Source organism: Pithys albifrons, chromosome 6 (genome assembly GCF_047495875.1).
Source record: "Pithys albifrons albifrons isolate INPA30051 chromosome 6, PitAlb_v1, whole genome shotgun sequence".
Taxonomy (NCBI): Eukaryota; Metazoa; Chordata; class Aves; order Passeriformes; family Thamnophilidae; genus Pithys; species Pithys albifrons.
The window spans coordinates 4,241,094-4,312,954 of record NC_092463.1 but is presented as its reverse complement, the minus strand read 5'-3'; the positions used below and the strand labels follow the sequence as shown (position 1 = coordinate 4,312,954).

General features: G+C 45.8%; 1 protein-coding gene across 3 annotated transcripts; it reads right to left on the bottom strand.

The window, feature by feature from the left end:
* Positions 1-28,375: 28,375 nt before the first annotated feature.
* TMEM260 (transmembrane protein 260) lies at positions 28,376-67,564 on the bottom strand. Of its 3 annotated transcripts, XM_071557269.1 has the most exons (16): positions 67,404-67,564; positions 61,680-61,711; positions 60,764-60,915; positions 46,855-47,032; positions 44,380-44,493; positions 41,677-41,856; positions 39,465-39,505; positions 38,904-38,987; positions 38,444-38,561; positions 37,317-37,489; positions 35,354-35,525; positions 33,806-33,954; positions 32,331-32,507; positions 31,537-31,590; positions 31,029-31,119; positions 28,376-29,956 (listed from the first exon to the last, which is right to left on the bottom strand). In XM_071557269.1, exons 1-16 carry the CDS (start codon positions 67,537-67,539, stop codon positions 29,684-29,686), a joined length of 2,124 nt encoding a protein of 707 aa, XP_071413370.1. In that variant the 5' UTR covers positions 67,540-67,564; the 3' UTR covers positions 28,376-29,683. The 3 variants fall into 3 exon arrangements, with proteins under 3 accessions (XP_071413370.1, XP_071413371.1, XP_071413372.1); XM_071557270.1 differs by lacking the exon at positions 60,764-60,915 and having other exon boundaries at positions 67,404-67,466; XM_071557271.1 differs by lacking the exon at positions 28,376-29,956 and having other exon boundaries at positions 31,030-31,119; positions 32,331-32,484; positions 33,817-33,954.
* Between the last annotated feature and the right edge of the window lie 4,297 nt (positions 67,565-71,861).

The window sequence follows — 71,861 nt, the reverse complement described above, 5'->3', positions numbered from 1 at the left end:
CCCCCACCCCCTTCACCAGCAGGGAACACACAGAGCATCCTCCAGGCTGCAGCAGCATCGCGAGGGGTCAGTGGCGGCTTCGGCACCAGCATTGCTCGCCCTGGAGATGCCACATAGCAACCTGGGCACACAAACACGGGCGGGAGAGGCGGGCAGAGCAAAGGAAACCACTCATTGTCCCCAGTGGAGCGGGCCCAGCCGTGTGTCTGCTCTTCATGCGTGACTGGCATGAGTCCCACCGCTAAGTCCTTGGCCGGCGGCCAAGCGCAGAGTGGCAGGCACCTGTCCCTGCTGGGAGACCTGGCGACCCCGGTGTGCCCTAACGGTTAGTTCTTTTCTAACATCACGTCTACTCGAATTTACCTCAGGATTTCCCCCCCCTCTGGGTGCCAGGGAGCCAGGCTGATGCCAACTGCTTCACCATGGCTAAAGCCAGGAGCGTTCCCAAGCTGCACGCGGGCACCCTCGAAGCGTTCAGCTGTACCCTGCTCGCCAGAACAGATGGGGCCCATCAAGGTGTTGGTGTCCTCCAGCACATCAGCAAAATGCCCCAGCACTGGGACAAAGACAGGAGAGAAAAACAAACCCCAGCAGGGATCCCTCTCTGCTGTCCTTAAAATGCAGCTTGAGACACGTGCTGAGTGTTCCCTCCTTGGGGGTGGCGATGGGGCTGAGATCCCCCCTCCCTCCACTAAAATCCTTCACACAAGGTCAAGGTCGCTGTGCCCAGGGAATCACAACTCCCAGAGCTCTGGGCTGCATTTTGGTTCACTTTCTTTGGGAAGCCTGTTCCAGTGTTTCCCTTTTCTTTTCCAGCACCTTGCACACACAGATGAAAACCTTTCACTCTGCTGGAAAAGAGGACAAGGAACCTCAGTTCACAGAGACCAGCCAGGAATGGGGTTTTTTTCAGGAAGTTTAGGGCAGAGATAGGACTAGGACATGAATGTCCTTATTCTGCAGCCTGTTTCTTACATAAAACTCCACTTTCCTCAGCGTTACAAATGTGAGTGGAAATATTTCCAAAGCGTGGAGAATTTTTGAGTGATCTCCCATTATTTCAGCTTTATTTATGGTCTCTTGTCCCAGTATAGGCACAGTTCACTTATCCTTCGGAAGAAAAAGAACAGAAGCTTTTGCTTTCTGACAAATGATCTGCCTTGGAAATTGGGAAGCTCTGTGCACTTCACCCTCAGTTTTTATGGCATGAAGTTCATCAGGTAGAAATAATGACAAATGGTTTGTCTTTGCCAATGAAAATGGAGCTTTATTATGTGTAGCAAAGACTGCCTGCTCCTGATGAGGAAAAGAGAATGGCTGAGGGCAGAACATCCCAGCTCTACTTCCTTGTGTCAGGCACTCAGTGACTCTGCAGCCACCTTTTCTCCTTGTGGAACCAAGGTCTGTAGGTTTCTTCTCTCTGTCCTGTCTCCCCTGACCACAGATGAGAGCCCAAGCTCTCATCTGAAAGGAGGGTACAGTACTTACAGCCTGGGAGCTTTATCTCAGCAGACTCCACTACAGAAAACTGTTATTTCTTCCACTACAGAAGAAATAATATGAGGAAAACTAAAGATCCAAATCCTCTCTCTTAGAAATCAATGTTCATTTTGTCCGTAGGTTCAAAGAGGTGCAGAAGCCACAAAACCAAGGGTGGGGAATAGAAAGGACTGAGCAAAAAGTGCTTCGTGCTAGAACCAAGTCAGTAACATTCTCAGGCCTGCTCATCTGTAAAAAGAGGCTAAAAACAGCCTAAGAGCAGTGAGATGAAGGCAAAGCCATCATTTAGGGCAGTGGCAACTCGTTAACCCAAATGACCTGCATCTCTGGCGAGCGCTGATCCAAGGACTCGCGAATTTACCTCCAGTGCCCAATAAACTGTCGCTGCCAGGCTTCTCTAATTAAAATAGTCCTGGATTTGCAGGACCTACCCAGAGAATAAACTGGAATTTATCAGATTAGCTAAGCCAGATCATACGCAGAGCATATAGGCTGGCCAACAGCCTACTTTGGACCAGATTAACCAGCTAAAATAATTGGGGATTTTTGCAAAGTCTGCCCCTAAAGACTGGCATTAAAGAAATGCACCAAAGACTGAGCATATATTGCAGCCCATTTCTTTTTACCCTGTTTAGTCCTTAGCTTGATGTTCTTTGGCAATTGCTGGGAATCAGCTTTTTATCTCTCACTAACCAGTGAAAAAAATTCTCTCTCTGCAGCTCCTTCAGGTGAGCTGTGCCAGTGGGAACAGGTGGATCTCTGAAAAGGTAGGCAGGCTGCATTTAATGTATTCCTGCAGCAAAGCTCTGTTCCCCTTATTCCTACATTCTGGTCCCTGGACTGTCAGTCTTGGGAAAAGAGGAATGATACTGTGGAGGTTGTGAACTGAGAGCAGAGCTGTGTCTTGTCCTGATCCAGCCAGACCAGCCAACTTTGCTGGAAAAGGATGAGGAGGTGAGAAATTCTTGCGGTCTGAAAAGGATAGAGCCCAGGTGGCTGTAGAATGCCTTGGGGACTCTGTGTAAAACAAGAGGCTTTTTCCTGGCCTCCTCAAGGGGAATGTGGTGCTGTGGTGCATCCCCCCACCTGCTCTCACCAGTTATGGGCACAAGAGCAGGCAGTGACATTCTGGCAGATGTTTCTCAGTGCGATATGGGCTTTGCTACCACTCAAGCAAAACAGGTTTTGCTACCAGAGCCAAAGGACTGCAGCCATGGGGAGGAGCAGAGGAGGAGCAGAGCCAGGAGGCACCTGAGAGCTGCATTTCCTGCTCCTGTTCACTGTTCTCACCCTCCCTCAACAGCCTCTGCCCAAGCCAGACAGACAGCAGAGCCATGGACATCTTGTTCCCCTCTGTGGGTGCAACCACCCACTTGGCTTGTGCCTGGAGCAGCCTTTGGGCTTCCTCAGCGCTGCTTTGAACCTGTACACAGCCACTTCAGAGGGGAATCAAGACTGAAATCTTCTAGGGCAATTCTATGAGGCTCTGCTTATCAGCATCACTGGTTTCAGCCTTTTCCTTTCCTTCTCTTTCAACATTTACTGGGTTTTTCTTGCTACACAGAAGTAATTTTTAACAAAATGTGTGAAACATCCTAAAACCAGGAATGTTGTGTTCTGCTGACTTCAGCTGTGAGATGCATTCACTCACTTCCCTTCTCCTTACCAAGGATCTGTCCAGACATGGAGGAATAGGAAACAGTAAGTGACAAGTAGGGGAAAAAAGATGCTGCTGTCACGACCCAGTGCTGGTCTGGAGTCCATGGGGCAACAGAAAGATGGACAAGTCATTAAAGGACAGAAAAAGACATTCTTTCCCTAGTTTTGACTTTGTCAAGAACACCAGGAGGTTTCTGGTTTGTTATAAGATAAACAGAGAAAAAAACTCAGCAGCCAATCTTTTCATACAGGAGAACCACAACTTTGGGAGAGCTGTGACTGTTCATCCAGTGTCTCATCATCATGTCTCTGCCTGTCCTGTAACTCACTTCTCCTTCACTCAGAACTCTGGACAGCGCTGGTTTGAGCCCCACAATAAAACATGAAAAACCTCATACCTCTCACAAGCTCAAAGCAAATCTCCTTTCTCAGGAGCACACATCAATCTCAGCCCACAGCTTAGCTAAGCCCTGACATTTGCAAACCCAGCCCTGCATGCACGAGCTGCCTCCTCTTCTGAACCCCCCAGATCCACCCAGAACAATTCTGCACTCCCAGGCTGAAGTAAGGGAATCTGTTGCTTGCTGCTGGTTAGAGGCTCTGACCCCAGGATTGCCATAAGGCAAACAACCCAAATGCTATCTGGCCTGCAAATGAATCTTTACATACCCCAAACCAGGGCAGGCATCTGTTTTTTGGGCAGAGGGACAGCTGCCACAGCAGGAGAGAACAGCTCGGCCCCAGCGTTCGGTCTTGGCTGCACTGACCTGGCTCCTCAATCTCCACATGTGAAATTTCTTCTGATGGAAATGAGGGAGCTCCAGGTTCTGAACAACTGCAAAACAGGGATCTGAGCAGTAAGGTGGCTCTCCAGGGTGCTCAGAGAGCTCGCTCAGCTTTAGCTGTGCTCTTACCAAGGAGTGCTCAGAGGATTTGCTGCAGAACCCTGAATTTACCAGCAAAGTTGGCATTTCACCCTCTTTTCTAGAAGCAATTCCAGAAGCTGACCTAAGACACCCACATGGGGGATATTATATAACAATGGAGATTGTGTGTGTGTGTGTGTGTAGTTTATGTAAAAACACTTAATCTCACAGCTGCTTCCCTCCCCTACACCCTCAGCAAAATTTCCCCTTCCATCTCCCGTTCAAATACCTGGTATTTGATCACTTCACAGGGCTGGCAAGACAGGCAATGTTTGCTCAGACCTATTTTTGTGTGGATGTGTGTGTGAGTGTGAATTTTTGGCAGAATTAGTGTTTGCAAGGAGCAGATAAAACTTTTCTGCTGAAGAGCCACGGACAGGCAGGAATTGCTGCCTGCCAGCAAATCTCTGCTTGCTGAGGGAGATCATGGCATTGTTAGCCAGGTAGAGGGGCTGAAGAGAGGAATCAGAATCATAGAATTGGTTGGGATGGAAAAGACCTCAGAGATCATCAAGTCCAACCCTTGGGCCAACTCCAGTCCTTTTACCAGATCATGGCACTCAGTGCCACGGCCAAGCTCAGCTGAAAAACCTCCAGGGATGGGGAATCCACCCCCTCTCTGGGCAGCCCATTCCAATGCCTGAGCACTCTCTCTGCAAAGAATTTGTTTCTGATCTTCAACTTCAATTTCCCCTGGCAGAGCTTGAGCCCATCGTGCCCCCTTGTCCTATTGCTGAGTGCCTGGGAGAAGAGACCAACCCCCACCTGGCCAGAACTTCCCTTCAGGCAGTTCCAGACAGTGCTGAGGTCACCTCTGAGCCTCCTCTTCTCCAGGCTAAACACCCCCAGCTCCCTCAGCCTCTCCCCACAGCACTTGTGCTCCAGTCCCTTCTCCAGCCTCGTTGCTCTTCTCTAGAATCTAGAGAGTTTCCTTGTTAGCCTATAAATGAAAGAGTTGTTTAGCAATTTAGTGCAAGACAGTAAATCTCTGTGTGTGAACCCACTTCAAGATAAAATCCAAACTTGCTTTGCCCTGCTTATACAGCCCAGATGCATATGCAGCCTGGAAACCACATAACCCAGTAATATTTTATTCACATCACACTCCAAGGAGCTCACTGACTGGAATTCAATAGAAACTGTTCTCTGTGTGAAAGTAATTTCAGAAAGTAATCTAGTTTATGGAAATGAAAGGCATCAAAACACAAAAAACACTGTTTCTGTACAAGTGCTTTGCTTCAAATATTTGACATGGAAATTTATATAATCCCTCTGGGGCACGCGGGTTTCACGAGTGTTAACATCTTTTGAAATGAATTTCACAAATGTTTATTTGGAATACCAGGCATACAAATAATTTAGAATATCAAGGCATCTTGTTGAATCAGTCTTAATGATACAGATCTCAGATGGCTGTGGAGGTTAAAAGGTATGAATTTTAATTGGCTGTATGGAAGATGTCATTTGCAATCATTGCACTGCATTGCCAAGCTATCACTTTCCAATTCTAAGCTTCCTGCTACCTCCTCCTCGGCTCCTTCTTGTTACTTAAAGACCGAAAGGAAACATTTTTCACATTTTATTTGTGTGCTGGGCATGTATTAAATGCAGAGTTTGGCTGCCTATCTTGGTTTACACAGGACCCCATCACCGTTGTATTGCAACACTTCTCAAGCAATAAAGAGGTTGACTTTTTCCAGATAGGGCTCCATTGTCACTCCAGTTTTATAAAAAGTTAAATGATTGAAGGCAAACATTGTCGAGGCCATCTACAGCTCAAATGGGTGCTAAGACTCTGGTCAAAGTCAGATTTTCCAGCTGCCTTCTCTCTCCCCTTCTCCCATGGTTACGTCATGGCATAAATCAGAAGGGAAATTTTTTTGCCATTTAAAATCTCTCTTTTAATTAGTAGATCCATATTTACTCCTGGCTTTGGATAACGTGATGGACAAGCATGAAAAGAAAAACTAACAGGGTACCTGTGAAGAGATCTTTGTCCATCCTGTGTGGCAAAGTAACAAGGATCCTGTGGGAAAAGATATCGTGTGATTGGGTAATTAAAAATTATCATAAGCCATAGGCAGTAGGAAGGCAAATTAAGCCTGCAGAGGCAGCGTGAGTTCTGAGAGCTCCTCAGCTATTGAGTGCTCAGCATTGAAACTTAAACACTCATTTTAAGTTGGCTCATAACCTAGATTTGTAATCAGCGAGATTTTATCCAAAATACTGCGGGGTTTGTATATTACAAAGAAAAGAAATTCGAGAGGCAAAAGTGGACTGTGGTTTGTTCACATGGAACAAAGCATTGGGCTCTTTTTGGCTCACTCACTGGCTCCCCTTAGATGTGTTCAGTCAACATGAGGGAGTAAAGTCAGGCGTGTTTTGGGGGAAAAAACCTCCCTCTCCCATTCAACAGCCTTGGGCAGACCATGCCTTCAGAGAAATGAAGCAGCCAAATTTCAACAAACCTCTAAAGAACATGCACACTACTGATAACTTGGCCAAACATGGGTGGATTTCAAGGAGGGCGTGAAAAGCACTTTGTTTCCAGGCAGCACACGGCCAATTTCCTCTCTGCTCCCAAGAGCGACGATAAAAGCTCAGCAAATGGCTCTGAGATGGGTTTTTTTTCTCTTTAGAAGCACATTTGATTCCAAGAAGTCATCACTGTTTTCTTTGAAATGTCCATTGTCAGCAGCAGGAGTAAAATGAGCGTGAGGCAACCATCCAACCCACACAAGTCTGAACTGCTGGCAAGAGAAAACCACTCTGGTCTTCTGGTAGGACCCATGAAAGATGTCCTGGTGTAGACTGAACTGTCAGCTCTGCCTGCACCCAGAGGGATTCTGATTTCAAACACTTCATTTGGTAGACTTGATGGCCTTATATTTCAAAGGAACCATTCCAGGTCAGGAGTTGATGGTCAGATCAATGACTTTGGCCACTCCTTAGAATGATAGAAATCCTTGAATGGTTTGGGTTGGAAGGGGCCTTAAAGATCATCTTGTTCCACTCCCCCCTCCGTGGACAGGGATGCAAAAAAAAGAGAATAAATATGTATTTGTCCTTCCTGTGAACAAGCCCCCAGGATTTGATGATCTGTGCCTTTGGGATTTATAGACATACTGGCCATAAACAAGTAGGATTGAGGGCACTGCCCCCCTGTCTGGAGGATCTCTGGGAGATGCTGCACAGAACCTCTGGTGAGAGGGGAATCCATAAGTCTTTGGGGCTGGATCAGACTATCCACACCTTCACAAGCAGAAACTATTTCCCAAAACTACCTTTAAGAAACTCCCATTTTGGAAGTCACAAATTGGCCACAAAATTCCCTTATCATTTTTGCCCTCAGTTTCCCAGTTACCCCACTGGTGTGTGGCTGGGGCCCTGCTGCTGCAGGCTGGTGGTGCACAGTCCCCTCTGCATGGTGTGTGAGCACACCCTGCCCACTGCCAGCCCGAAACTCCCTCCTCGTTAAGGCGCTCGGGGAGGAACACAAAGCCCTGTGTTTTGCTTGAGTCTCTCCCGTGAAAAGGCGGAACAAATGATAAGCACCGAGAGAAAGAAGGAAAGTTGTCCAAATGAGGCATCAGTTTTCCTCATGGGAAAGAGTTTCCAAGTCCTCCCCTTCCCCTCTGCTCTGCTCGGATGGGAATGAGCCTTCTGCTGAGCAACTCGGACATCAGTTCCCTCCAGCTCTCTGCTTTCCTTCCCCTCCCATTACACGTGTCCTCCCCTGCAGCCTTCAACACCTGCAGGGGTGTCAAGTCATGGGCAGGGACAAGGTGGTTAGGTTGGATTCCAAAACTCCTCCCTTAGCAGAGCAGCGGCAGAAGCATCCCTAGGAAGAAAAACCCTGTCAGAAGATCCCAAGAAATACTTGTGAGTTGTGATGTCTTTTCTGTGCTACAAACCACCCTTTCCAAACAGCAGAGCAGGGAACTGGAGCACAGGATCTACCACAAAGCTGCTGGGTGGGCTGGAGAAGGAGTCCCAGTTGCAGACTGGAGGGAGTAAAACAATTCCTTTGCTGGAAATGAGATGGCAAAATGGATCCCCTGCAATGAAATGACTTTGCTGTTCTCAGAGAAGCAAATCACCTGGTGGTGCTGCTGCATTTGCCATCAGTAACCCATGGAAGATCTGTCCTCAGGACACTCAAAGCTTTGAGGTGCAAAGGGCTCCCTGACATGGAGAAAACTTCTTGCTGATTCCAATGGGATGAAGTTCAATAAGGCCAAGTGCAGGTCCTGCCCTTTGGCCACAACAACCCCCTGCAGCGCTCCAGGCTGGGCACAGAGTGGCTGGAGAGCAGCCAGGCAGAGGGCCCTGGGGGGACTGAGGGACAGGAAGCTCAACAGGAGCCAACAGTGTGCCCAGGTGGCCAAGAAGGCCAATGGGATCCTGGCCTGGATCAAAACTAGCGTGGCCAGCAGGCCCAGGGCAGTGACCCTTCCCCTGGACTCTGCCTTGGGGAGGCCACACCTTGAGTGTTGTGTTCAGTTCTGGGCCCCTCAGTTCAGAAAGGATATTGAGGGGCTGGAGCGGGTCCAGAGAAGAGCAACGAGGCTGGAGAAGGGACTGGAGCACAAGCCCTATGGGGAGAGGCTGAGGGAGCTGGGGGTATTTAGCCTGGAGAAGAGGAGGCTCAGAGGTGACCTCAGCACTGTCTAGAACTCCCTGAAGGGAAGTTCTGGCCAGGTGGGGGTTGGTCTCTTCTCCCAGGCACTCAGCAATAGGACAAGAGGGCACGGGCTTAAGCTCTGCCAGGGGAAATTGAAGCTGGATATCAGAAAAAAAAATTCTTTCCAGAGAGAGCAATCAGGCATTGGATTGGCCTGCCCAGAGAGGGGGTGGATTCCCCATCCCTAGAGATTTTTAAACGCAGATTGGACGTGGCGCTGAGTGCCATGATCTGGACTAGAGTTGGACCAAGGGTTGGACTCAATGATCTTGGAGGTCTTTTCCAACCCAATCAATTCTATGATTCTGTGATCCCATCCTGCCTGATCCTGCCGTGGCTGCCAATATGTCCCTTGGCAAAGCTGTGTACCTGGGGTGTGGAGCATCCTTTCTGTTCCCAAGAACGTACTTATTTGTTCATACCCAGAGGAAAAATACCTTTGCATGAGTTTTTGGAGAGGGTTTCCCCATTTCAGAGGCAAGTTCAACCCCAAGTTTTCATTGCACATGGTCAGCAGCACCATTTCAGAGGTCAGTTCCACTTTGTCCAAGTCTGCAGCTTCACTTACTTGTCTGGCATGGGTTGATGCATTATTTCTACTGATGGCAATGATTTTACAGATAACCTAAAGAAGAGGAAAACCAGCTCAGAATGAAATCTTTCTTGGAGTACCTGTGTGTCTGTATGTGGTACACTGCAGGATATAATCCTTGAGGAAAACCTAGAGTTTTTAGGAAGCAAAAGGTCTGTAAGATCCTACAAGTGAGTGACTGAGGAGCAGCTGAGAAAATGATTAGCAGAGTAAAAAGAATGAGTATCTTCCTACAAACCTGCAGCAGAAAATAAGCATCAAGCAGTTTGAGTTATCAAATCCAATCTCCTGTTGGCAGTCGTGTCATACACTGCCTTACTCAAACCAGTGCCAAGATGCCAGTGTGTATTATGGAAAGTAGAACAGGCAGTCATTGGACTGGGTACTTCAAACACAAAATTTGAAATGCTGAAAGTGCTAAAAATGGTCCTTTGCAATGTATGTGATGTTACATTAGAGACCAGAGTTCAAGGAAAAGGATATGAAAGCAGTGATGGTCACTGAGAGGTCATGATGGAAGATTAAATTACACCAAACCCACAGCCCTTCATCTCACAAGCAGAGTATGGCAACATTTATAAGGCATGTATTTCTTCAGTCAGGGCACAGACACTTCAACCAGGGCACAGAGACCTCAACCAGGGCACAGACACTTCTACCAGGGTACAGACATTTCAACCAGGGCACACACACTTCAACCAGGGCACAGTCACTATCAGAGCACAGACACTTCTACCAGGGCACACACACTTCAAACAGGGCACAGACACCTCAACCAGGACACACACACTTCAAACAGGGCACAGACACTATCAGGGCACACACACTTCAGCCAGGGCAAACACACTTCAGCCAGGGCAAACACACTTCAGCCAGGGCACAGGCACTTCTACCAGGGCACACACTTCAACCAGGACACAGACACTTCATCCATGCTTGCCAGAATATGCCAAAAGCCTGAAAAGCAGTGTCAATTGCCATGGTCATCAAAACATGACAGCAGCTCCAGGACTTTCTGGGAAGCACCTCCAGCACCAAAGAGGAAACTAAAACATCTTAAAACCCATTTGAGGACAAGAAGGGCCTCCTTTAATCACCAAGTCCTTCCCGTCACATTCCCCGGCAACCAAGCCATACAATCCCATTTCACAGGCTGAACAAGCATCAGCTTCAAATGAGCTGGAGCATTTGCCCCAAGGCCATTCCCAAATCTCTGTCGTCTGAGAGTCTCAAACTCCCTTCTGATACCCTGCCTGAATATATTCTTCATCAGTTCGTGTCTCTCTGTATTTGCAGCAGCACGGTCCATTAAAGCTCGGCAGCTTCACCCTTCTCACAGTCTACACAGAGCCTTCAGCACACATCAAACCAGGATAAATCATCCTGGCAGTGCCCATCTTTTCTCTTCATTCCTGCTTAAATTTAAAACAGTCCCCTGTTCCAGTTCCCATCTGATGTCCCCAGGCTCAAACCAAAGTATTGCACCAAAGGAGCTCATGGAAGGATTTATCCCACAAAGCACAGAGTGATGCAAGAATGAGGTCCTGCCCTTCACTGCAGAGATGAAGTTGGAGTGGACAGGTGTCCAAATGCTGGGAGAGTGAAACCAGCCAGATACAACCCTGAAGATGTTCATCCTTTGCAGAACGTTTCTGCTGCACACAGTGCTGGTAATTTGGGGAATCTCTCTTAAGGTGAGCCAGGTGATTGTTGCTCTCAGTACAAATGTTTCGGAAATGAGTTTCACAAGTAATCTGGATCTGGGTTGCTCTCCTGGTAATTGGGACACAGAGGTTTTTTTGCCCTAGATACAAAGTCCCAAATAATCCAACTGTGCAGGTCAGCAGGAGCTGGAGTTTCTTCTTTTTTTTTTCTTCTCCTCCAATTTTGTTGTAGAATTGGAGGCAGTGGGTAAAAATAGCTGTGTAAACCCACTGCAGGGAGTGAATGGCCCTCCCTCAGCACTCCCAGGTAAGTCTCTATCCAAAATTGACCCCTAATGCTGTGCTTGCTTTGGGGTCAGCCTAAGCCACCCATGGCAGCGTTTGGCACTGGATGTATCTTGGGCAGCACAGACAGGCAGGGCAGGACTGTGCCCCCCTCGGTGGCTTTGGAGAGAGGTGCCTCTGGGAGCAGGGGCCTCGTGGTGGGAATGTGCCATCAGGATCTCTCCCACCCAACAATCCCATTCCAAACTGTCCTTTGACTAACAGCAGTCATGGGATAATTAGACTCCTTAGGGATATGTTAATCCTGGGGAACACTCTGCATCCCCCAGATGAAGGGAGGGTGTGAGAGGATAGATCAGGACAAGAGATAAGCTCAGTTGGTTCAAACTTGGTTGTAATAATGCCAAGGTCATGGGTTCAATCCCCTGTGTGGGCCATTGACTTAAGAGTTGGACTCAATGATCCTCGTGGGCCCCTTCCAACTCAGAATAGTCTGGGATTCTGTGAAGGGGAAAAGGGAGTAAAATGATGCACAGGAAGTTCCAACTAAACAATTCTTTACTGTGCAGGTGACTGAGCACTGAACAGGTTGTCCAGAAAGGGTGTGGAGTCTCCCTCAATGGAGATATTCCAGAACCATCTGCACATAATCCTGTGCCACGTGCTCTGGGGGACTCGGTTTGAGCAGGGAGGTTGAAGTCCATGATCTCCAGTGGTCCCTTTTAACCTTACACATTCTGTGATTCTGAGAATTCCCTATCTGTCCAAATATTTGGGATGAAGTGTAGAAATGTATAAAAATGGTCATTTAGTCACACTACCCAGAGGGTGGTTGGGCACTGAGCGGGTTCCCCAGGGCAGTGGGCACAGCACCAAGCCTGGTAGAGCTCAAGGAAAGTTTGGACAAGGCTCTCAGGCACATGGTGGGATTGTTGGGGCATCCTGTGCAGAACTTGGAGTTGGACTCAATGATGCTTATTGGTACCTTCCAAGTCTGTGTATTCTGTGATTCTGTGATCCTTGTGGGTCCCTTTCAACTCATATTCCATGATTTTATGATTCTACCCATCAGGACAGAGCTGGTCCTCAGGGCTTCATCCTTGGGACAAACAAAACAGGACCCCTTAGAAATGTAGGGCTTCAAATTAAGAAGATGACCAAGAATCACCAAATTCCCTCCTAGCCACTGTTTTTGTTTCACTGCTGCTTGAAGAACCTTTTGGCAGAATTTCAAATCCATTTCAGTGTTTGTGTCAGTTTGATCATGCTCATTGCAATCAGTATTTATTTGAATTTGGACAAGGATTGTTGTGAATGGTGGTAAGGAAAGGTCACATCTACAGGTTGTCATCTTGCTGGCAGAAAAATAAGTTAAAAAACCCTCTAATCAGCCTCGAGTGGATTGCTTGGGAAATAATTTTCGTTCCCAAATGCAATCATCTATATTGGATACAATGTTTATTTGTTAAAAAGAAAATAAAAATGGAGTTTGGGAGCTCTCATGTCTATAAAAAGACTACTTTTCCTGGCATTTATAAATATTAATTTGGAATGCTAGAGAGGAACAATACATAACAATAATGAGAATCACCAAATCCCATCATTTTTGACATTGTCATATCAACAGCTTAAGGATTAGCAGGTGAACTTTAAACATATTGATTCCAAATAATAATAATAATAATAACAGTAATGATAATAACATCAGAATGAAAAAAAAAACCCAACCAAACCAACCTTACTGCATTATACATTCCTGATGACTTTCTTCTTCTAATAACGTTTACAGGATCATTGCTTTGAACATTTGGATGTCATGCTTAAAAAATTAACCTGAAGAAGGGGGAGGTCTTCTTATCTCTTCCCATTCTTGTAAAGCTTTGCTTTGCCTTGTCTTTGTTTCCCACTAACCCCTGACATCGACAGAGTCAAAGGCCCATCAACTAATACCCTAATTTCAGGAGGATTTTATATATACATATATCTCTGCACATCTGCAAACGTTTTGTGCACGTGGGGACGTATATGCATAAAACCAAGCTGTGTTTTCCAAGATAAAGTTGCACCAGGTGTCAATTTTCACACCTCCTACTAAATACTCGTGGCGGGGAAAAAAACCCCGATGCCACAATTTCATTGAAAATCCAAGCTATTGAGATCTAATCGCTGCTTAAGCTGTGGCTTTATTCAAATCTGGATCACCAATAGGGCTCAGGATGTAAATGAAGTGCAAAGAGAAATAAAGCAAAGGAAGAGAGGAAAAAAAAATCTATGATAGCCCTTTCCTTCAGCCATTTGATTCCCAAGTCCTTATCAGTCAATTAATGCAGACTAAAACTTTAGTGGCAGCCTCAGTTTAACAGACCTAATAGCTCCGGCGAGTCCCAAGCATTAGCCAAACAAAACACACTTTCAGCTGCCTTAATATGAGACTGAAAAAAGGTCAAAATAGACAGGCTTTACAGAATAAATCCTGAAGATCCATTCTAATTTCCACTCAAGGATCTTTTAAGCAGTTCTTGGATGCTCTTTATGGTACTTTGATCCAAGCATAGTTTCATTAAAACTTTGTGGCTTGGTATTTTTAAACCTGATAGCTTCACTAAACTAGTTCTCAAAATGTTAGCTAAGCCGCTATGCATAAAACTACTTTACTGTCATGGTGTCTTCTAATATCACCTAAGTACAGGCTGTTGCAATTTTGAAAATGAACCTTTTCTACATTCACCAGATCCGGGCTTGGGAATTTTTGCTTTCTCACTTGAAGGCTGTCTCATGGTATAAAGAGAAGGTGCTGCCTTACCCCCTTCCTCTCCCCCTCCTTGAAACCTGAAACTAAAATTAGCTGCTGTACCTTATTTGTTCTGGAAGCAAGTTACACAGTACTTTTATCCACTGTGGTTTCCAATTGCAGGATTAACACTGGATGCTGGAAAAAAAAAAAAAAGGAAAAAAAAAGCACCCAAGAAAAATAACAAAACATTAAATGGTGGTTTAAAATCCAGTTTAATGATGGCAGGATAAATTCCCTAAAGACCCAGGAAAACAAATGTTACTTCCCACCTTCATAAGGTGGCATGTTAATAAATCTGATTTAACTGCCACAGATAAAAAACCCACCCTGTACCTCCAGAGGTTGTCCTTTGCTCCCCTGAAAATGAGGATGGCTGAAAGGTTAGGGGACAATTTTCTTCTTCATGCCTGGTGTTCACAAAAGCCTTGATTTCTCCAGGAGCTTTTGTGGTGAGTTTGCATTACAGTAGTTAAGAGAATTACCAAAAGGTGGCTTCACAAGGGGCTGGGCCGAGTTTTTGAGAGAAAATACAAACAAAGGATTATTTTAAAAAATAGTAATAAAACCGAAGAAGCTGGATTGGCACAGGCACCCTGTGCAGCCCTGCCCCGAGCTGACCAAGGGCCAACCTCACACTGATTTTCCTGGGAGCAATTTCATCAATGCAGGGAAATAAACAACGGAAAACATGCAAGACCAAAATCCTCTCTAGGTGCGAGATTACTTTCAGGAATGGTGGGCATTTAAGACTAAGGTGGACACTTAAGACCAAAACAGAGGTTTATATCTCAGAATCACAGAGTATTCTGAGTTGGAAGAGACCCACAAGGATCATCGATGTATAATAATACATGGAAGTGCAACTTCTGGTGTCTGCACAGTCACTCCCTGTCCTTCATGGGTACAAAATATCACCTGAGATGGACCTGATGCTGGTTAGAACCACAACCCATGACTCTCCAGGGTCTGAGCCCAGGATCCCACCCTCTAATTCCCCTCTGTTCCCAGCACTACCACCAAAAGAGTGGGCATGAAACCCTTGGGCATACAAAACCTCATATTCATGAGTTTGGGATAAAAACTCTCCCACTGACCACTTCTTGGGCAAGGGTTATTGTTGATAGTGTTATAGGAAAGGCCACCAACTCTTGGCTCTTTAATTCTCTCAGATGCTCTCTCTCTCAAAAAAAAAAAAAATGGAATTACCAATTTTTTCGATCAGCCTCTGCCCGGTGGGTTGGGTTAAGGTTTCCCCACTTCTCCCTGAGTCCTCCTCATCACCTGGCAGGAATGGTTGGGTTGTTTTCACTGCTTCACACACCTCGGAGGGGTCAGCAGAAAATCCTGTCAACTGAACGGCTGACAAAAGCGTCCTGATGTCAGGTATAAAGAATGCCACCTACAGCTTAATGTCTGCACAAACCCCTCCGACTTCGGGCAAACAATGAACGTTTTTGTCTTCTTAATGCCCAGTATGCAATCGAGTGGAAATGCTACTTCCATCCTTAATCTACAAATGAAATTAAAGTTGTTGAAAGACGCACGATAAACCGGGATCCTTTGTTTCTTGCAGGAGAGGGGGGAAAAAATTGAAACCACTAAATATTTTAGCAGATTTACTAAATTTCCAATTAAATCTGGAATTACGGCAGAGCCGGTATCTCCCTCTCACTTCACCACACACGTTTTTCTATTTGAATAAAGTAGGTTAAACGCGGCGCTGCCTCCACCCACCCACCCACCCACCAGAGCAGGAATATTAATGAAGTAGATCCGTGACCAGAGCGCTGGGCTGGAGGGGATGCTCGGGCATCCCTGGGCCCTTTTCCCTGGAAAAGGGCTGATTTCTAGGGGAACAGCCTCGGCTATCCGGAGGGAGCGGGATATGCAAGGCAAGAGCACCCTCTGCCCGCTGGCAGGAGGGTCTGGCTCTACTCACATGCCCCCCATCCCTCCCCCTTCCTCCCTTCGCCGAGGAAAGGTCACGGGAAGCAGCTTACACAAGCCAGATGAGGTGGAGACCAAATCAGGACCGAGATTATATGTCAGGGACTTAGAGAGAGGAGCGGAAGGACGGCGTGCAGCGCTGGTGCGTGTTCCCTGCCTGCTCCCAGCCCTTCCTCGCATCCCGCAGAGCACTGGACGTGTCAAAGGAAGGATAAGGGGCATCCCCCTCCCCTCCAGGGTTTCCAGTGTGTGTGGCCAAGTTGGCTCGGACTTGGGCAAAAAAGGTCTGAGAGACACACATGTGCTTATGGCTCTTCTATCTGGTCCAGTCCCGTTTGGAATGAAAGGGAAAAGGAAGGGAATGATTGGACATCATCATGGGAGACACAACCTGCTCTGCTTGGGGAAAGGGCAGAAAGGGATCTGGCGGTACTAATTGACAGGAATAACACTAATAGTTAGGAAGCTCAACAGGAGCCAACAGTGTGCCCAGGTGGCCAAGAAGGCCAATGGGATCCTGGCCTGGATCAAAACTAGCGTGGCCAGCAGGACCAGGGCAGTGACCCTTCCCCTGGACTCTGCCTTGGGGAGGCCACACCTTGAGTGTTGTGTTCAGTTCTGGGCCCCTCAGGTCAGGAAAGAGATTGAGGGGCTGGAGCGGGGCCAGAGAAGAGCAACGAGGCTGGAGAAGGGATTGGAGCACAAGTGCTGTGGGGAGAGGTTGAGGGAGCTGGGGTTGTTTAGCCTGGAGAAGAGGAGGCTCAGAGGTGACCTCAGCACTGTCTAGAACTCCCTGAAGGGAAGTTCTGGCCAGGTGGGGGTTGGTCTCTTCTCCCAGGCACTCAGCAATAGGACAAGGGGGCACGATGGGCTCAAGCTCTGCCAGGGGAAATTGAAATTTTCTGGAGATCATAAAGAAATTCTTTGCAGAGAGAGTGCTCAGGCATTGGAATGGGCTGCCCAGAGAGGGGGTGGATTCCCCATCCCTGGAGGTTTTTAAATTGAGATTGGCCGTGGCACTGAGTGCCATGATCTGGTAAAGGGACTGGAGTTGGCCCAAGGGTTGGACTTGATGATCTCGGAGGTCTTTTCCAATCCAATCGATTCTATGATTTCTCCCCTGCCGCAGATCACACAACAAGGGACAGGCAGTCCCACAGGGAAGCCTGAAGCCCGAACCAAAGGAAGGTGACATCAGCTGTAAGAACAGGGCCACATCTCTCTTTGGCCAGGTTTTGGGTCCAGCAAGTGTGTTTTTCCACTTCCAACCCTGTAGAAATGAGGGAAGGGAAGAAGCTCAGAGCAACCTTCCCCAGCCACATCCCTCAGTCCAGCAATCCGTGCTTTAGGGTTGCCTTGAGCCAGGATTCTGTATTTTGGACAACTCACTCTATGGTTTTACTCCGTGTAATTTCTGACATGTGTGGAGATGTCACCTCAGAGACACACAAACACTGGAGAGGCCAGGAAGACCCTCACCATGATAGTGAGACCAGCCACAGGAGCATCCTACATGGGCAGCTGCACAAGGCATGTGTGGGGAACAATTTCCACCTGCACAAAGGTGGGTACAGACTTGCCAGAGTGACTTTGGGTGTGGCTTATCCTTCCACACCTTCTGTCACCCTTAGGTGACACACTGCATGAGCACAAACCTCTGCCCCACCACAGCATCCTTGGACATCCTTTGTATCTACAGGGATAGATGATGAATTTCCTCCAGGCTAATTCTCCACCAACATGTCTCAATAGAAAGCAACATACCATTTTGGAAAATTCTTCTTGTCCCATAGTGAAATCTGAGCTCTGGAGATGCATTTACACACCCAATCCTGATTTTCTTCTCATCAGCCACCAGGATGAATCAGGACACACTACTTGTTTCTCCCAGCTATCCCAAGCTGAGTTGTGCAGCCAACTGCTCAGCACCCCTGGACAGCTCTGAGTGCACCAAGCCTTCCTTAGAGGGACCAAAGGGACAGGAGGGACTCACAGAAACTGCCTTTGCCTCATCACTGACCACAGATCATTTATTTCCTTGTGCATTAGCTGAGACTTCCCCTCCCTGGACTCTCTGCATCCCTCCCACTCCATCTCTGCTCTGACCACGGCTTTTGGACACTGTCTTGCACACAACAAGGAGTTTCTTGGTGCCACTAAAACAAAATAAAAGCCAAGAAGATCCTTTTCTTCTCTGTGCAGCAGCTAAGCCCATGCACAGTCAGCACAAGGCTTTGCTGTGGCACAAAGCAGCTGAGAATAAGGCCAAAGAAATCAGCAATTGCACTTATTTTCTCCTCTTAGAAACAGCTCAATTGGCCCATTGTAACTTATTCCTGCTGTCTCTATTCATATATTTTCTTCTAGGCAGTTGCCAGTTGATGTTGAATGTTTGCTTGGAGTGGAATATACCAGTGGGCCTGAGCTCTAAAATATTGTTTCAGTCATATTTCAATATTTAGCTTATGCATGCCTGTATAAATCCTGGTTTTTCCCAACCTTGTACACCAAGAGAGCTAAATGGGGCAATTTGCTTATTTTCTGTGGTCAGAAAATGCAAATTCCAGCTAGAGAAGGGTTTGCCACCTTGTGTGAGATTTCCCACACTGCAGATACCTACACCTGAGATGCTGACCTGGGCTTCCTCCAGCACGGACTGAGAGAAGGAACTCCTAACCATGCAATCCCCTGGATTCCTCCAGGATTGCTGCATTGGGATGGGATGGATCACCCAGGGCTGTGCTGGATGGGATGCAGCCTGGTGTCCTTCCAGGAGAGGCTTCCCTGGGCTGCTGCGAAGGGAGGAGGTTGAGATGCAAAGGCTTCATGTGAAGGGGTGTTTGGAGAGGTGTCCTCATCCTGCAGTGCTCCCATCCTGCAGACCCAGTCAGGAGTCAGGTCAGGATACGTCCCATTTTCCATGAGACATCAGTGAAGCTGAGGAAACAGAGGCAACTGCAGGAAATTGCAGAGATGTGAATTTAGGATTGCAGGGATGTGCTGACCTTCCAGGGTCACCTTCCAGCTTGAGCTGGACATGACTGGAAACCATGGAAGGGTTTCCATTCTGTACCTCAGGGTGAGAGAGAATGGGAGAGCAGTGGCATGGGGGGTTCCTGGGAGACAGGAGCTGTAGGGCAGTTTTGGGGAACACGGGCCAGCAGTGACAGTTTGGACACAAGCAAAGTCCTCACCCTCTCCACCATCTCCCACCATGATGTTCATGACCCTGGAGAAGACCAAAAGATGAGTAAACTAATTTTTATTCTTCCCATATTTTTGTGTTTCTCTGCTTTGGCAATAAAGAACTGGGAACTGCATCCACCTGTCCCCACGAGGACCTCAAATAATGTTTGCAGTGGCAGGTGAAGGTACATAGAACATTTTGAATAAGCACTATCTAAATCAAAGTAGTCCTGGGACACCAAACCTGTTTGTACTCAGCATGATTTCAAGATGTTTCAGCCACAAGAAATGCATTAGAAATGTATTTTTTAAAATAATCAAAAATATAATTATTAGGATTTTATATTTGCAGAATTTGGGTTTGAAAATTCAGGGGTGAGGTTGTTAATTTTTTCCTAAAAAATAAAATGTATGAGTTCTAATTTTGAACATGGATAGTTTCCATTTTGAAAGGGTCCTATAAGAAAGAAGCCTTTGAAACCAAAAGGTCAAATAATGCTCCAGATGAGGCAAATCATTTCACTGCTGGTGAATGCAGCATCACAAGAAATGTTTCAACAGCAGAAAAAACATGACCTAATCTAATCTAAACTGACTTCAAATAATTTCTGTCATTCCCAGTAGTAATTCCTGCTTGCCACTGCCATGTGAGTGGTAGAAATACCCACTACCATCAACCTGGATGCCTCAGTGGGAGAGGGACAGTCCAGAATTGGGACATTCCCTTTGGCTGATGCTGGAGGAAGAGCTGCAGAGGAAAGGTCTCTAGTGAAGGACATGGACAGAATAGTGGAAACTCTTTAGCAGAGGAAGTCCCAGTTGCCATGAGTTTGCAGAGAGCAGCCAGCCTGTTCTCACCGAGAGGAGGGGATACAAAACCTCCTGTAATGGATTCACTCAGTCTCCATATCTCTTACTCCCTCTAAGGACAAAAAGAACCACCTGCCAAGTCTGCTGCACATTTCCAATATATTGGGTGAAACCCCACCAAAGGGAAGGGCAGGAGCAGCTTTCCCTCCTCCTCAGGCTCTGCACCTCCAGTTCTGGGGGTTTCAGTTCAGTCACCACAGAACAGCAGCAGCCCTTGCCTTCCTGCCTCGTTAGAGCTGTGGCTTTCCACTGCTCACCACTCTCCAGCTTGGCAGAAGGTGTGGGAGGCATTTGGGGGCTGAGAGACAACTGTGCTAACCCAAAGATTGCACAGTGGCTTGGGATGGCAAGAGTGAGAATCATCAAACCCAACTGTTCCCCCCCAACCCAAGGCCACCACTAACCCATGTTCCCAACTGCCACATCCACAGAGTTTTTAAATCCCTTCAAGGGATGGTGATTCCAACACTTCCCAACTTAGCAAGTTCTTGGATGCTTTCTCCTTGTAGGGATCTACAAATAGATCCTGGACTAAGGGGACTCAGTGATCTCTGTCCCTAAAACCAGAGATAACAGAGGTCTGGGACAACTTGCTCCTGCAGGTCTTGTAGGCACTCCCAGGGGTTATGTGATTAAACAGCAGCACTGAGTTTGCAAAGCTGTCAATCCCATACCTTTCATCAGCACTTAATTCACAAAAAATTAAGAAAAAAAAGCTCCACACCAGTCCTTAAAAGCTTTGGAGCTGCATTTCTCATGGCTGCAATAATACTTACAATATGGACTCTGGCTGCTTTTTATGTAACTGCTGCTCTTAATCAGCTCAGTATTAGCAGCTCTAACCTGCTCTTGCTTGATTTATTTTATTTTATTTCTAAAACAAACATAGATTTACAATCTCTCTGATTTCCCAGCTTTTATGCCACTCCACTGAGGCGCTTTAAACATCTCATTTATCTCCCATACGTTGGGAAATTACAACCCCCCTCCTCTCCAAAACAAACAACCAAGGAAAAAAACCTCCAGCTAAAATCTACACAGTTGGAAAGTGTTGATTTAAACAAAAAGCCTGAAACAAGATAGGGAGAGGCTGGAACATGAAAACAGACTTCTTTTTTTTTTCTTGCACAGATTGAGCTCTGAGGTTTGTTTGCATCAAATGTTGACTTGTTCCAAGGCAGCATCTATTTAGATGTTGTGAAACTGGAAGGAACCAGCATGAAATACATTTTTCAGTTCTTTGAGAAAGACTGTGCTGTTCTACTTCTTCTAGCACATGTTTCCCCCTCCTTCTCTTCCTTCCCTCTTCGCCCCACTTGTGCAAGGGAGGCTGGAAGCACCGGGAATTATTGGAAGCATCAGGCTTTCCAAACAAGGATGGTGGGAAGAACTTATTAACAGGTTTTTTTCTGACCTGTATCCTTTATGAAAAAAAATTCTCCCCCAATCAGAGAGGCTGCTTTAAGCGTTGTTAAGCCTGTTCTTTGGAGATGTGTTTCTGAACACTGACTGTATTTAAGAATATCCACACACTCTGCATTAGCAAAATCAGCATCGTGGTCTATTTTGTCCATTCCATAATTCACTGAATCCAAATAATTTAAAAAAATTATTAGCCAGGTTTTTTTTAAAAAATTGTTGTTTTAGGCTTCTCTTACATCTTCTCCCCACCTATTTCCTTCCTAATGCAATCATAGGATTTATTTTATAGTACGTGAAACTAATGGGAAAGTTTCCCTTCCCTGTTACTATTTTGCTATTTATCAACCAGCAACTCATATTTTTCCATCAATAAAAGGGGCAATATTCTCCTCCTTATCTTCTTATCCTTTTCCCCCACTCTGTAACAACATTTTTATTTACCTACAGAAACCCATGTGAAAACACTGCTGGAAGAACACGCTGCTACAAGATCCATCCTCTCCCTGTTAGCAGCCAAGAGTTGAATTTTTAATTGAAGATACCCAAAGATTAAACCAGTTGCCTTTACTTTAACGAGCAGTTTAACGAAACATAAAGTGGGCAAAACATCAAAGTCTCCCACGTATTGATGGGGATTGGGGAGGGGGAAGAGGAGGGAGGAACAGTCATAAATCTAAACCCTCCATTCCAGACCACATCCTCAAATGTAAATAAGCACCAAAGCATGTTGCTACATATTTTTGCAGAAATAATTCCAAACAGCCTTATCAACGGCGGCGGCTTCGGCATCGCACCCATCTCTCTTATCCGTTGTGCCCTCTGCTGGATGCAGCACACAAGGCAAGCAAGATTATTTCCAATTAATTTTTGGCATCATCCCTTGGCACCGGCGTTAGGAATGCGAAGCGTGAAATTTGTAGTAGCAGGTTTAATATTTGATCCAGCCAAAAATATTTTTGCTACAAGGACTTACCTTTGGTAGTGGTTTTTTTTTTTTTTCCTCCCCCCTCCTCCTCTCCGTGTCGTTCCGTCGCCACCGAGCCTTGTTTATGGTCCAAACGGGAAAATCTGCCACTGAACGCCATACATGGCAGGAATAATTTCATGCTGTGCAAAATTTGTTTCATTTCACATCCTGTAAGAATAATTACTTAGCATAATGCCACTTAAGCTGTATTTCTAGCTGCAAACATTAAGGAAATGGTAAAAAGCTAGAGCCCAGTTGGGAGAAGGGAAAAAAAAAAAAAGAGGTATTTAGGGGTCCCCAGGGTTTCTTAAAACTAGTGGCTTTCAACACCAGGGACAACAAGGAGAATTAAAATGTTATAAATAATGCAACTGAATTGGAAAGCACAATGAAACCCAGTATTTTCAATGATATTGGAGGTCACCCATTTGCCAGGGATCTCGATAGGACATTGCCTTCGGATTGGAGGACAAACACCTGGCCCATATTGCCCACATTTCTCGTGTTTTCTGGGATTATTTGAAGGTGACAGTGGCCCAAATGGACCTGAATAAAACAGCAAGTGAAGGAGCTGAATCCTCCTCTTGGCATGTCATGATTTTTGCGTGACACAAAAGAGGTCTCAGTGCGTTTGGAGGAGAGTTGATGTGATGTGTGATGGGGTGTATTGATCAAATATCAGCATAAGTTGTGCAAAACACAAATGAACACTTTGGGGCCGTGTGATAACCACACCAAAGGAGGCTCCGACCTCCCTTCTCGGCCCCCACAAGAGAGAAAAATCCTCTTTCATATCTAGTCAGAATTATTCATGGTTCACTCTTACCTTCCAGCAAAACCAGACTGCAGTCTTCAATCAAATGCAAGACTGGCATGGTCTAATTGAATTAGTTCAATTAAGTTTAAAGATCAAAATTATGATTGTGGATTTCTAAAAAAATCCCATTTTCTTGATGCCAGACCACAGCTTGCAATCGAGTGGTAAATTCTTGTTTTTTCTTTTCCCAAATGCTGGCAGAAAACAATCACTTACAGAGAACTTCTCTTAATCCAACAGTGACAACCCTCATATTCATGAAGTATCCAGGCTGACCTTCATCTTCCTCAAGGCCATTATGTCTATTCTTCATTCACCAGCAAAACCCAGTTTTGCTGCAGTCTGACCAACAAAGAGTTGCTGATAAAATTCACTGATAATGAGTATGTTTGCCTTGGTTTGTTCTGCTCTCCAGTTGGTTAGAAGCAGGCTGTGAAGGGTGGATGGATGGATGGATGGATGGATGGATGGATGGATGGATGGATGGATGGATGGAGAGATGGATGGATGGATGGAAGGATGGATGGATGGATGGATGGAGAGATGGATGGAGAGATGGATGGAGGGAAGGATGGATGGAGGGATGGAGAGATGGATGGATGGATGGATGGATGGATGGATGGATGGATGGATGGATGGATGGATGGATGGATGGATGGATGGATGGATGGATGGATGGATGGAGAGATGGATGGAGGGATGGATGGATGGATGGATGGATGGATGGATGGATGGATGGATGGATGGATGGAGAGATGGATGGAGGGAAGGATGGATGGAGATTGTCAATCACAGCACCATCTCCACCCAGCTCTCCACCAGCACAAACTCACCCAAGCTCCACTCATCTGAATAAAGTTATTCCAGTTTACACTCATTCCTTGTTTTTACTCTGTTTCAAAAAAGCTTTTATTGAAATGTCAACTTTGAATATAACAAGAAGGGCCAAGAGGCAGCAAGGGGGATATAATAAATTTTAGGAAAAAATTGGCAGTGATTTGGGCCTGCAAGTTTTTGTGGCCTGAAACAGGAGCAGATCCTCCCTGGGGAGGCTTCAGGAGCAGCAGAGTTCTTCAGACGCCATTTTTTAATGTGGCTTTACCTCCAAATCAAAGGACATGACAAAAAAGACCCCCCTAAACCATCCTATGCTCCTCTTAGATGTTTTGTCTCCAAACTTCAGCTGTGTCTGACTAATAGTGACGTGTTACAACTCCAGAATACTCAAGAGCACTCAAATACTCCCGCAGAAGGGACAACATGGTGCCACCAGCATCCTCCATCCTCCCTGTGTGGCCCTTGGTGGCTGTGGAGCTGGGCAGGGTCTCACAGACACCTGGCACAGGCAAATTCAGCAGTGCTCACTCCAACTTTGTCAGGAAGATCCAAACCAAACATCCTTTCCAAAGGTATTGACAATGATGTCTTCATTCCCTACTGCACCTGCAGGAGCTTTAGCTGCCTGTTTGCTCACTTAGCACAATGCCAAGCTCCCAGTCTTGGAAGTCCTTGGAAAGATGGTGAGGACTCTGGAATGGGTGGGCTTTGCCAGTGTGGGTAGATTGGCATCCCAGTGAGAGATGCTGCCCTGAATGTGGGCACCTTGTTCCATGAGTCCCCTGAATAGGATTTTGTGCTCTAAAATCCCCACCTCAGTGTCTTCCAAGTAGAGGTGGCCCACGACATTGTCACTTACCATGTATAAATAAGATGCTTTCAGAACTTGGGAAAAGTTTTCTTCTTTACTTAAAACATGCAATGGGGGACGTGGTGAGAGGGGGCAATAAATACCTCCAAATTAATACAGCACTTACATTTAATCAACATTGAATCCAATTCACAGGAGAACATTCAAGTGCCTCCACACTGAAGTACTTCTCATCCATAAATGCCATCACCAAAACCAGGGTGGACTCCAAGGCAGCCAGAATTGTCCACTGGCATATAGAAACCTCAGCACTGCTCTGCCTGATGCTTGAGCAGCTGCAAACTGCCAAGAATGATGGTCCCCATCACAGATCATCTCCACTCCTTTTGGGAAGTCTGTTCCACGAGCAGGTTTCAGCAACACACATAAGACACGTGGATTTCAACTGCATTCCAGGATGGATCCCCCTCTGCCACATCCACCTCCGTGACTCTCTTTTAAAGAGCAAATATAAGTTGCCAACACACTCATGAAGGAGAAGCCCAACAATTTAGCACTTCCCTCTCTGTTTTTTCCCCTGCTAATAATTTTTTAAACCACCACACTGAGTCCCAATGGCACTTTGGGGTTTTGTTTTAATGGCGAGGCAAAAATTTGCCGATCCTCCCCACGGCGAAGTTACTTTCAAGTCAGTGAAAGTTCTTGGCCCGCGATGAAAAGTCTTTGCCAATTAGCGCTCAACAACTTCAATTCATCCCTCCTGGTTCAAGATGAGTAGGAACCTAATAAGGCTGCGATAAAAGGGCAAAAGGCACCGAGTACCCAAAGGGGATTAATGGGCTCTTCCATTTATTTGTCTTCCTAACAGCTGAACTGTTACAAGTATTGAGGGTCTTCAAACAGCCCCGGGGTCTCCAATGGCCATCCCCAACTCCAAGGGGCGAGGGCTTCCCCCTGGGCGATGCCAAAACCAACAAAGCCGCCGGGATCAGGTAATGAAACTTCAGCTTTTCCCCCCTCCTCCTTCTTCTTTGAGATTTATTTACTGGCAGCTGACAAGGGGCAAATTCAGCTGGAATTGTGTAGTCAAGGTCCTGTCAAGCCTTCAGAGGCACCCTTATGTCGAATCACCTTCCTGACTGGCATGTCGCTGAAAAGCCCTCGGCGCTGGTCCTTAACAGCTCCCGACAGCACAAAGGACACTCCAGACAGATGCCTACATGGCATCCTGCAGCATTTTAAAAGAGAATTAGTGGTTTTAATTATGGTCGTCGTATGAAAGGAAACCATGCAAGCTCGGCAGGAGACCTTTGATCAAACCCTTTTGCCAGCACAATGCCGCGGAACTGTGACTATTCCTAGCAAGGGGCCTTTTCTCGCTGAATGACTCACCAGTGATCTTTGAATGCAGACAAGTTCCTCGCCCTCCCTCTTCATTAGCGAGCATTTCTATACAGGCCCTATATAGTGTTCGGAGTCTTGGAGCTATACAATGGGGGGGAAAAAAGAATCCCTACAGATTCTGGCCTCTACTTAGGAAGTGCTGAAGGACTCTGAGTGACTTTATTCATTAAAACAGGTTGCTATTAATTAACTGTCATAATAAAATAAAGAACTATTATTTGCATTTCTTAGTGCGCTCCCTTTAGTAATATGTATAAAAGATGCTTGTAACAAAAATGAATTTATAAGGGAGAAAAAACCTTCAGAAGTCTTTTTTTTCCCCTCTCCCCCCACCCTTTTTTTTTTTTTTTTTAGGGTCTAGGCAGCAGGAGCCTGACTAATTATTAGGACCAGTTTTGCAAGAGAACAAATAGAGGTAAAACACAAATATGAAAGTAATTAGGAAAATGCAAAATCCTGTTTACTTGGCAACCGATTCATGCAACTGAGACTAACGAAGAGCAAATCAGCTTTGCTTGTTTGATAAACTTCAGGGTGCCACCTAAGAGGAGCTGATAAAAATTAAACTCTGCCTTTCAGCCAACAGGCTCAGCAACATCCACGCAGCAGCTTCGTCTGCAAGCACCAGCAAATCTCATTTGAACAGGTTCAGGAGGAGGAATTCTGGAAGTTCCACCACTTTTAAATATTTTCCCCTTTGTGGGATACCTTGGAGCTGAACACCCAGCACAGGCACCTGCACCACGTGTGTACAGGATTCATGTGGACACAGTGCACAACAATGCCGTGGTTCTGCTTTGCTCCCTAAAAAACCATCACTTTTCCACTGCTCTTCACACCTGGGAAGGCTTTTGCCAGTGGGAAAGTCCTTGTAGTTTCTGCCACTGTTTATTGCAATGCAGGGTGACACATCAGTCAATGCAGGCTGGGATACAGCCCCTCTTTTCTCCAGAGCAGATAGTGGAATCCACAAAAGCTTCCAATTATTTCAAGACTATGAAGCTAAGGAGGGGCATCTAATCAAGATAAAGAAAACCCTTGGCTCAGTATATTTGCTTGAATGGATTTTGAATAATGCAGGTAACAAAAGCATTCAAAAATTGGATTCCTAATGCTTTTCTGCCAAGGCTGAAGGACTGATTTGGAGAAGGGACAAGAAAGCCAGCCCTGAGAAAGCTGCACAGAGGAATGCATGATATTCTCCTGCTCTGTGCAAACACTTCTGCAGGGATTGAGAAGAAGGAAGAGATTTAAGTGAGGCACAGCCGACCTGAAATGTAGTCAATTACAACACAAAGAGTCCAAATGACACCCCTGAACTGCTCCTCTTCCTTCTCACCTCTCTGCTTTGTGGTTTTGCAACCCAGCAGCTGCAGTTTTCCTTCTTTTTACTGCTCATTTCTCATCTGCTGTTTGTACAGGAATTGGTTTACAGCAGTGACAGGGGAATCGCTATGGAAATCATACTGCAAAAATAAATCAGAGGGAGAGGGTGAAAAATCAAGGATGTTATTGTGCAAATAGACTTAAAGATACTTAAGACTTGATTTTTATACAGGAAGCACCCAATGAAAGTTGGGAAAATCAGCACTTGGGAGAGAAATAGTCCACTTTAAGAAGGAACTATTAGGAATAGGGGCCATGTGTCCCTACACACACCTCAAAACTCCAAACCAACAGAGTATTTACCTGCAACACCCCTCACTCCTGCCCACATCCCAGTCTGCTCCTCCAAGCCTTGGGGAAGCTTCCAGAGATGCCATTTCATAACATGAACTTCACAGAAGTACATCATTCTCCTCTGAAAATTTTATTAGTCCAAATGAAACCTGGCCTGGCAGCAATTTGACTCCTGTTGGGCTGAGATCTCACAGAATCACAGAACAAAGCAGGAAAATTTCGATGAACACAACTTTTGGTGACAACACCAGAGTTTTGGGTCTGTCTGAAGCATTTGAAGTACATGTTAACTGGCACTATTTTGAAAAATATGGGCCTTTTTTTAAAAAGAAAAAGAGTAGCTGAGCTCTTGGTAACCAAATTGTTTGGCTTTTGGGGCAGACTGAAAAGCAGGATGGATTCACACCCTATTCTTTTGCTTAAAGCCCCAGACATCTCTGAAGCCACAGTTCTGGCATCCCCAGTATCACGTGGCAGAGGAGATGGCCACAGCACAGATGCCATGAACCACAGGGAGAGCAGAGTCTCATGGGAGCTGCTCTTGTGTTCCCATGTGGGGTCTCAGGACCACAATCCCAGGTGGAGACAGTGCAGGAGGTGCCACAGTGCTGCCTGCAGAGCCAGGGGGCACTGGAAGAGCAAATAAGTTGCTTGCTCACTGTAGGAAAACTAGAGCAATAAAGTCTATCCCAACAAAAAATCCCCATGTAATGAAAAGCAAAGCAAGGGAGGCACAAAAATATGGGTTGGTCCCTGTCCACCATTCCATGCCAGCAGGATGAATTGTCCTTCCAGTATCCAAAGGGGCTGTAGAGGGACTGTTTATCAGGGCATGGAGTGACAGGACAAGGGAGGATGGCCTCAAACTGACAGAGGGCAGGGTTAGATGTTTTATTAAGAAGAAATTCTTGACTGTGAAGCCCTGGCACAGGTTGCTCAGAGAAGCTGTGTCTGCCATGTCCCTGGAAGCATTCAAGGCCAGCTTGGATGGGGCTTGGAGCAACCTGGAATAGTGGAAGGTGTCCCTGCCTATGTCAGGGGGTGGAACAACACGAGGTTTAGGGTCCCTTCCAACCCAAACCCTTCTGTGATTCCATAATTATGATCCTGCAGCACCCCTGGGCACAGGCACAGCCAGGGCACAAAGCACATCTGAAACAGGCTCCTGTGAGGGCACCATCCCACGTGCTTGTCCTGATGGAAACCCACCTTACCACACTGCCTTGTGACCATAAAAACACAGACACAGCATAGCTAACAAAAAATGGCTGTAGGAAATCTCTCAGCTCAGTAACAGAGGACACAATTAGATGCTAAGTAAATTTTTACATACAGAAAGGATGCTGCACTTATTAAAAAGAAAGATCTTTACAGTACAACAGAATCACAGGTTCCTTTTAAAAGAAAACTTTCCTTTTGGAAAGCCAGTATTTTATTTAGTGATGGGCTTCCTCCCTGAACCCCCAAAGTTCATTTGGCAACAGCAATCAAAGACAAAACATCAGTATGTTCCTGCACACTTGATTTCCTCTCTGCTGTCAGTTCTGTCACCTTTTAAAACCAGTCAAGGACTAATTCAGATTTTAAGCCTTGACTTCAAACTCTGAGCCCTTCAGCAGGCGGGTGGAGGACGGGGCACTATCCAGCTCCCTGCCTCAGGTCTGCCTTCCTTTTCCTCAGCCCCTGCAGCTCCTTCTCCAGGTGCTTCACAGCCTGCAGGATGTCCTGTCGCTGGGGATCATCCTCTGCTTTCTCAGTGTACAGAAGGAAATGTTTCACAGTTTCAGAGAGCAGCATTTCGGGATCCACATCCCCCCGATGGAGACGCAACATCCTCTCGCAGGCGATGGCGTAGTTTTTGTGCCAGTTCACCGGGTGATGGGGATGAGAGTTGACAATTTCTTTGTATGACTGTTAAAGGAACAAAACAAGAAAAAAAAAAAGAAGGAGTGGGGAGCAAATTAATGGAATGAAGGGGACCAACAGCTCTTAACAGTGTTTCAAAACTGCCTGTGAAGGAACAGATGCTATTTAGATGTCCAAGTTCAGAGCTGGAGTATTTCTGTAATTCACTCTGTGTTTGCCATTCAACAGCATGAATCAGAAATCCAAGGGGGGCTGAAACGTTTCCCTTCCGATGGCAGCTGTTTGTTTAGAAACATCACAGATGATGGTGATAACCCCAGGGCACATTATGTGCTTCCCCCAGAGAGGTGTTACACCAAGCTGGGGAAAAAAAGAGATTTAACTGCCACGCCTGGAAGAGATTTATTCAATATTTCAGGAGATCAGGACATCTTCCACAAGACTTAAGCAGTCTGTTGACTTGAGAGGGAATATTCATAAGCTCAACAGTGGGCATGTGCCTGGGAACTTTGCAGAGCAGCAAAAAATCACAGCAAAATGGGCAAGAATTAAGAAAACTCTTTGTTGACTCTCTGCTGGGGTGTGAAATACTGCTCCTCTCTGCTGACACACACTGATCACTTCGTGCATCTGTTGGCATCTCAGGCAGTCCAGTATTTCCAGAGATACCTACACCAGCTTAGGGGTGTTATTCTTTGGTGTGAAATGCAGCAGAATTAATTTGCAGTGAGAAGACTGTTGGATTTTACACTTGCTGGCTCAGACGCACGACTGTAACGACAGAGGGGACAAGTGCATAGGGGGGACTTCAGGACAAGCAATCTCTTGGCATGGGTTTGGAGCCCAGCACAGACAACATAATTAGAGCAAAAGCAGGGTGTTGACTGGTTAGCTTTTGGCATCCTCCGTGACCAAGGGGGCAAGTAGGAATGGATAAAATCCCTGAGCAAATCTCCCTGAATCGGCTGTGCTCCCAGTTTGGATAAACAAGGGGAATGCAGACTACAGGGCCTGGATAGAAACACGTTTCTATGGAGTCAAGAAATTAAAAAGAAAAGGGAAAGAAATAGATGATGGAGACTGCAGGGAGCACTCCTAACCCAAACAGATGACTTACATTGTATGCAAATGTGTAAAGTTGTGATTTCATTTCTGCAGTCACGCTGGCACTTTCTGCAAGGTCAAATATGAAGAAAGCTGTTTTCATCCTAGGAAAAGAAATAAAACTTCCATGTAGTAACTGCTTAATGGAACCAGCTCACATCACATGGTTACACACACCTTCAGCATGTCCATACATGGATGGGACAGAACACCAGCACCTCCATTTAAATCATCAGTGATACAAATTTCTCTCAGTGATGTTTTCTCACCCTAAGCCTCTTTCTGCTCCTTGCAGATACTTTGAGCAGAACCCTTAAGTGAACAAAATGAGCACTCTCCTGAAGGCTTTGCTGGAGGCCTTGCACGCTTCAGCTCATCCTGCCAGCCTTTTCCTTCTCAAGCTTGGCACACGTGGATCCAATAAGGCCATGCCCCATCAAGCTGCCCACTTTGGTGTGTGCTTCCACACCACTGAGCTGGCACTGCCCACCGGCTGTTGGAAAGGAGCAAAGCAGAATTACCTGGCCTGCCACATCTCCTCGTTGGCCACAGCTTCCCAGGAAGAGGGACTGAAACTAAATGGGAATGAGAATAAAATTCAGCCATCAGATCCACGTCACTGTTTTACCCACCACAAACCTTCTAACCCAGACAGCTATAGACCCCTCAGGCAGAAGTAAATGTGTTCTGAAGCCTATGGCTCTGACAGCAGAGAATGCAGATGATCTTCTCTCATTCATAAACTTTATTGCTCTCCGTCCATAGAAGGAGCCTCTGGCACATCAGGTGTCTCACAGCAGCCCAGTTCCCAAAGTGAGAGATGTGTTTTACCACAGCAGGTCAGTCTATGACAATTAAAGCTTTAGATGTCTAAAGTCCTCAATGATTTTAGCTCCTGATCAAGTTTTAAGGTCACAAATGGACCTGATACATGACTAGAAATGTCCTCACTATATTTCACACTACTAAAAACCATAGATCATAGAATAGTTTGGTTTGGAAAGAACTTTATAGACCATCTCATTCCAACCCTCTGCCATGGGCAGGGACACCTTCCCCTGTCCCAGGGTGCTCCAAGCCCTGTCCAACCTGGCCTGGGACACTTCCAGGGATGGGGCAGCCACAGTTTCTCTGCTCAACCTGTGCCAGGGCCTGCCCACTCTCACAGCCAAGAATTTCTTCCTTATATCTACCCAGAACACAAACCGTTATGACCATGGCTCATGTTAATTCCTCTGACACTGCCATGGATCTAACAGTGCTGCTGGCAGAAGAATGATAAGCAGAAAGGAGCAGAGTCTCCTCTGTCTCATACCTGCCATAGTCTTCAGTCCAGTTATAGAGATCCCTTGTGAGACGAATCCACTCTCCTGGATCAAACACAGCATTGGAAGGAACCAACTTCTCACATGTACCCCATGGCCAGAGCGAATGGCTCCTTCTCCAGGTCGAGTCACCTTCATGAAGACCTATGCAGACAAACACCTCCTTACTGCCAAAAAAACAACAGAGACAGCAATTGTGAAGCCAGGCCAGGCCACGGGCCACCCTGTGTCCATGAGCAAACCACACACACAGAGTGTTTTAAGTTAACAGCTAAAACATCCTACACTGTTGTTGAATTTGAGTGTCAAAATTTCCATCCAGTGAAATCTTCTTTGGGCATATCTTTGTTCCAGTATTCAAGACCTCAAAGAAAGACTAAGGCAACGTACAAACCTTCCCTTGGGGCCAAGTATTGACACACATGGGGAAACTTCTGTCACAAGAAGTGGTGGTTAATCTTTTGCAAGAAACCAAACAAGCTTTTGAAAGATGTCACAGGGTAAGTTTTCTTCCTGTGGTCTTCATTTTGTGTGTGAAATTAAATCTTGAGGTTGAATTTTTGGTTGAGGTGAGATAGGAATAAGAAAGGACGTTGTTAAACAAATTCTGGTTTGTGTTTTTCACTGGAACAGGGTCATAGTGGATGCTGAGGGTTTGCTTTTACATGTGGATCTGGTTGTGCAGCACAAGACTTCCTGTGGCACAGATACCTGTCCAGACCATCTCACATCAGAAAGGGCATGTTTTGGGCCAATTTGCAAAACAGCTCTTCTGCTGCAAGCAAATACCCCATCTGGCACTGCCCATCTTGTGCAGCCAGCACAGGTGGCACATCCTCTCCCCTCTCCTGGACCTCACAAACATGCCAGAAGCCACAGGAGAAGTCCCATTTCTTCCTGACAGCACCTGGCTCTGCTCTTCTGCCTCCCCACCCTCGCCAGGCTCACCCTGGCTACTCTAAATGCAGATGCTATTCTTATTCATGTGAGTATCTAATCCTTTCTCCACTCTTACTAAGCTATTTTTATATGATGATTATTCCTGGAATACATTCATTCTATGCTAATCAGTTGGCCACAATGTTCACAAAGGAGAAGCAGCAGCAATTTGCTCTCCAACCACCGTCGTTTTGAGTGCACAGGAACGTTCCTTTTTCTGTGATGAATTGTATCAACAACAACAAAAAAACCCATCAGTAAACACTCTGATCACCCTCTTATTTTTCCCCTCCTAAAAACCAACCCAACCTCAAAACAACAGGCAATATTATATCTGGATGGAGTTACTCCCGCACAGATATTTGCTTTAATTGCAAAAATAATCTCGCCACCAGGGAGGAAGTCAGTGGAGAAAATTGGTCTTTTGGATGCAGTACCAAGCTGTTCCATAAACAATTTGCAGGGGAAAAAAAGAAAAAAGGTTGAAGATTTTAGGAAAGCTGTTACATATGAAAGAAATGCTTACTGTTTATTTACTTTGAGGAAACGATGGAGATTAAAAGCAAGTGTCCCGTCGGGTAATACTCCTTCCACAGGATTCCATCTCTTCCCAGGAAAGCTCACCCCAGGTAAATGCTTTGCCAGCTTGGGTAAATACCATTCATAAGTCATCATCTATCATAAAAAAATATTACCATAGTTAAAAAAAGAATCAAAGTTTTCATCCATTTTACATCCAGAAGAAGTGGGTTTGGGAGGAGCAATGGCTGTTTGCTCAGTGAGGGCACCTCCCATGCCAGCAATCTGGGCCCACACCACCAGATCAGGTCACCAGTGGTGGCTGTTCAGAGGCACATGGTCTTCACTCTAACACAAAACAGGCACTGCTGGTAAGAGGCACAACAGGGATTTGGTTTGGATGAACATGAGGTGGTGGGTTTGGGGTTTGTCAGCAAGTCACAAGTTCTAGTTGCAAAGCCAAGTGTGAGGAGTTGCAAAGCCAAGTGGGGAGAGGCTGAGGGAGCTGGGGGTGTTTACCCTGGAGAAGAGGAGGCTCAGAGGTGACCTCAGCACTGTCTAGAACTACCTGAAGGGAAGTTCTGGCCAGGTGGGGGTTGGTCTCTTCTCCCAAGCACTCAGCAATAGGACAAGGGGGCACGATGGGCTCAAGCTGTGCCAGGGGAAATTTCAGTTGGAGAGCAGAAAAAAGTTCTTTCCAGAGAGAGTGCTCAGGCATTGGAATGGGCTGCCCAGAGAGGAGGTGGATTCCCCATCCCTGGAGGTTTTTAACCTGAGCTTGGCCGTGGCACTGAGTGCCATGATCTGGTAAAGGGACTGGAGTTGGACCAAGGGTTGGACTTGATGATCTCAGAGGTCTTTTCCAACCCAATTTATTCTGTGATTCTATGATTCTATGATGTGGTGGTGCAAGTGTAGGTGTTCCTTTCTGTAAGGGTTTTTTTTTATCTTCTCTCATTGCTCAGTGAAATAGAGTGCAAACCACCCAGGGACACACAGCACCCCTGTTTTAGTGTCAAAACCAGAGGCAGAGATCTGCAAAACCACTTTTGGGGGACCAAGGTCACAGAGGGGATGCAGTTAATGAGCCTCAGCATGCTAAAACCCTTGGGAGAAACCCCAAAGCTGCACCATCTATGGGGCAACTGCTGCTCTCCTGCCCTTCAGGTGGCTACCAGAAGCCTTCTGCTGCCTCAACATCCATATTTCACTGAAATTTTAGAGAACAGCTGGGTCAGAGCTTCCTCAGCGAAGCAAACACCAGCCCTGTGCCACATCTGGGTATCTGCTGTGATGAAGGAATTTGGCTTTCCTTTCCTTCTACCCAGTATTGCCTCCCTGGTGGCTCTTTGGGCATAATAAATGGGTCTCGCACACCACGGTCCATCCCAGGGTTACCCACAGCCCTTCAAAAAAATCAATTTTATTTATTTCTACATCATGAATTTTATTTGAGCAAAGAGACCCCCTTGAGGAGATAAAGGAACAACTGAACTTTTGCTTGGTATGTTTCAATCTGGCAGCTGCCTCTTTGAAGAGCACTTTCTGAACCTACCTCCTGGTCCACTAAGGTGATATCTGGCCTCATCCCCTCACAGTAATGGAGGTAACGGAGAGAATTCCCAGGTAAGTCTCCTCTCAGCAGGATCACTGCACCCATGGGCATAGAGGACAGCAGATTCCTTGCAAACTTATCAACAACATAGTTGTTGCTCTGATCACAAGCACTTAAGAGATAAAAAACAGTATGTTAAAATCAGATATTTGCACAGCTTTGTGTATCTTCAGAACAATTTTATGCAAGAAGCAACCACAGGGGAAATCCACCCTGGTCAGGCTTGCTGAAAACATCACAGAACTACAAGATGGTTTGGGTTTGAAGGGACCTTAAAAACCATCTTGTTCCACCCCGTGCCATGGGCAGGGACACCTTCCACTAGACCAGGTTGCTCCAAGTCCCATCCAACCTGGCCTGGAACAGTTCCAGGGATGGGGCATCAACAGTTTAATCATTCCAACAAATCATCTCCATTTCCAGAGAAACTGAGATGCAGAAATGAAACATTTAGATGACAGTCCCCCCAAAAATGTAAATCATTACAGTTTTGCCAAAATACACACTCATTGCATACCTTCACCTTAATTCTGCTTTTTTTTCCTTAGGTCAAACCTAAAGTCTTACTAGTTGGTGCTGGAAGTGCCAGTACAATGATGGTTCTGTAAATTATTTGAAGTCCTCCTTGTCCTTTAATGTTTTAATTAAACATTAGAAGTGCTTTTAATTAAGCATAAAAAAGCCAATTTTTTGTAGCATCAGGCAGAAGGAGATTTATATTACCTGAGATTAGATCATTTTTGTGTGCACAAATTGGACTCAAGGAGAGGACACTCCAAGACTTGGCTTAAGTCATTAGCTGTGACTGGCTCATCCATGGACAAGCCTTTGGAAAATGTGTGTGCAAAGGAAGGATTCCTGAGGATGAAGTCTATTTTTCATTAATCAACCTCTACCTGAGTATCCCTACTAGTACACTGATTGCTATCTAAGTGACTGCAGGTGCTTGAGGGATAAGGAAGCTCCACACTACAGATTTAACTCTTCAAGAAGGACAAAAAAACAGAAAAAACCCACAGGGCACAAGGAAACCTGAAGGAAAGTAAGGGTAGTTTGGGTCAAATGAATTCTGCCAACCTCCTTTGGAAATAAAGCACAGATTTAAAAGAGGTTTTTATTAGAACTTTATGTATCTACAGAATTTTCTTCCTACAGCCTACATGGGCCCCTCAGTTCAGGAAAGAGATTGAGGGGCTGGAGCAGGGCCAGAGAAGAGCAACGAGGCTGGAGAAGGGATTGGAGCACAAGTGCTGTGGGGAGAGGCTGAGGGAGCTGGGGGAGAAGAGGAGGCTCAGAGGTGACCTCAGCACTGTCTAGAACTGCCTGAAGGGAAGTTCTAGCCAGGTGGAGGTTGGTCTCTTCTCCCAGGCACTCAGCAATAGGACAAGGGGGCACAGGCTCAAGCTCTGCCAGGGGAAATTGAAGTTTTATGGAGATCAGAAACAAATTCTTTGCAGAGAGAGTGCTCAGGTATTGGAATGGGCTGCCCAGAGAGGGGGTGGATTCCCCATCCCTGGAGGTTTTAAACTGAGATTGGCTGTGGCACTGAGTGCCATGATCTGGTAAAGGGACTGGAGTTGGCCCAGGGTTGGACTTGATGATCTCAGAAATCTTTTCCAGCCCAATCGATTCTATGATTCTATTCTATGATTCTATGATGATATCCCCATTTACAGCCTGGAGTTGGTGCTTGGTGACTCTGAAGGAGAACAAAGAAGGGAATCCTGTCCTGCAGGCTGTGACCACATGAGCTTAGGTGGGATGTGCGAAGTGTCTTTCCCACTTCCAGACATGGACAGAAACCCCAGGAGCAGGGGTGGGGGGTCACAGGAGCACCTCAACTGCACAGCACCCCACAGACCTGCAGGGCTGCACCAAGAGACATGCCCAGGGGGCTTCTTACCTGTAATTTGTCCAAACTTGAGAAGCAACAAGAGCAAGGGCACAGAGCCACTCCAGCCAGGGCAGCAGCCGGCTGCCCTCCAGCACGGTGTTCCCGATGGAGGTGAGCGTGGCCAGGCCCAGCCCTGCCAGCACAGCCACCACGGCACTGCTCTGCAGCCAGAACCTCTCCACCTGGCACACAAGACCACAGAATGCCACAGTGAGTTGGTGTAGCAGGGTGGGTTCTACAGTTGCTGGAAAAGTGAGGCTGAGCACCATTAAGAGTTCAGAAAAACATAGTGTCTTTATTAATAGAGGTGACCAAATAGCAGGAACCCAAAGAAAAGGGAAAGAGAGGAGGAAAAACAGGAGCCCTACTTGTAAATATTCCTCCCTTACCCAAGCATTACTCAAGTAGGTTGTCTTACCAACTCATGACAGTCCCCCAAAGGCAGGGACTACATCTTCTAGGAGCTGGCAGACAGCAGACCCCTGCTTTGTTTTTGGGGAAAATACCACACCCAGAGCATGAGTCCTCTCGCCTTTATTGAGCTTGCTGGTGACGTCTGCCTAAGGAGGTGTGGCCAGAACCACCCAGGTAGAGGTCTCAGGCTCTGCCCTCTTTCTCCTCACTCCCTCCTTCTCCTGTCCTCCAAAGGCTGGCAACCAATAGGAGAGACCCAAATAACTTCAGTTTATGCAAACTCTGTCTTCAAGGACGAAGCCTTCACTCTATCAGCTTTTGTTCCTTAGAACTTGGCAGGAAAAGAATAAATCTTTCACAGGTGGCATGAGCAAAAACACAGACCAAAATGTCAACACTATGAATTCCTGATACAGTTGGGTTAGAAGGCACTTTGAAGCTCATCCAATTCCACCCCTTGCCATGGGCAGGGACACCTTCCACCAGCTCAGGTTGCTCCAAGCCCTGTCCAACCTGGCCTTGGAACTTCCAGGGATGGGGCAGCCATCTCACAAACCCTACTTTTGTGTCCCTAAACTAAAAGGAAGCAGAACAAGTAGCTATATTTCTGCACCTTATGCAGCTTCAAGACAACCACCTGCTCCTGGTCAGGTGATTTTAAGGTTTTTAATGTTTCTTGCAAAAAATAAACGCACCAGAGGAATTTTTGGAGTGCAACTTACCACACCTAGGAACAGAGGCTTTGTAATGTCCAAATTTGCTCTCCAAGCAAAGAAAAGGGAGTAAAGACAGAGCATTGCAGTGAAGAGCCAGATCACAGGTGATTTCTGCTGCTTAGTCCTATTAAAAAAATAATGTATCACTCCTGAGGCACACTGAAAAACAAAACACAAGTTATACGTGCTTGAAAACCACTAACTCTTTGCATTTAATACAAGGAGCCTTTCTCCACCTTTGCCACTTATGAAACTTCTGTTTTCAAAGCACAAAACCCATCAGGATTTCAGGATTTTTGAGCTTGCATTCTACAAAGCCATGGGGTTAACCAGAAGCACAGGGATATTTTGCTCTTAATAATAGATGACCACAGCCAATTGCTGCAGTTTGTGCCCCAGCAAGAAGAAGGCAAAGCAAACTGCCCATCAAAGTGCACATCAAAGCAAATATTCTCGTCCTACTTACAGCAGTGCTGTGCTCCCACAGGCCACCAGTGCCAGGGCAAGGACAGGAAGGGAGAGCTCTGACTTCATCTGCTCCAGCTGGAAACTGTGGAGAAATTACTGCATGGATGTGCCACCCCCAAATCACCCCTTGCACTCAACTGAAGTGCCAGGAGAAACAGGGAATAAGCCCAACATAACATATTCCCATTCTGCTGTGATTAAATTTACCAGAAATGGGAACAAGGTTGGTTTATGCAGCAGAATTTGGAAGGCAAAATCCCTGGGAGGGGGATCTAGCATTTCATTGGAAGACAGACAGGCATGCATGTTGTCCCTGTGACACACACAGCCCCAGCTTTGGCCAGACCCTGAGATTAGCTCAGTTGGTTAAAACTTGGTTGTAATAATGCCAAGGTCATGGGGTTCAATCCCCTGTGTGGGCCATTGACTTAAGAGTTGGACTTGATGATCCTTGTGGGTCCCTTCCAACTCAGAATAGTCTGTGATTCTGTGATTGAGAAAATACCAGCAGCACCAACAGGTTTCTCTCCATTAAGAAGCATATCAAGATGTTACTCACACCAACATCTCTCTCATACTGGATCCTGTCTCGGACTTGGCCTGGATTAAAAACAAAGAAATCCATGAGAAATCCACACACTGACAGATTATCACTGTGGCAAGAAAAAGCCTTTTCATTTTCTCTTTGCAAAAGGACAGCAAACTCTACTCAAACCCTCATGGCAGGATTTTCTCCCACATTTTATGAAGTGCCCCTGTGTAGGTTTTACTCCCTGGATAAGCATTACCCTGTGATTTGAGCATGTCATGTGGTTTAGCCATAATCTCTGCTGTATCATGGAATCATAGAACCATTTAGGTTGGAAAAGCCCTCTAAGATCGAGGCCAACCATTCCTCCAGCTCTGCCAAGCCCACCACTAATCCATGTCCCCAGGTGCCACATCCACAAGGCTTTTAAATCCCTCTAGGGATGGGGACTCCTCCACTGCCCTGAACAGCCTGTTCCCATGTCTGACCATCCTTTCTGAGAATATTTTTTTCCTAATAGCCAACCTAAACTTCTCCTGGCACAACTTGAGGCCATGCCCTACATCTGCATGGTGCAATTATTTCCTGGGACATCTACCCACAGCCTGAGACAAGCTGTGGGCCTCAATTCCTTCTTTCTTACCAGACTTGTCCCTGACAGAGGCAGAGCTGTACGACATTTTTATGAGATACATGGGAATTTTTATTGCAGAGACCTGCAATCTATGGCACAAGTCTGGGAAAGAAGGCATGCTCAGTGGAGGTGAGGAATTACCTTCACAGCTGCTTGTGGGAAAAGTGGTGGCTACCAGAAAAAAGATAAACAGATTCAGGAGGTTTGGAAGGAATATTTAATCTCAATAAAAATCAAATTGTTAACTGCATTCAGGATTTAATTAAAAAATAAGTGTGAGAGGATGGAGAGCCAGCTCATAGCTCCTGAAGCTCCACCTTGCTGGCAGCTGATGCTTCCTGGCCCCACACACATCCCTCACAGGAGATGACATTTCTGATCCATGGCTTAGAGGTGGAATCCTCTCCTGAGTATTTCCTGAGGTGTTTTTTGACCCTGTCTGCCCTTAAAACAGAGCTATGGGATGCAAGGGCTGTCTGTCCATCCAGGCAGTGTTCTGGAATTAGCCCAGCTGGCACTGGGACCAAACGCTTGGATTTTGCTGTATTTATTGCTCCTGCTTCAGACAAGTTCATTGCAAATGTGATTTGTGGTGTAGGATTACACGCAGTCCATCCCTAAGCCTCCTGAACATCAACTTGAATTCATCATATTTGATGGAGAGAGGAGTTAAGGGATTTGCATGCCTTGGTATTGCTCTGCCCAGCGAGTCTTATCCTCGGGAGACGGCTGCGAATAGGGCAACAGGGGAAATCTCAGAAGTCCTTCAGAGGGTGGATCTTATCTCTGTAGGAGTTTGGGAAAGGTTTAGTGGCAGCAGCAGGAATTAGCATGTCTTTTGACACACATCCTACAGCCACACAGCTCTCCCAGAAGGCTGTAGTAGCACAGTGATGGTGCTCACTGCGTGCAGGGGCTTAATTTCTGAGGACATGGGGCTCCAAGCCCCAAGGGGTGATACAACATGGAGACCACATCGTTTTATCTTTTTCTTCCCAGTGGTGCCATTTTCCAGCCCCCTGCACCGAAATCTCTGAAGCAGAAGGACAGAAACTGGGGTGATGGGCACGTGTTTTCCTTGGGTGGCCAGAGCCAGACATCCAAGTCAGGGTTGGAGGAGGCAAATCCAAACCCTACACCATGCAATGCTTCCCTTCCTTGGCAAGAACACAGACCTCAGCAACTCAAATCAGAGGCAACCATTCATTTAAATTCAATATTAGTAACTTAGGAGGAATGACTTTTAAACAGAAAGTGCTTGTGGCCTCTTTAAAAATATGACAATAATTGTTTTAAAACAAGAAAACTACAAAATTGATGCCACCACTTCTCTCTAGTTTGCTCTTTGGGCTCTTACACGCAGAAGACCCCTACACAGCTCTAAGGAAATAAAATGGCTCACACCATGAAGACAAACAGAATTATCTCTTTGTTTTCCCACCCATGTGATCCATTTCCCAGAAAAGGCAACAGGCCAGAAGGTCAAAATCAGAAATAAACCTTAAAAAAGAAACCATTTCCAATTTCTTTCCCCGCGTGCCCTTAATCGTCACGAAGAACAGTTGCGTAAGTTAAAAGAAAGTCATTTGGAAAATGATCCTTATTTACCAGATTGAATGTCCCATATTCTTCCCTGAGAAAGTGGGTCAAAAATCCTTGAAGAGTCGTCTGGTCTCCCCATGTCCAACGGGCTCGGTTGAGGTAGGACGAGGCAGGCAGATAGAGATAAGGCAGCAAACCAGCCAAGAAGCATAAACCCAACTTCAGCAAATGGCCTGGGGACAATTCCTGCACCAAAATATGTCATATTGCATAACAATGTTTATTTTAGTTTAATCACGCTGGAACTTCAAGAACAGATAAAGAAAAAACATCAAATATATTTACACAGAGCTGATCTCTCAATTTATAGTAAGTCCCTACAAAATGCTATGTTAAACCTTACGATTTTGTGGATTACTAGGAAACTGCATCAAACTGATCTCCTTTGCATGGCAGGGTGAAATTTAAGTGAAGCAAATAATATTAGCTAGGACTCATGAGTATCATACTCATTGCATCTTTCACATTTAAATCATGGCATGACATGCATAGATGGCTGAAGCACTGCAAGGCTGAGATAACCCACTTTGCAGCGATTAAGAGTTGGCTGGTATTCCATCTGGCAAAAAAAACACCCCACATAAATGCTGCTCTAGTACAACTACACACATCACCACCATCATCAGGAGTCAGTTTTGCCATTTACTTTATCGTGATTACAGTGGCTAAATTGGATAGGCCAACTTTTGGGGTGGGATTTTCAAGACTGCCTAAGGGGTCAGGAAGACAAGACTTTCAAAGGGACTTCTGTGCCTAACTCCTTTAAGTGCTTTGGAAAATCCCACCCTAGAATATTGCACGCTTGCTTTATCGTTAGCCACTGCCCTGTCAATCAAAGCACTTCCCCAGCATTTGGGGTTACAGGGAAGAGGCACCACTCAGAGGGATGATCCACGGAGCAGAAAAAGGAGCTTGATAACGGTGGTGGCCACAGCTCCTTCAGAAGAAAGATGGCTTGTTTTCACTTGAAAAAGGCTGTTTTCCATCAATTATCCTTGTTATTAAGTGGTTTTCTTCAGCAGGCACTACTGGGCTGTCTAAAGCATTTCCCAGGATTATTATATTGGCACAGTGTTGTCCTTGCTGAAAACCATGGAGGCCTCTCTGGACCTCCCTGGTTAAAAAACCAACAAAAATTTTGTTTAAAGAATATAAATATATTGCAGAAGTGAGTCTTCATCGTGTTAAGGGAATTATAGAGCTAGAAAGGGGGCTGTTGGAGATGCTGAACAGATTTTGGATCAAGCTTTCCCGAGTTGCATCACACCTCTTGCAGCTCACACACTTCACCCTGTGCCATTACTGAGAACCACCCAGGATTTATCTGTTTGAGGGTGGAAAAACACAGGCAGGACTGACTTGGCAGCAACCTGCCCAACTGTCACCTTCAGAGGGACAAAAGAGAGAGGGGGGAGTAGGTGGAGGCTTCCCAGACCCACTTCCAAAATGGTCAGATCACCTGCATTGCTGAGATGTGCCGCCGTTTTCTGGGCAAAGTAGAGTTCCTGCAACACACCTGCACCCACAGGATGCCCTGACTCACAGGAGACCAGCTACAGCAGACCAGAGGTCCTTGGATGGCACCCAGGAGCCTCATCCAAATGGATGTATGTGACCTCCATCCACCAGGAATGTGTTTTCACTGCCTTACACAATGATCAAGTTTAATAAAGAGCTGTAGAAGGGACATCTTGAGAAGGGGATATATTTGAGGGGATCAGAGACTTGCTGTTGAGCTGGAGGCCAACCTTCCTTTGGTCCTCTCCAGCACTTCACCTGAAAGCTGATCTCTCCTAGGACTCGAAAGTCCTGGATACATCAGAGCTGGAGGCCACTGAGCCTGGCACATCCTAAGGAAAGACAAACCTCTGTGCCCTTTATGCCGTGCTGGCTGCACCTTCAACCATCAATAGTAGTCAGAAGATGCTCTGCCATGAGAGGGCAGGGCTGTTGTTTGTTGTCACCAGGGAGAAGTAGCACACAATGGACTGCCTGTGCCTCTGACTCTGCCCAACAGACATTTATCTGCTCTCCTGTTTGGTAGGTCATTGAACTTGCTGTTATTTTATACAGGCTGAGCAGTCTTTAGCTCCGAGAACTATTTTAGCTTAACAGGGTATTTGCAAACAGCTGGGGCAGAGTGTTCCTGTGCCAGGAGACACAAGTGGGTCACAGATTGCTGGCACAAGCAAAGCTCCTAAACTGTGATCACAGAATCATAGAATTATTGATAGTTTGGGTTGGAAGGGACTTTAAAGACCATTTCGTTCCAACCCATTGCCATGAGCAGAGACACCTCCCATTAAATCAGGTTTTTCCAAGTCCCATTCAACCTGGCCTTGGACACTTCCAGGGATGGGGCAGGGACAGCTTCTCTGGGCAACCTGTGCCAGGGCCTTCCCACCCTCACAGGGAAGAATTTCTTCCTAATATTTAAATGTTAAAGCTGCTCTCCTTCAGTTTAAAGCCATTCCCCCTTGTCCTATCACTCCATGCCCTTGCAAAAAGCCTTCCTGCAGGCCTCCTTTAAACCAGAGCCCTTCAGCTCAGTGGTGTCAGACATGAACTGCAACTTCAGTGGGTGATAACTGACCAGTTCAGGCAGACCACGGACTGCCCTGGTTTGTACAGCACCACAGAAGTGGCAACAGTGCTTGGAAAGAAGAATCACTCACAGCCTCAGAGAAACAGGGTCAGCAAATCACGTACCTTCTTTCTGAAGAGCCGGGCGAGAACCCAAGGCACAACACACGCGATGTAAAGCACAATCGTGTGCTGATTGCACAAACTGAGCCCACAGCAAAAGGCACCAAGCTTGGAGATCTGAAAAAAACACCCACAATTACTGTTTACAGTTTGTAAAAACATCCAGAGACCAAGAAAACTTCAGTGCACCCTCACAGGAGAAAGGCAAAGACATCAGTGAGCACTGGTCAGTTGTAACAGAACACACGCTATTTTTGATTATTTACAGGAGGATTTAATTTGTTTAACATAAAATATTCTTTCAGAAGTGTCCACTTCAACTGCTATGTCTCCATGTACACAGAGATCCCATGTAGCATCATCACACTCTCATGAGTCCAATTCCCAAACCCCAGCTGCAAAGGGGAGGCTGCCCAGTTAACTCCAAATGATGGAAATTCTTCAGAAGTCATGCCCTAAAATAATACCATTATCTACAGAGACCTCATTTTTTATAACAGGAATGATTTTTCCCTCCCCTTCAGGCACAGAGGACTAAAGTCAGGGCTACACAAACTTCCTAAGCAAAGGGAATTAAGGGTGATACCCCTCACTAGTGCAAAAGCTCCATTTCAAGCATCTTTGGAAGACTTTTCTGATAAAACAGGTAACATATCCAGACTATGGAGCACAGTGCAGAGTATTTCTGCTGAGGAAGGCTACAAGAACAACTCCACACAGAGTCCTTGGGTCAGTGCCACCTACACCAGTGCTCCTCCTCTAAATTTGCCTCCTCCTCCATCATCACTGCCCATTTGGTCCATGTTACACCCTGAAGCCACGCCAAGGGCAGCTCCTCGGAGGGCAAAAAGCCACCAGAGCCCATGGACAGGAGCAGACAACCCATCCTCATCTTCCCACCCATTCCCAAGGATAGCATTTCCACAGAAACATAGAATGTCCTGAGCTGGAAGAAACCCACAAGGATCATCGAGTCCAACTCCTGGCCCTGCCAGGACAATCCCACCAATCTCACCATGTGCCTGAGGGCCTTGTCCAAACACTCCTGGAGCTTTGTCAGGCCTGGTGCTGTGCCCACTGCCCTGGGGAGCCTGTTCAGTGCCCAACCACCCTCTGGATGAAAAAATCTTTACCTAATATCCAACCTAAACTTCCCCTGCTTATTTCAGCCACTGGTGAGGGTGGTGTGTGAGATGCAAAACTTGCCTTGGTGTAGTGATGGAATGACCCTGTAATTTTTAACTAACTGCTCAGCATTCCATGTTGGAAGCTGCCTTGCCATGGAAACACCTGTCATAACTTCGTAAAAAACCTTTTCAGAGCTGCCTGGCAGGACTCAGAACAACCTCAGTGATTTTTCAAGTATCTTGATGAACCCCAAGCACACCCCTGAGGATGTCTGTATGACTATCTGATTTATGAAAAGCACCACGAGCTTGCTGTTGACAGCCTGGCATGGGATGCCAGACACCCAAAAAAGCATTGGAGCAAGCTCCTTAACTGCTTCTGAAAATCTCATTTGAAAATCCCATTGGAAACTGGGCATGTGAAATGTGGGAACAGGTTGGAAAATGCCCAGCTCCGTGTCAGTGGAGTTCAGGTTGTGGGGGATCCTGGGACACTGTTCATTAGGAAATAAAAAAAAAAAGAATCCAGTGGTGAAACAAGGTCTCTGTAACCATTGATAAAACATGTTATTTGAGAACTCACGAAGCTGAGTAAACTACCAGTGCAGACTCCTGAAATTCTAGCCTAGCCTGACAAAAATCCTTTTATTCACACAATTTACAGGAGTCACAGCAGGCAAGTCTGTCAGAGGGAAAGAGATCAGATGTTCAGGCAAACAAAAGTAGAAGGAACAAGACTGCTGAGTGAAAATATCATTTGGCTGCCTAGTCTGTTAATAAAGTAGAGAATAAAGCATGAAATTTAAAGTCTCCGTGTTTAACAATGGTATTATTTTAGGGGCACATTTAATTTCAAACGAAACATTGATTGAAAATTTGGTTGTTTCTGGTTTTGAGTAGAAAGCTGCGTTTCTGACTAGATGAAGTTTTCCGTAAAATATATCTCTTTACCCCAAAGAAAAGTATCAGTTCTGAAAACAAAACCTTGAACAGCCACAGACTAGTTTGTGTCTTTGATGCAGGATGACCTAAAACATTTATATGAAAATGATTTTGCTTTTCCTATTTTCACCCCGTGGGTATTAAACAAACCAACCCCAAACATCCAACAGGTCCCAACTCAATCCTTAAAAAAAGTGTACAGGTTTTTTCAATGTTTGGCACTTTTGAACATCCATATAGGTCAGGGATGGACACCACCCAGCACAGGTGCTGAACCAAGTCCCAGAATTTAGCCTTTTTATTTAAACAAAACTAAATTAACAGCCAACGAACATGAAATGAAACAGACAGGTGATAACTAATTAACAAAAAGATAAAGAACTATTCACTTTGCTGGAGATGTTTTTACCTTGGATCTCTCTTTTGCAGTGGATGCCTCCTCAAAGTGAGCAGTGAGAGCCATCAGCAGCCCCACAAACAGATTGTTTAAGCTGAAAACCTCCGCCGTGATGGACCATTGCCATGTTAGACGAGAAAATGAAAACACCCCCGCAGCAAGGATTCCTCCAGCATATGAGCCAGAAAGCCTGCAAACACAGATAACATGAAATCTTCTTTTCCAACAAAAAAGCCTACTTTATTGTCCTTCTTTTTTTTTTCTTTTTTTTTTTTCAAACATCCTGTAGCAGCAGCCACGGCTGCCACCCAGCACCCTGCCAAAACATTAGATGGTTAATACCTTCCTAATAATTTCTCTGCAAAGGATTGCAATTGGGAAGAGCCAGTCTGCTCTTTTGCCAGCCACCCAACACCAAGGAATCCTCTTCTTGCAAGCGCCATGAAAACTTCCAGGGAGGAATTTGGTTCAGAAACCCTGAGGAGCGATGGCCCAGTGGGTCGTGGTGAGCAGAGCCAGGGAGTCATGCGGCTAACGGGATACTCTGCTGGAGGAGCTGCCAGGAAGGGTGCAGCCCAAAATAAAGAGTGGATTACAGTTATCCATGATGGACAGCATTAGTAGAGCTTTGCTGGGGGGTGTTTAGTGTCTTGGGGGTGGGTGGAGATTGTGGCACCCACGGTGCCAGCAGGGAGAGGTGCCCACCAGGGTCAGAGCATGGAAAATGGGTGTCAGGTCCAGCAAGTGGGTGAAGCACCCACTGTTGGGATGGCTGTGAGCCCAAAAGTCGGTCATCTCTGCAACTCCCAGATGGGATTATGGCACACATTCCCCACAGAACTGCTTGCCCAACTCAGTTTGATCCTGCAGTCGGCACAGGGAGCCCAGAAGATGGAACTGAGCCCAGGAAACCTATTACTCCCATTCTGCAATAATGGCTCTTCCCACCAAGTCTCACTGGGAGCAGCTCCAACTCTGCCTGTTTGGAAGGTCTCCCCTTCATGAAGTCACCCTGAAAAGATGCCACATAGGGCACAACCAGCTCAATAAAGCCTTATCCAAATGCAGAAATAGCTGTGGACAAAGCTGCTCTCCAGAAATTCACCATCCCACTGTAAGACTAAGCCAGTCTCTGCCACAACCTGGGTATTTTCTAGTTCTCAGGAATGCACAATTCCATTAATTCCTATCATTTCCAGAAGGTTTAAACCAACAATTACAAGCTACCCAACTTCTCCACCAAGCCACATGTGTAATTTACTCCTAAATACTGGTTGTATTCTCTAGCACAGCCAATGTCCTCAGGTGGTTTGTTCTGCCCATTGGTGATGGGAGGGCGGATGTCCACACAAGACTTATCTAGACATAACTCTGAGACAAAAGGCAACAAGGACACAAAACTCACAGCCCCCACAAGCAGAGATGTCCTGCTGGCAGAGCACTCTCTAGCAAGGGCTCCTCTCCTTGGGTATGGTTTCCTTCCACCCTCCTGAAATGACCTCAGTTCAGACACCCTATTTCTGTAGATGCCAAAGAAGGACTTAGGTAGACTGAACAGGAATTTTCAATTCAATAAAAATGAGAAGCAAGATTCATGAGGAGACAGAGCTGGGATGAGGGCTTGGGAAGACCAGGTCTCTAGTCCTTCTCCTGCCACCAACATGGGACATATTGGGTGGCTTGGGACAAGCCACTCCACTGTTGTTGTCAAAGTATCTGCAGATATCTGAAAAATAAGTCTGATGATTTTTATCTCTTTTGCAAAGTATTTTGAGATCTGCAGCTGCAGGAGGCAGCTGGAGGGTGAGAGGTAAGGAGTCAACACCAGAGAAAAAGAAAACTCTGAGGTGTTCCAAGGCCAGGGCAAGACAAGCTCAGGGTGGCACAGAGTTCAACATCAAGACTGTGGGAAGAAGTCTCAAAAAATCAGTGCAAGTGGAATAAAACAGTCTGAAAATTCCCAAGTGACAGCAAGTGGGATTGTTTAAAATCAAATGTGAAACCAAAGGGAAACAAACATTCAAGGTCAGGTTGGATGGAGCTTGGAGCAACCTGGTGGAAGGTGTCCCTGCCCGTGGCAGGGGGGTTGGAAAGAGATGGTCTTTAAGGTCCCTTTCAACCCAAACCATTCTGTGATTCAATGATTGGATGATTCTAAACCTGTGTCTGCAAAGTACCCCTTAAGCTTTTGAAGAAAAATCATGGGGAGCATCCTCAGTAGCAAATTAGTCAAACTCCTGGGATCTGCTGCTGTGCTCACTAACATGTGTCACTGTGGTGGACTCTTCCAATGTCTGAACTTCACTGTGGCTCAGCACAGGTCCAGGCATTTGGCATGAAATTCTCCAAGGCAAGACCTGTCACTCACTGCATTAATATAATGTTTCAAAATCACACAAAACCCAGCCCAGCAGCCCCAAGTCCATCTCCTCCAAAGGATGGGTGAGACACACACAACCTGTCTGGTTTCAACCCTCAGTGGCTCTGGTTGTGTTCTTGTCCTCCCTGTTACCACCAAGATGTGGCACCAAAACAGAAAAAGGAAAGATGCAATGGAGTTTGCAGGAATTGAGTCAAGAGTGGCTTCTGCTCCTAAAGAAAAATACCAGGAAAGGGGAGCAGGGCCATGTGCAATAAAAACACGAGAGATCCCCAATACACAAACCTACTACATAACATCCCTGTGTTTTGACTAAACCTTTTAAACAATTCAAACTTCTAAAGAAACAACTTTGTAAAACCCTTTGAAATTCTTGCAGGGAAATAATGTAAAAAAAAAGTTAAACCAACTTTCCCAAAAATCTTTGGATGAAAAGCACCATTTTAGGCAAATGTCCCAGTCATTTACCAATTCTTCTTGTCTTTCCCAGAAAATATTTAAGCATATCATGAGAGTTCAAATGAGATGAAAGCAATCCCATCCTCTTGATAAAAAGTGTCAAACCTGCAAGTTGAGTTTTATGAAATAAGGCTTAAGCAAAAGCTATTCAACCCAAGCTTACAGACTTATTCCAGCTACGTGGGGCAGAGTTCACCTCTGCTCATCAGGCACTGAGGGGTCAGGATCCAAAACCAGATGGAGTCCACAGAGCTGTTTGTCAACAGAGCTGGTGCTGCCTTTAGTTTCATGGAATAATAGAAAGAATCAAAGAAAAGCTTAGATTGGAAGGGACCTGAAAAATCATCTCATTCCACCCCCTGCCATGGGCAAGGACACCTCCCACTATCCCAGGTTGCTCCAAACCCCAAACAACCTGACCTTGGACACTTCCAGGGATGGGGCAGCCACAGCTTCTCTGGGCAACCTGTGCCAGAGCCTGCCCACCCTCAGAGCAAAGAGTTTCTTCCTAATATCTAACATAAATCACTCCTTTTTCAATTTGAAGATATCCCCATTGTCCTGTCTCTCCAGACCTTTGCCCAAAGTCCCTCTCCAGCTCTGTGGTAACCCCTTTAGGCACTGGAAGCTGCTCTAAGGTTTCCCTGGAGCCTTCTCTTCTCCACACTGAACCACCAGTTTCCTGGGAAACTCATGGGAAAGCCAGACTGCTGAGCTCAGTTTGTGATATGGAGCACTGATCTCCTGGAAGCACACTGGAGCTTAAAAAACCAAATGGAAACGTGTTGCATTCTTGAAGAACATGAAGAAAGAAGCTTTGGGAATTGGAAGCTGGAGACCAAAAGTACTTCTAAAGGTTCTGTTACCAGCAATGAAAATTAAGGACTTATGAGCTTGCTGATTCAGAAGAAAACTCTCTAAAGTGGAAGCACAGAGCAGGTATCTCCAGAGGTGGATGAAGAACATTGGCAGAAAAACCCCACGTCCTTTCAGGTCTACTCAATGCAGCAGTTCACAGTGCCAAGTAGCACCAGTAGGACGAGTAGAAATTAATCCCATGAAACTGTCAGCATGATGATGGGGGCCAAATTCAATCAACACAGTATTGAGGATGGGGTAACATGGTTATACAGCTCATTTTGCTGGACCTCCAGGCACCACTGCCCCTGCCAGCTGGCAGCCTCTTGGACCTCTCCAGCACAGAGTGACACTGTGCTGTGTCTCTCCTTCCACAGTGCCAAGATGACCTCAAATGCAAACACTGCCCAAGGAGGTGACAAAAAACTCTCAGGCATGGACAACATAGGTCAGCCTTTAGATCAAAGAACTCTGGGTGAGAAGGACACTGAAGGGTGTATAGCAAGAGGAGGTAGAGTGAGATGAAAAAACTGTCTGGAAAAGGCACAAAAATCAGAGTTAAACAGAGATGGGAAGAACTGAAAGAGCAAAGGGATGGGGCAGAGCTCTGAAACTGAGGTCAAGAAGCTTAAAGCCAAGAATTCTTTTCCCCATCCCTGGCAGTGTTCCAGAACAGGTTGGGTGGGGCTTGGAGTAAGCTGGTCTAAAGGAAGGTGTCCCTGCCCATGGCAGCAGGGTTGGAACAACATGGTCTTTAAGGTCCCTTCCAACCCAAACCATCCCATGATCCTGTGAGTCTATAAAACAAGATGAAAAGATTTGCAAAGGAGGTCAGTGAAATCTACAACTGAAGATGCTGATGATGTTGCAGAGAGAAGGAGAACATTAGGGAGCCACAAGATAATTGCTGCTTTAATTACAGGCACAAACAGCCTTTCTGTGGTTAAGGCAGAGTATATTGTAGAAGATTAACACAAGAGGCAAAGAGACTTCCCAGAACTGCAGCAAGAGCTCAACAACCAACTACCAACGTTGAGACAGAGAGGGAACAAGACCAAGATGCCATTTGTTGTGTAGAAGGTAGAAAGGGGTTTTCTTGTGGTACAAAGTCACATCCCTCACAAAAATCAACCACCAAGACTCACAATGACAATGCAAATATTTCCTGCAGTTAAGCCTTGCTGAACAAGAAGGAATCACAGAGCCTTCAGGCTCTACCACCCAGCCTGGAGACCCACACTCTTCCACCTACACTGGCTGGAGGCTTCAGGGTGCACCATGGTCAGAAGTAGGAAATACTCTGAGACCTTTCCTGAAAACAACTTTTAGCTGCTCTCTCTCCTTTTGACAGCACATCAGGGCTCCAAAGTAGAAAGCAACAGATACTTATCTTCACTCAGCTTCTACTCATGCTTCCATCTCCAAACACATTTTTCAAATAGAGTTGAGATGTTACAAAATACATGACCTGTGTCAGCCAGATCCTCAACTGGTCTCACCTAAAAGTAACATCTAGAAGGGCTTTATCCCACTGATTCCTGGGAGTAGGGAGAGTAGCTACCTGTTCCCCCAAAATCAGCATGTTTTCCCCAGTCTTTGGGAATGGTATGAGAAAGAAGAGATGACCAGAACAAGAGGATGAAGGGGTTGCCAACAAAGCCATGGCAAGGGAAATAACCATCCAGGGTTCACTTGCCAGCATAAGACTACCTGGCAGCAACTCCCTCAAAAAGAGAGACATCACAAAGAGAAAACCATGGGCAAAACCCCACTGCAAGGCTCAGTCCAGCAGGAGGGGGGATCCCAGGCCTGGGGAAAGGACTATCCCTTGGGTCACCTCGAAGAAAACATTCCAACATTGTTGTTGGAACAGCCCCAACATGCACAAGTCAGCTCATGAAAGAAGGAAAGATCTGAAGCCAAGGTAACAGTGGGAAAGTGTTCAAAACTTCTCCGAGGAGTCCTGCAGTTCCCACTGGATCAAAGCACCTTCCAGGCTTATTTATCACAAGGAAAAGCCAAGGGAACAGTTGTATTTTGATTTTGCAAACTAACTAGTTTGGGGCAAGACCTGCTCAAAGCACATGGAGCTCTTCATCAAGACAGAACAAGTGGGAAGAACATCCCTTCTTATCAGTCAACCAACTTCTGAATGTGGGCAGAAATTCCCATCAGCTGAAAATGCACTCAGAAGGGACAGAAACAGCCAGCAAAGGGGAGGTCTCACAGTCCTTTGTGAGAAATATTTCCCCATGGCATCCCTAAACCTAAAAGAAAAAGAGTAAAAACAAAAATTAATTATTTTGCTTTCCTTCTCAGGCACACAAGTAGAAGAATGTCTGGCTGGGACTCAGCTCCAAGGATGGAGGATGCAGAAATTTGCTTTAATCAGGGCTATTTTAGCTGCAGGTTTTTATTAAGAGTTTGCAGAAACTTCTGGGGAAAATGAAATTAGATATTTTAATCTGTTTTTTTGCCATTACAGTTTTTAGCTTCTCATTTGTTGGCAATCACTAAAACATGTCAGTTTGTGATTTAAAATTTAGCCTTTCCTCTAAGTTTGGTAAAACTTGCTATTAGTCAAGAGCACAAGATACATCTACATGGATTTAACAAAAACACCAGCAGCGTTTTTGCTTTTTATTTAGAAAATAATAGCAGACATTTTATAATTTGCAAAAACGCATTAAATGAGTGGTACAAGGCTACACATGGATGGGAATTGGAATTTAATTAAAATGTTTTCCTCAAATGCAATCTTCAGTGCACTGGATTCATTAAGAAAAGTAAGATAATTGGAATGGTTTATATTTGAAGCTGATGTATTTAACACTGCAAACACCTATCTGTACCTAGTGAAATAAGCTGATTATTTCTGCCTTCTGTTCCCTCCAAAACTTTACAGGCAGCAGATCTCAGTCTTCCATCTTCTTTTTTTTTTTTTTTAGGCAGTGGAATAAGAAAAAACTCTCCTGATTTTTCGAATCTCCACTAATTAACTAATTAATGTTGGGGTTTTTTAATTTCAGTTTTTCTCTGCATCTGCAGATGATGACCCTGATGTCAGTGGCTCCCTGTACATCACCAGCAACTTCTGCCTCTGCAGTGCTGTGACTTCACTTTGCCATAGCAAAGATACATCCCCTGAATGTACTTTTATTTCAAGGTATAACATTAGTGAAATATAACATTAGTGAAATAAAGATTTAACATTTTGAATCTGAGGTTTCACTTGTTAATAAATTAATTAAAACCCCATTTTTTTTTGATGGAGGCTAAAAAGAATGAGACATAGAAGACTCAAAACCAGATAAATTTTAAATGTACATGTGCATCAGTGCTGAAAAAGAATTACTGAACAATAAAACACAAATAAAAATCCAAACATGAGTTTAGGACTTTAGTAATAATAATTATCCCAAGAAAACCCCAATCCCTCTGGGTTTTCCTGCCTCTTAGTCACAAACACTCAATGACAAAAGGCGGTTTCTCTTGCTCTCAGGCTGAAGAGCCAGTGCAGGTACTACAGGGAATAGCAAACCAGATTTTATTCTTCCTCAAGGACCTGGAGCTGAATAGCCACTTAAGCCCTGCCTGCAGCCTCCGCTCCCAGCGCTGGAGGAGGAGGAAGGAGAGCAGGGCTTGGCTTGTTGAGTCTTCATGGTGATGAGGAGAGAAGAGAAATCAAGCAAAGAGGCAGGAAAACCATAAAAAAAACCCAAACAGGCAGTTTGGTTATAACTGATTGATGTCCTTCTTGTCAAATGGGACTTCAGCACCACACAACTTCAGCATTGCCACTGACCTGTGATTTCTGGGGTGAGGTGAGCAGGCAGCACCCTCACCTCCCACCACGTGCACGGAGTGCCACTTCCCCCACACCCAGCCAGGGACTGCCACCACTTCTTGACTCCTCTTGCTTTTAGTTATTTCATCAAAACAGCACAAGTTGAAGAGGGGGTGGCCCAGGGTGGTTAAGGAGTGCTGAGCTAGTGAGGATTTTAGCAAAGGGGAGCTGGTCCTTGCACCCTCTTGTGTATGTCCTCCTAGAGTGGAGGTGTCCCGTAAGGACACCCCCTGTGCAGGATAATATTGAGTCTCTGCCCATCCCCTTGGTAAATGTGGGACTGTGAATGTCACCAGCACATGCAAGAGGCATCCTGCACTCCATCCCCTGAGTTCTAGGGCCATGCCACCTTGGATTCTCTTGCTGAGAGGACCATGGGAGGTGCTGTGGGATGGCAGTGATGACCTCAGTGGGTCCACAGTGGATCTGGACACCAGGGATTGGAAGATCCCCCTGCGAGGACTCATCAGCGGAGCGAGGAATGGGACATCCCAACCTCACAGCTTGCTCATTCCCAGATGCCACCACAATGCTGCAGCAGAGCCTGCCTCCAGCAGCCCCTTCCCAAGAAAGTTTGGTAATTAAATTCAGTGCCTCCATGCCAAGCTATTCCAGAGCAGTTCAACGAGTGGAACAGCTCATGGCAGACCGATAAAATGCACACACGGCTGCGCTGCTTTCATAAACATCCCCCTGTACTCGCACTGGAGTTGTAAAAACTGTGCTTCCAGCCATTACAAATGAGAACTTCTCTCCTGGTGTCTTTGCAAGCGGAAAGGGTATATTAGTTCAACCCATTATTTGACTCACAATCCTTAGAAAATAGGTACACCTTTATCCTGGGCGCCTGTAATAACCAGTGCCTGCTTCCAGCAGCCAAAAAACCCCAACCCGCAGTAGGAACCGACTCGAGCTATTTAAATGTTTTATAAGTTTTTTTTTCCCCTTTTTTTTGGTAATTGCAGAAACTTTTCCTAATCTGACATTTTGTTAAAACCCCTTATTAGAAATTATGCAGCTGCAGAAAAAAAAAATAAAAAAGAGAGAGAGAGAAGGGGAGAGAGAGAGAAAAAAACATAGAATAAAATATAAAATAAAATAAAAATGAGCTGGCTTCACAATTACCAAGTCAGCCCATGCAGCCCTTCGCTATTGTACGAGTGGCATAAACCCCCCGGCGGCCTATCAGCTCCCTGGCAGGCAGGGGGCTGCGCTATTCAAAGCGAGAGATACAAGCTGCAGGGCAAAAACCTGGCAGCTCCCATCTGACCCCCCAATCCCCGGCTGGTGACAGCTCCAAGCTCCATGGCAAATTAGCCCTTCTCACATTACAATTGCAGGAGACAGATTCCATTAGCGGTATCTGAAATTGAGTGGAGAGCTGCTCCGTTATCAGACTTGACTCATAAGCGCCGCTATTAATCAGAGCTATGATAGCATTTATATATTTCAAGCTATCTGCCGCCGCTGTGATATTCTGCTACAAAGGGTTGATGGGACTTAGGGAAGGGAACAATGGAGCTTTCTGGGAAAAGCAGAGTAAATCAAGAAAGTCTGTGACTTCCGCACATTCTGAAGGGATTGCGGTTTACATAAATTTTCTCCCAATTGGAGATTGAGCTCTTCCTCATCTTACACATGGGATTTAGTTGTCACTCAATGGTAACAGCTGTGAAAAGGTGAAGCGGCCCACCGCTCAGAATATTGCCTCTGCTTTTAAAGCAATTAACCCATGAACAGGAGGATACCTGGTGATATCAAAGGGATTAAGCCAGGCAGTGCATTATTAACATTTCCTTGAACTAATTCTAACTCTGACTAGCTGTCAGAAAAGACTCTTCAGTCTTTAAAAAAAAAAAAAGAGAGTTTTTTTGCCCTGCTTTCCCCCCCTCCCCACTCTCCCCTTCAGAGTTACTGCAGCCTCATGTGCCTATTTTAGAGGCAAATGCAAATGAACAGATTTGGTAATGTCTTCAAACAGACTGAACTCAGTGCTGGTTTACTGTGGGGACAAGTGTGAAAAAAATAAAAGTATACATAAGATCAATTAGCCAGAGACCATGGTAGATATTTTACAAGCAAATTAGTACATGAGTGCCTTCTTTTCTTCTCTACCTTCTAAAACTTTGTAACTGCTTGTTACTAAGCACAGCTGCTTTCCAAACGCCTAAAATCCACCTGCTGTGCTACAGCAGCGATAATCTGTGATAATCTGTAATCTGGAAAAATCCAAATATGTCCTGCAAAGAGATTCCTCCTTCCTCAAAGCCCAATTTTTTAATTTCCCACTCTGGTTGAGCGGGCACTGGCTCCTCTCTCATCCCTCCACCTTCCCCAAATCATGTCCACAAAAAAAGGGGACAAACTGTTCAGGGTTGACTCCTGCTCTGGCAATCCCATGTGTCCCATGGACATGGAGTATTTCCTCACTCAGAAGAGGCAGAAAATAACTTTTTCCAGCACCAGTTAGTTTTAAGGGAGCATCAGCCATGAGGTCCCCCTGGGATGGCCACGAAGGTCACCCATCCTCCTGCTCCTTCTTGGGAACCTTCCTACAAGAGCTCCAGGACACACATCCTGGGAGCCAGAAAGCTCAATGCCATAAGGACAGTCAAGTGCCATTTCCAAAGCACTGAGATAATTTCAAAATAATCAGATGATTTTGATGATTTCATTATGCAACACACCTCCTTTTTGTTGGCAGTGGGAGAAGAGTTGGCTCTGGGTTTTAGATACATGCACAGTGTGTTGCTTGGAAGGTTTATGGGGCAGGGAAAAAATATATATACATATATATATATGTATATGTATATGTATATGTGTATAGTGTGTGTGTGTATATATATATATATATAAATAAATATATATGTGTATATGTATATGTGTATAGTGTAAATATATATATAAAAAATAAATATATATCTATGCATAAAGTATTAGTCCAAAAGTTAATACAACACCCAGCACAGCAAAATGAAGAAATGTGAACTGCTTAATTTAATGCAACATTTTCCCCCTTTTCCAAACACCGTGTCCAACTCAGCCTGAATAAATCTGGCAAAAACTTACTAGAAGTACTTGGGCAATGACATCATCTACTCTGCTACTGCCCCTGCAATAAAACAGCTTTGTGTAGTTAAATACCTCAAAACAGCCAAATTATGAAAGGTATACACTGAAAAAAAAAGCCCTTAAAACTGGGGAAAGCATCCTATTCCTCTTTGCAACAGAGAATGCAAAGAGTGCATCCCCTATGCAGAAAATGACACTTTGGCAATCATATTATAAGAAGATAATTGGTTTACTTTGGAAACTTGCTATGCTTTGCCTCCCACAGTAAAACAAATAAATAGTTGTTTAAAGGAACAATCCTGTAGCCGCACTCGCTGCGTCCTAAAAACACAAAGCAGCTCCCCCCTCCTTCAAAGCTAAGATGAATTATTTGCCTCAGTTACAAGCAGTCTGAGAAAACTCTTTGTAAATGCCATTTTACGACAATTACAAGCAATTTATTAAGACTGCAGAGGGGGGAAAAAAATCCATATTTGAGAACTAACTCGAAGGAGCGAACGGGTCGCTCGGCAATGGGCTGGATTACTGACAAAGGGGCTTTTGCATCTGTGTGGTTTGACATAATTTGGCTTTAAAAAGAACAATCCAGGCTTAAAAAAAATATAATTAGATGAGTAATATAGGATAGTATAATAAAATTAATAAACAAACATGTGGGGCATCCCACAAGCTATCACCTGGCAAAGGAGGAATATGTTTAAGGAATAAATTCGATCCTAATCCCGCACGTGCCGTAACATCCCAAACACCACCCAGCCACGGAGGGAACCACGACTCTTCCCTTAAGCAGCACAATTGTCCTGACCTGCCAAGGAATAAACTCAGGGAATGACTCAAACAAAAAGAATCGATGGGGAAATAAAGAAAAAAAAAAAAAGGGAGAGATTTACTGTCCGGGGATGGTGGGAGGCACGGAAAAACCCGGCGAGGGTAAACAGCAACGCTGCCTGGCTGGTGGGGAGAAAAGCAAAGGTTTTTAGAGGTTAAGTTCAGGTCAGACGACAAATGAAATTGTAACAACCCAACTGACATTGTGTAATGTCTTCTTCACTCGATCAATAGGGCAGCGTCGGCCCCATTTCCATAGAGATGGCTTCCTCCCCGCTGAAGGGTGGCTATTGTTGGAGCTGGGAGATTTGCCACTTGAACCGTGTTGCTCCCGAGGGATGTTGTACTTCATCAATTATTTGTGTTCCTAACATCTACATATTTTCATATTAACGTCCACGTTTCAGGTGGCATGAGGAGCAGGTGCTGATTCTTCCACGGGTACCTCGCAGGGGTCACCCCATCAGCTAATTTTATTTAGAGGCAAAAATGATTTGATAAAAATTATTTGACAAACCTATTTGTGGGGATGAACAAGCCCAGTTAAAAACACATCACATCACCTTCAAATTGTTATGCAGACAGTGCCAGTAAACACTTTCTAAATTCTTTTTTTCAAAGTAGATAAAAAGCAACAAACACAATTTTTTTTTAGCCAAATGAATGTAAAAAATAAATCAGCTTTAAGGTGCTTGAAAGGAAAAATGTAACAGCGTAATTTGGAAATAAATTTGATCTTACAATTATTTTCAAAAAAAATCAATTGTTGCCAGGCTGAATAACTGATCCTGTCAGTATCTATACAATAATTTCTGTAAGTCCTAATAGTTTTTATCATCTCTCTGTTCCAGGTTTCCCGTTCTGTTATGCAAATTTTAAATTTGACAGAAGCATCATCTTCCAAATCCAATTAAACAACAACAACAAAAAAATTAAACCTTCAGAAGTGTAAAAGTAATTCCCAGAACAATTCCAAAATTTTGCCTGTCATTTGTCTCCTGTATCCTCATTTCTGTAAAGTGATGATCGCATCATTTCATGGGCACAAACTGTGCGGGAAAGGAACTGTCACAGTGCAGCTCCAACTAAAAAGTGGGGCAGAGCTTTCCAGTAGCTGCAATAATGGGAATAACCATCATTAAAAAAGAAATCAGAACCAAATATTAAAAACCTTTAGCAACTCCTTGCAGGAGTTTTTAACACAATCGAGTTGTGCTCTGTCGCTGCACCGGGCACTGTGCATGGGAGGGCAGTGCCGCTTCCAGCTCCCCAAATACCCGGTAAAATTCAGGATATTAAATTAAATAACCCCGACTTAATGACATGTACTACCCACCAGTAAAAGTGATCACTCTAAATGCCTTTGGAAATATTTAGGAATTACTTGAGCAACTCCACCAGGTGTGCTGATGTTTTTGGAGCTGATGCTACGTGGAAGGTGAGGCTCAAAAAGCAACTCCTCTTCAGCAGAGGAAGATGCACCCAGACTTGGACCCCATGGACCAAAACTTAAATGAGCTCAGGGCTCTCAGGCTGTGCAGGATCTGCCCCCTCATTCCCTATTTATTCCTGCTTTTATTTCTAGGTTGCTCTCGCTCTTTGGGAAGCTTTCCCCGAGGAGCAACACAGCTCTGGGAACGGGTGGGAGAAAAGGGCTTTTGTCAAAATAATCAGGGGAAGGAAGCGCCCCATCTCATCCCAAAGCACCCCGATATCATTTGCAGCCTCAAAACGTGCCCTATTTTCCCTGCAAAAGAACATCAGAAATTGTTTATACGGGTTGCGATAATCCTCTCAAATATGGGTCAGGCTGAGGTTAAGAGCAGCCAGAACTTGCACATCAAAGACGAGCAGGGTTAACAAACCACCCCCCCCAGCCCCAACCACGTGCACATCCCGATTGTTCCCTTCTCTCCCAAGGTTAGAGGTCCGGAGAGAAGGGATGTTCTCGGGCATCCCGCAAGCCCGCAGCACCTCTGCCAGGGAAGGGCAGGGATGCTCTCCCTGCTCCTTGGGTACCACCTCGGGTACCACCGGCAGGCAACTGCCCATCCGCCTCCGCCGGGAGCTGCTATTAAACCAAGTTCACGGTTTCTCGATAGGTGAAGCTCATCCTGTTAATTTAAACAGACCATCTGCATCTTTCAAGAACGACAAACTTCATTAGTTCTGGTTAGTTAAACTGAGCGGTATTTGTGATAATGAGCCTGAACAACCTGTCACGTCTGTGGACGGGAAAGGGCGCACTTTTTATTATTGCTATTATTATTATTTAACAGAAAAGAAAGGGAAAAATAAAGGGGGACTTTTGTGCGGGAAAGAAGGTCAAATTCAGATTAAATTGCTGTTAGGTTAATCAGAGGAACTAATTAGGGAGGTGGGGGTGGGAAACACTCATCGAAGGCCAGAGGGGAACAGAGGGAGCCTTCGGAAACATCCCAAGCCGACAAACAACAAAACACCCCCAGTGACTTTACCTGAAAACCGTGTAAAAAAGCAAAGAGGCGGCAGCTGCTCCCAAGAAGCCGCAGAGGAGATTGACTCGGCAGGCGGGGGAGCCCCCGGGCAGGAGCCCCATCGCCAGCTTGGCCAGCAGAGTGAACAGGGGGTAGCCGGGAGGGTGGGCGACCTACAGACAGACCGACAGCGGGTTGGGAAGGGCTGGAATTCTACAGGATCAAAGCAGAGCGGCACCACCGGGATCCAGGGGGTCTCCGAGCGGCACCTCTCCCCCAACCCACCCCTTGGTACCAGTTTGAACTCCGCAAATATTTCTTTTTTCCCGAGTGGATTTGGCTCCACGTCTCGCCCATAATAATGAGGCGGCGAGAAAAAGGAGGTGCCACGTTTCATTAGCGTGGCTTAAAGGGCTCCTTGTTTGGGTTCACAGTATATTAGGGTCATTCAAAAGGCTGTTGTTTTTTGGGGGGGATTTTTTTGTTGGTTTTTTTTGTTTGTTTCTTTTTTTTTTTTTAAAAAGCAGCTTCTCAACTATTTTATTGGCTAGCAAGTTGAAAGACCACACTGCTATCGGATTACCACCGTGCTGACAGTCCTAAGGTCTTGCCTAAAGGGATCATGCACCATAATAAAGTTTATTAAATAATAAAACTTATTAAAATTGTTAACCCGATTTATTTTATTCTCCCCAGCTTATACAAAATTTGGGTTGATAATAAGCCAGCTACTGTATATACAGTAAAGCCTTTGCTTTATAATTTAGTTTAATTGGATTTAAAACTTGAAGTAAATTGTCGCGTGCTGTACTTATAAGTTAGTAAAAACTGTGGTTTGAAAATAAATTAATCTACTTTACTCCATGCTTAATTAAACTTCCTTAATTCCTAAAACTGTTAATGAGAGCATTGATTAAACAATAAAACTAATACTTACTCCAAGCTCATATGCGGCTGTGATCAGCTCCCCTGTGAAAAAATAATGTAAAACCAATAATTACTATTAGGAAATGACACTCCTCCAAAGTTTTCAAAATCCAAATGCTTGCATTGGGGTTTTGCATTAATTTGACTGGATAAAACTGTAAATCTGTGGAGATTTAACAGCATGAAATTTTCTAAGAATATTTTCTCCCTCTGATGTCATTGCACAAAATATCTTTTGTATGTTTTCGTGAGACTTGTATGAACAGATAAGTGAAAATATAGGTAGGCTCGGGTAAAGAATGGCCTGAGATCCTCAAAATGCAGACATTTCTCTGTGTATTTTTAATTTAAAACCAACTGACTCAATAACTTTCAAGCACCACAGTTTACAACGCTTAAGCTGCATTGTCTCCTCAACAACCCAGTTGTTCCTAATTAAAAAAAAAAATCATAAAAACAGAGCTTTATAGTTTTAAAGAGGGAAAATATAATCACTGATCGTGCAAGTCTGCACCCACATGTTTGGGAATGCTGCTCTCCCTTGATGCTAAAGCAATTCTGCTTTGCAAGAAACTCTTTTATCTGTCAGTGGATGCTGCATCCCATTAGAAACACCATTTAGATTTTCATTTCATTTGTATTTTACACCGGGACAAATAATTGCCACAAAAAGACCCACTTTAGCATAATAGTTAATAACACCTGGCATTTTTAGAGCACTTGATACTGAATATTTTGCACTGAACTCTCCCAAATGATATCTATTAAATACTTTCAATAAGCACAACACATTCAGAGATGAACCGAGGAAGGACAAAATTAAAAATTACAGCTGGTTTTCCTTCTTTCCCTCAAATTTCATAATCCAATTTTGCAGAACCTGGTTCTACTGGTCCTGCTAAGTTTGTAAGTGCCAATGTTGTGGCAGCTTTGACCCATTGTTAGATGGTGAAGACACAAATGAAGGGCATTGTTGGCTTTAAGTGCTAAACCAATAATATTTAATATTTTTCCACAACCACGTCCTTACCACGCAATGCAAAGGAGGAGATTTGTACAAATGGCACTTTGAAATGCTGACATACATTAAATGGTGTATTTAAAAAAAAAGGAAGATGCACATCAACTCATCACTGCTGTTGGCAGGGATGCTGCTCCCAAGCCAGGCATGGCTTCACCTTCAGCAAAGTCTTCAGCAATATGTGCATCTAAAATGCCTAAAGATTAAGATTAAGTCCATGCATGTCACTGTGATATTGGTTCATATCACAGGCAGGAATAACCCCAAAGCAACACAGCCACAAACCAACCAGAAAGCTGAAAAAATAATATAAATAAAATACCAGTGGATGCCACTGCCAAGCTTTGAAAGCCAAAAGCACGACTTTGCCTTGTCAGAATTAAGGAAATAAAAGTAAGAAGACCTGCAAAAATAAGCTCCTGGGCTGCAGGACTGTTGAATTCCATTGGGAAAACCAGAAAAAAACCACACTGCTTTGGATAAGGTTAATTCTCCATCTCCCACCCACATACCTGAGCATCACTCACAGCCTCCATGGGCTAGAGAAGTGGTAAGTTCTAATATTAAATAAAACAAACAAAGACTGCAGCACCCACAAATTTGATTTCAGTGTGTTTCTCTTGAGAGAGAATGACCTGAGGCATCTTTAGATGCTGGCTCAAATTGAGGAGTTTATTCCCTTCAACTCCAAAGGGCCAGGAGTTGGACTCCATGATCCTTGTGGGTCCCTTCCAACTCAGGATACTCTGTAATTCCTGATATAAATATGTTTCTGACTGTCCAGCTTGATTACCTATAAAGATATTCAGGCAACAGGCCTAATGCCACCTGAAAACTGATTTATCCCCAGCAAGGTTGAAACACCACAAGGAATGTTTGGGGTGTTTTTTTCTTTTTAACTTTATTTGATCCCTTTTTAAGCTGTTTTAACATCTGTGGATGTTTCTGAATTAGAATTCATTCTTTCATTTCTTTATTATAACACTAAGCAACACGAGAAAGCTGCCAGTAGAAATACCGACTGCCTTTTGACACTTCTGGATTACTGCAAACTTCAGGAACAATTAAAAATATACAGATAGCTTAAAAAATAAAAGAAAATACTAGGCTCCCTGCCTGAAAGCAGACACAGCAAATCCTTAAGCAGCTCTTTACTCACACACTGAAGTAGCTTCAGTGCTTTTGGTGGCACAAGTTTGGGCTCTGTGCTCAGTTAATCACCTCGAGCAGGGCCATGCACAGACCTTCCACAGGACTCCAGCTGAAGCATCCCATGGGCTGCTCAAGCCATGAGAAACAGGGGAATAACCCCCAAAAAAGCCCTGGGTGGCTGCTGGAACAGGCACAAGGAGCAGCAGGGCCAAGCCCAACTCTGTTCAGCCCCAGTAAACACACATAAGCCAGGCAGCAGATTAGGAGAAAATGCAAAAAATAAATACAAATAAGGTCAGGCAAGGACCGAGGAACCATCCTAAGAGAATTCTTCTGATATAATTCCCTCTAATGTGGGTTCTGGAATCCTGTTAAAACATGCAGTCCCTCCCAGGCCACTCATGGGGCATCTCTCTGTGACACACACTTGGTGTCCTCCATATCTCTGACCAAAGCTGTTGGCAGAGGAGTGATACAGGTATATATGTGCATTTCTACACACACAGCTGCTGTGCTATGAAGAACCAGGATGCCTTTGGATACTACTGAAAGATACACCCCCCTTCTGTCTCCAAAATGGGGTAAAATAACTACAATAACCCAGGCAAAGCAAGGTGAACCCATGTGCTCTTTGGTTGCTTGCTGTATTTACTGAGATAATTCATACCAAGCAAAGAACAAATCCCAGCATTGATCCATCACCTCACTGGGAGAACCTGCATCCCTCTTTGTAAAGGGTTATTTGCATCCCAGAGGGAAGACCCAAGCTCAAATACAATTGAAAACCAGGTTCCAAGGCTTTGCTCAGCACAGGACAGCTCGGAGCACAGGCACCCTGCACATCCACAGACATCTATTTTCCATCAGGAAGAGATTTAACAGACAAAATGGTAATAACTGTAAACATATCAATCATCACATATAAACTGATACATCCAGAAAGAGCAAAACCAGTCCTTTTAGCAACATGGGAGCAGAAGCAAAAGCTCTCAGGGTACACACTGGCCAGCCTTGCCAGTATCTCTCTCTCTCTCCACACATATTGAGGCTGTAAAATCTATGCATCCATTAAAAGCCCATTTATTTATAAGGAATTTCATGCACAGCTTGGATTTGAAACCAGTGATGGCCAGAAGGCACAGAGTCAAACAGATCCACTCAATGCTCTTCTGGGATATGAAAGAAAGAATCCTGGACACTTGTTCCATAAAAAAAAATTATCAACATGCTCCCTAGAAAACCCAAGCCCTCCTTATCCCCAAAGCCCAGCTGTCCAACATTTCAAAGGAAGGTATTTTTTAAGCAAGACCAGATTAAACCAGTAAAACCATAGAAGGACCAAACAGGAGAATTTTGTCCCACCTGGTGGGATCGGCAGCACCAAACACCAAACATTACACAGGCTGTCACCGTTGGGAAGCTGCACTTCCAGACAGGCAGATCCAGAGGTTTCACCACTGCACTGGCTGTGGCTGCACGGGACAGAGAAAGGGACAGCCCAGGAAGTGACAGTACATCTGGCAGGATGGCACATGTGCCTCCTGATGTCACCAGCCATCCACAGGGGCCCTGCTGGAATCCTCTGCTGAAAGGTTCAAAAACAGGCAAACTGTTTGGAAAGAGCCAGGTGGGCACGGGGTGGCCCCAGGGCAGCAGCCCCAGAGGGACCTGCAGCATTGACCCCACAGGGGGGACCCCAGGCAATGCCTGGTGCACACCCCAACACAAGAGTGTCCCAGTGCTGTGGGGCAAAGGCCCCCATGGGGAGGCTCAAATGCTCCAACCCCAAGGGGATGAGCAGCCCAAAGAGTGCCTGCACTGCACCAGTGACTGTGGGAGGGGGAAAACTTATGGGATGAGCAACCCTATGGAGTGAGGAACCCCATGGGGGGACAGTGACACAGCAGCTGCTATGGGGGAGCAACCCTGTGGGATGACAGCAACACTATGGAGTGAGTAATCCTATAGAATGACACCAATCCTGTGAGGGTGACAGCAATGCACCAGCCCCTGTGGGGTGACAGCAGCCCTAGTGAGGTGACAGGAACCCTATGGCTGTGACAACAGTGCACCTGTCACTATAGGGGAAAACCCTATGGAGTGACAGTAACCCTATGGAGGTGACAGCAATGCACCAGTCCCTATAGGATCAGCATCCTTATAGGATGACAGCAACCCTATGGAGATGACAGCAATGCACCAGTCACTATGAGGGAAAAACCCTACAGAGTGACAGCAACCCTGTGGAGGTGACAGCAGTGCAATAGTCCCTATAGGATGAGCATCCCTATAGGATGAGAGCAACCCTACAGAGGTGACAGCAATGCACCAGCCCCTCTGGAGTGAGCAGCCCTATGGGGTGACAACTCCATGGGGTGACAGAAACATACCAGGCCCTTTAGGATGAGCATCCCTATAGGATGACAGCAAACCCATGGGGTAACAGCAGTGCACCAGTCCCTATAGGACGAGCATCCCTATAGGATAACAGCAACCTTATGGGGTGACAGCAATGCTATGGAAGTGACAGCAACCCTAGGGAGGTGCCAGCAATGCACCAGCCCCTCTGAAGTTATCAACCCTATGGGGTGACAGCAACCCTATGGAATGACAGCCCCTATGGGGCGACACTGATGCAACAGTCCCTATGGGATAACAGCAACATAATGACATGACAGTGATTCTCTACCTCCTAGAGAATGAGCATCCCTATGGGATGACAGTAACCCTGCGGGGTGAGAGCAATGCACCAGCCCCTCTGGAGTGAGCAATCTATGGGGTGAGAGCAAACCTAGGGGATGACACCAGTGCACAAGTACCTGTGGGGTGACAAAAACCCTACAGGGTGACAGCAGTTGCACCAACCACTCTGGAGCGAGTGACAAGGGTGCTCCAGCCTCTATAGGATAAGCATCCCTATGGTATGACAACTACCCCATGGAGTGACAGCAACAACATGGAGATGACAACGTTGCACCAGCCCCAGTGGGGCGACAGCATCCCTCTGAGGTGACAACTAAGCACCAGTCTCTGTGGGGTGTTAGAAATCCTGTGGGGTGACAATGATGCCTCGCTCCTACAGAATGACCATCCCTGTGGGATGACAACAACCCCATGGGAGGACATCGATGCACCAGCCCCTCCAGGACGAGCATCCCTGTGGGGTGACAACGATGCACCAGACCCTATAGCACGAGCATCCCTATGGGATGACAGCATCCCTATGAGGTGACAACGATGAACCAGCCACAGTGGGGTGACAACATTCCTACGGGGTGACAACGATGCACCAGCCCCTATAGGACGAGCATCCCTATGGGGTGACAGCATCCCTACAGGGTGACAAGGATGTACCAGCCCCTACAGGACGAGCATCCCTATAGGGTGACACCGATGCTCCAGCCCCTAATGGCTCAAGCCCCCACACCGCTCCGCGAAGGTTGACCGCGATGCACCAGCCCCTACGTGGTGAGGATCCCCACGGTGCCACCTCCCCGGCGGGGTGACCCCACGGGCTGTCCCGCCGCCCTTCCCCGCCCGCGGGCGGGCTGGGTACGTTACCCGCATCCCCGCCGGGCAGGGCGGGCGGCAGCGTGGCCGTGTAGAGAGCGGCCACGGCAGCGCCCAGCGCCCCGGCGGCTCCTCCCGCCCCGGTGCGGGTCCCGATCCCGGTGCCGGCCCCGGTCCCCGTTCCCATGTGCGCCGCCACCTTCCGGGTTCGGCCGCGCGGGGCGGGCGGGCCGTACCACTCCACAGCCTCGCGGAGGGGGAGACCCCCGTGCCACTCGTTTTCCCGCTCCCTCCCGGCCCTCTCCCGGGAGCTCCCGTTATCCATAACATTCGGATAGATATAGGAAGAGTCGAAGACCTGCTGAAGCCGTTCAGAATGGCCTTCCGTCTCATTGCTATACCCCCTGCGTAGAGGAGTTGGTACAGGCGGAGGATGAGTGCGGCCAGGGGGCTGGGCGGGACCATCGCACGCATGGGGGGGAGTGGGGAGCGGGGCCAAACCACTGCGGAGACACGCGGGGTCACATCACTGGACCGTCCCATCAGCGAAAATGTATTTTAAGGATCAGTTCCTTCCCAATGACATCAAACCCTCCCGTGCTGCTGCAGCGATGCTGGGGGCGACACCCTGTTTGTGGGCACCGGCTGCAGCCCCCGCACCGCAGCCCAGATGTGCCAGTGCACCGATAATAAAGATTTTAACCCCTAAGTGGCTTTGCGCGAGTCGCTGGCGAAGGAAAAGATTGGAGGTGTCAGTGTATGGAATATTAAAAGCAGCGATTCCCGCTGCGGGAGTAGTTAAGGAAGGCAAATAGAATCCCGAGACCTGTGGATAGAGGACTAAAACACATCCGTGGAAATCATTATGGGATTGTGCTAAAAGAGAGCACCGAGGCCATACCTGGAGAATTGAGGCAGATTAAAGAGAGGCTTCTGAATACAAATGAAAAAGGTATAGAAGAGGGTAACGAGGATAATAAACAGCCTCGTGGATTAGATCTAAGTGGAGACGTTGGAAAATTAGGTTTGCATTTATTAAGGAAAAAAGAGCAGGATTAAGGGCTGGCACGAAGGAGGGAATGCACATGGCGTGTTCTGGGGAAGCTGCTGCCAAAAGGACCTTCTGAAACAGCAGCACAAAACCCCTGAAAAGGCACAATCTGAAGCCAAGAAAGACACTGAGGGAATTCTGGGGTCCTCAGCACAGGCAGGACATTGACTTGTTGGGGTGAGTCCAGAAGAGAACACCAAGATGCTCAGAGGGATGGAGCACCTCCCCGAGGAGGAAAGGATGGGAGAGTTGGGGTTGCTCAGCCTGGAAAGAAAAAGACTTTTGGGTGACCTAATTGTGGCCTTCCAGTGCCTAGAGGGAACCTATGAGAGACTTGAGGGTAGACTGTTCATAAGGGTCTGGAGGGACAGGACAAGGGGGAATGGCTTCCCATTGGATGGGATATTGGGAAGGAATTCTTGTCTCCAAAGTGGGAAGATGCTGGCACGGGTTGCCCAGAGAAGCTGTGGCTGCCCCATCCCTGGAAGTGTCCAAGACCGGGATGGACAGGGCTTGGAGCAACCTGGGCTGGGGGAAGGTGTCCCTGCCCATGACAGGGGGATGGAATGGTCTTATAGCCCCTTCCAACCCAAACCATCCTCTGATTCTATGGTTTTAGGGAAGGTCTTTTCACACACTCCAGCCAGTCTGCACAGAGACAGCAGAAGAAGCTGAAGTTTGACCCTCTCAGAAGTTCAGGGAGTTGCTGGAAGGAACTGGGTATAACCACAGGTTGCAAACAGCTGAGCCCATGTGGCTGCCTGCCCTCCTTCCCTCCTTCCCTCCTTCCCTCCAGAAGGCTCCGTGGTGGCCGAACGAGCTTCAATGTGCTCAACTTGTCGGCAGGTTCCTGCCAGTTATTGGCTGAGGTTCATCAGGGAGAAGAAAAAGACACGTTGCAATCCTCCACTGCCAGCCATTGTCACTATGGAAATGAGCAGGGTCATTGTTCCCGCGCCCGTCGGGGCTCCGAAAATGTAATTTTAGCAGCAAAGTGCGCAGCCTGTGTGTGAAAGCAGACTGGTGGTGAGGCTCTTTATCCAGAGTGGGGCTTTTTTCTTTGCAGTATTTTTCTTTCTTTGTATTTCCCTTTGGAAAAGGCATCCAAAGACAAATGTTAACCGGGGCTGATTACAATTATATTGATGGGGGAGGCAGCAATTTACAGGCGAATATCGAAATGTGGAAGAATGGCTGGTAATAATATGGTGAGGACAAACTGTTCTTTAATTGTCCTGCAAGTTGTTTTATGTCTCTGCCATGCAGAAACTGGAACTTTTAGGGTGCCAGTGCCAAAGCACTTTGCTGGAGTGTGGTAGGGCAGGCTCACAGCAGCCTTTATCTTACTGAATAACCACCAGCGTTTCAAAGGCTGGGATTACAGACACACTTCGTGTTGAAAAGGGAATTTACATTTTTGTTCTGTAAGCAGTAATCTATTAATTCGTGAGATTTGACTCCCCTTTCTTCACCAGCCATGACCCAAGGGTCCAACTAAGACAGGAAGGACATGCAACCCCTTTTTTTTTGTTTTGTTAGAGACAGGTAAGATTTTTTTGGCTCATTTTCATCCACTCTCTGGAAGCTGGGAATTGTCCAAACCCAAGTTAGATTCACCTCACTCCAGAGTGACCCTCTAAGTTGTCTCAAAGCTATGAGTATGGGCTCAACAGCAATAACAAAAAAAAAGTATTGCTTAAAAAACACCCACTGGGGCAAGTGGAAAGCATTTGAAAAATGGTCTTGTGCTACACATAGTGATTTATTTAAAAAAAAAATCCTTGGAACTTGTAGCACGAGAGCATACTCTAGTGGCAACTGAGCAAAGAAAGTGCTTGTGGTTTGTGCAGTGTCTGGATGATGAGACACCTCCCACCTTTCCTCAGGAGGCTTTTTCTCTCCTATCTCCTCCAGCTCCACGCTCTATGCTCAGCCTGACAGGAAATACCCAAGGCAGGCAGAGAAAATAAACAGGAACTGCTAAAGTAATTTTAAAAACACAGCTTGGGAACATATCTCCCCAAAATGACTGTGTACTTAGAGAGTTGTCTTTTTACCAAGCTCTGTTGCAGATTTTCTCCTGAGAGACACAGTTTAGAGGAGGCAGGAGATAGGCAAAGGGAGAATAATACTTAAAGCAAATTCTACTCACCCATGGCAGTGTCATTACAAACTTGAATGAGCACAGTTATTGCAAATAAATAAAAACAATAGACCAGAACCAGTTTTACATAAGAAAATACTGAAATACTGTTCAATTAGTCCTAAGCTTTAGTTAAACCTTTTCTTTTGCCCATCAGGTGATAAGGTTAATACAAAAAGCACTCAGCTGCTGTACTTGTGGAACAACAGTCAGCACCCATTTAATGAACTTACACGTACACACGTTTAGCAAAGCTTCAATATTGTCAGTGCTGGGCTGGCAGGGAATTTTAATGGCAAAGTAGCCAGCCTGGTCTTCATCCTAAACAACATCCCTGGGTAAGGAAAGCAGGTCCTCGTGGGGACCACTAACAATAAAAATAAGCACTGCTTCTGAATTTCAACAAGGAGTTTGGCAGTATTTCCACTCGTGATGTATGGCCACCTGCAAAGCACCAAAAGGAAGGTTACATTGCTTTGATTTGTTCCTAAGTGGCTTGAATAAGCTGCTTTTTATGACTTCTTGGGGGTTTTGTTGAGGGAAAGCAAGACCAGGCTGCTATCCCACTTTTACAGCAAGGTGACTGCAAAGGACATGGTGCAGAGGGAGCTTCCAAGTGGAATAAAAGCACAGCATCCCACTGTCCTGGGCATGGGGGTCTCCCTGCCCCATCCTGCAAGAGCACATGGCTATTAGATTGCACCTAACCAGGCTGGGAGTGTGGCCCAGGATGGGTCCCCAAGGACATGCTTGGATGTGGCTGGTCACCCAGAGCATGTGGGCACCTCTGTGCCTGGATCTGCTGCCAAGGTGGCTCCTGGTGTGCTCCCTGGATAGCTGAGGGACATGGATTCATGGAACTGGTGCATCCACTGGGATACCCCCAGTGCCTTGTGAGCCCCTCAGAATTCAAAAGGAAGATAAAGATCTCCCAGATGGGAAAGGGAGCCACAGATGGTTGTGGACAAAGGGCTGGGAGAATGTGGGGGTTCAGTTCCATGGGAAACCAGACTTGGTCCCACTGCTGTCAGGACACCTTGTTCATTGTTCCAAACCCAGTTTCATTTTATTCTTCCAACAGGAAAATAGACTGAACTCATTTCCCCACACAGATCTTGTTTCCCATGATTTTGCACCTTTGTCAGGCAGACCTTATTGTTGGTAGAAAACTTCCAGTCCCTGCCTCCACTGGTCTCAGTGGCCTCCCAGCTGATTTTCTGACACACCGAGCAGTCACAGATCCCATTTGCCTCAACTGGTTTTCCCAGAACTCTGACAATCATCTCTACATTTTCACACCTGATTTCCTTAAACT

What these genes read in the sequence shown, in the direction of transcription:
- TMEM260 (XM_071557269.1), bottom strand. Translation starts at nt 67,539, where the DNA reads ATGGGAACGGGGACCGGGGCCGGCACCGGGATCGGGACCCGCACCGGG. An exon ending in CAGCCGCATATGAGCTTGGA is followed by an intron (nt 60,916 to 61,679) that starts GTAAGTATTAGT and finishes GTCTGTCTGTAG; the next exon opens with GTCGCCCACCCTCCCGGCTA. An exon ending in TTCCTCAAAGTAAATAAACA is followed by an intron (nt 32,508 to 33,805) that starts GTAAGCATTTCT and finishes TTTTTTTGGCAG; the next exon opens with TAAGGAGGTGTTTGTCTGCA.